The sequence below is a fragment of the Anabrus simplex genome, chromosome 8 (assembly GCF_040414725.1).
Source record: "Anabrus simplex isolate iqAnaSimp1 chromosome 8, ASM4041472v1, whole genome shotgun sequence".
In the NCBI taxonomy this organism is placed as follows: Eukaryota; Metazoa; Arthropoda; class Insecta; order Orthoptera; family Tettigoniidae; genus Anabrus; species Anabrus simplex.
Window position 1 is genome coordinate 173,836,772 of NC_090272.1, and position 72,089 is coordinate 173,908,860.

General features: G+C 41.7%; 2 non-coding genes across 2 annotated transcripts; both read right to left on the minus strand.

Annotated features, from left to right (window-relative positions):
* Positions 1-30,882: 30,882 nt before the first annotated feature.
* On the minus strand, positions 30,883-30,955 carry TRNAR-ACG (transfer RNA arginine (anticodon ACG)). The gene has a single exon. It is a non-coding gene; the product is annotated as a tRNA-Arg (tRNA).
* A 2,119-nt stretch (positions 30,956-33,074) lies between these two features.
* Positions 33,075-33,148, minus strand: TRNAT-AGU (transfer RNA threonine (anticodon AGU)). Its single transcript has one exon. It is a non-coding gene; the product is annotated as a tRNA-Thr (tRNA).
* Between the last annotated feature and the right edge of the window lie 38,941 nt (positions 33,149-72,089).

Below are 72,089 nucleotides of genomic sequence, written 5' to 3' on the forward strand. Positions count from 1 at the left end.
CAAATATTCGTATCGGATCAATATCCTCTCAAATAACATTCACATGTCTTCAGTCTGCAATTATATCCATATCTAATACATATCCTAAACTTATGGTAACATATAGCCTCCACATATCATAATATCAATTGGCATTGCGTATTGAAGATCCTAAAATTATTCCTCTCACACACTTCACATATGATACGGTATAACATAGCTAATTGGGATTCTTTGCTCTCATTGATACATTATTATCACTTTATTACATTCCCTAACTGGGGTTTTTTCTTATGTCTAATGAAGACTACTTATTCCCTTATATCATCGGCATATATAAATCACTCGGCGAGAATCTAATATCATTTAAATCATTCTGAAAACACTAAATACATATCTATTACTGTGGGCTTTAACTATAAAAATGCTAACCTTGTTCTTTCATATTGATATATATATTATTAAAGAAACTTATCTTTTTCCGTCACTTTCCGGAATGATATCTGTCATCTGGTCATCCTCCGCAGCTCTGAATTCTGGTCATTCTGCTTGGCCGGTCATCGTGATGTCATCGGGCACCAGGGGTCATCACTGACATGTCGGTCCAAGACCGACTCCAATCCTCAGACCCTCATATAAAAAACATGGCGGCCGAAGTAGCCGGATTGCTGGTATTGGCTAACACGAAAATATCACGTATATATTATATAAACGGCGGTAAATTAACATGATAAATGTAACATCATAGGGAAAAGTCGCTTTTACACGTATGAAAACGCTTCGCCAACAAGAATCACATATATTCTACTAGAAAAGAGATCAACAAGCTGATTATTTAGAAATTTCAATTCGTCAAATAACGCTTTTTCTTAGATTTCACTTCACTGGATAAATGACAATACATGATAAAACTGTTAAAATGATACTTCTAACATCATTTTGAATGTTTCAAAATAAATTAAGGTACGAAATTCCTCGATTTATTAGTTCTCATGAGAACTATGAAACACAATTTGTTGCCTTGGTTTTGAAGTGGTGAACAATTTCTTGAATTCAGCACCCGACGAATAGGAAGTAGCCTACACCCGAAATAATAATGTTATTGGCTTTACGTCCCATTAACTACATTTGTTACGGTTTTCGGAGGCGCTGAAGTGCCGAAACTTAGTCCTGCAGTAGTTCTCTTACATGCCAGTAAATCTACCGGCACGAGGCTGACGTATTTGAGCACCTTCAAATACCACCGGACTGAGCCAGGATCGAATCTGCCAACTTGGCGTCAGAAGGCCAGCGCCTTAACCGTCTGAGTCACTCAACCCAAGCACACCCGAAATGATTATGTCAAATCCAATGAACGGCCCTGGTAATGTTAACAAAATGTTGACATATGGCATAAAAGCACTCCACACAATGATAGTAACCTTAGTAATGAAACGTTCAGACACTAAAGATATAATAGGTTTTTACCCATTAAAAAACATGAGTGCAAAAACTCTATTGACTAAACATTGATATTTAATCACATGCACGAGCTTCAGTTCGGCGCAGTCTGCTTCATAACAGATAACCACAGCATGAATCGAAAGGTGTTGGTAGTGTAAAACCTTACGTTATAAACCTAGCTAATCCCTCTAAGTCACTATTTATTCTGTGTAACAGTATACAGATTGCTTCAACTGTCACACTTATAAGTTTTGTTATACTCCAAGATCCAGCCAAACTTTTCCACAGACAAAGGACAGATTGTTGTAAAATAAACTTGCATCTAAATCACTCGCCACTTTGAAAAACATAGACCCTGACGGAATAACACAATATCAATTATATTCTAAATTAATATTTTTCGAGGAACACGAATAGTTTGGAAGTAGAGAAATGGCTTCATTAACCTCAGACTTATTCTCAAACAGTTCTACGCACGCTACAGTTTTGTCATGGACATCAAAATAATCACGATGTATATTCCTAATCCATCTCTATCTTAATGTTGTATTCCGTAGGAAACTTAAGAATAGTTGTATGAGAGGCATTGCCATAGTTAGACTAAAATCTGGTCCACCTAGTGCATTCATGTTTTTCAATGGGTAAAAACACGATCAAAACAAGCATATTCTCACATTACTGAGTATAATTACAGATCGTATGTGTCCACTGACTCATATAAATACACTCGCACACTTATATTCTACAAAGAAACTAACATTCATCGTCAACTTTCATAAAATTACACAGACTACATACGATAACAACGAACCAAAACAAACCCAGATTCCAATAATTCCGGCTACTCGATTCGCCATCTTTGAACGATCGAAAGTAGCATTAAGGTCTGAGAATTGGAGTCGGTCTTGGTCGGTCCAGCTCGGAATCATCCAGATAGTCGACCTCAAATCTTCTTAGTAAGCCATGGTTTCCTTCAAAAGCTTGTTTGAAAAGACAAAATACATCGATGAAATCAGCTGTGACATAATAACGTTTTCAAAGCCAACTAACATAATTTAACTACTGGATTCTATTTAATATTGCTTCGTACAAGACCGACTACAATATGTCAGACCGTAATATCAAAACCAAGATGGTGGACGTCGTGGGAGGAGTAGCTGCCGACTGATGAAGGTTAGGGTAGCACGCAATAACTTCATTTCGACGATAAACCAACTCATGGTTTTGGGAGATGCCGGGATTTAGTCTCGCAGGAGTTCTTTTACCTGCCAGTAAATCTACCGACACGAGGCTGACGTATTTGATCGCCTTTAATTACTACCGAACCGAGCCGAGATTAAAAGATCAAACCCGCCAAGTTGGGGTCAGAAGGCCAGAGCTTCAACCGTCTGAGATTCTCAGCCCAGCGTCACATTAAATTACATGTGCTGAGGCCTCTGAAAGAGCTACACAATATCTGGTTCAATCCGCCAGAAATTACTCAAAGATCACGTACATATTTTGCCAATGGTGGTAATTTAACACGATAAATGTAACATCATAGGGAAAATCGCTATTGCACCTATGAAAACGCTTCGCCAATAACTACTCATCACATCACTAGAATCACACATATTCTTCTAGAATAGATGGACAACCCCAGAGCAAAAAGAGAACAACAAGCTGATTATTTAGAAATTTCACTTAGTCAAATAACGTTTTCTCTTACATTTCACTTCGCTGGATAGATGGAAATACATTATAAAACTGTTAAAATGATATTTATAACATCATTTTGAATGTTTAAAAATAATTTAAGGAGCGAAATTCCTAAATTTCTTCACTCTCATGAAAGCTATGAAACATAACGTGTTGCCTTAGTTTAGAAGTGGTGGACAATTCTAATGTTCAGCACTTGATGAAAGGGAAGTACACCCGAAATTATTATGCCAGCCCAATGAACGGCCTTGGTGATGTCAAGCCTTCCTTACTGGAAACTTTTAAAACATATATTAACATATGGTATAGCAGAACTTCCAACAATGGTGGTAAACTTAGTAATGAAACGTTCAGACACTAAAGATATGATAGGATTTTCCTCATTGAAGAACATGAGTATAAAAACTCTTTTGACTCTAAACAATGATGTCTTTAACTTACACGGACGAGCTTCAATTTGATGTAGACCTGCTTGATAACAGATATCCACAGCATGAATCGGAAGGTATTGGTACAATAAAACCCCTGCGTTACGAACGAAGCTAATCCCTGCAAGTCACTATTTATTGTGTGTAACTGTACAGATTGCTCCATCTGTCACACTATAAGTTTTGTTATACTCCAAGATCCAGCCAAATGTTTCCGCAGGTAAGCACAGATTCTTGCAAAATACAATTGCATCTAAATCAAGCGACATTTTGAAGAACATAGACGCTGACGGAACACCACCGTATCAATTATCATCTATCTAAATGAATTGTTTTTTCGAGGTGTACGAATAGGTCCACCACTTACTCTCAGGTGACATATGCACACTTCTGTTTTGTATAAATATTCACGATGTATATTCTTAATCCACCTCTCTCTTAATGTTTTATTCCTTAGAAAACTAAAGAAGCACTGTCATAGTTCGATTTGAATCCGGTTCACAACACGATCAAAACAAACATATTCTCGCATGACTGCGCATAATTACAGATTCTAAGTGACAACTGACCCATACGAATACATTCACACACTTATATTCTACGAAGAAACTAGTATTTATCGTTAAATTTTATGAAATTACTCCGACTGAATAAGTAAACAAAAACGAATAGGCTCACCATTTTCGGTTGGAAAAAGATTTCCATAACCACAAATTTTGGTTACACTAATACGATAGTTTGGTCTTTGACTTCCAAATTTTACCAATGAATAACCCTTATCCATTTAGGCTATACCGCAAACATTTATCTTCAGGGGATTTAAAAGCTTCAGCAACGGTATAATTCGATCTAAAACCACGAACGCAGCAGGAACGATCCACTTTGTGAAATGCTACAGCACGGCAATATAAACACTCAAAATACCATCATATACACTCCTAACAATACACCATACTAATAAACAGTTTTAGATTACTATTTTACCTAATATATAATTTACACTTCAATAACTCGATTAAAATAGCACTCTTTAACAGACTGTAAACATAGATATGTACAAACCACATGTCTCAAACGTTCGCCCACGAAGGCGCCATTTTCCTCCCAATCGATAGTAGCATTAAGGTGTGATATATTGTAGTCGGTCTTGCTTCGTATAATCTCAATTGCCATTAGATCTCCAATATGCCTGCTAATATTTCAAGTTTATCTCGTATAGAATGGCTTTACTAGTTGTTAGTCGTTTATCTTGCGATGTGTAGAATATCCTTTCTTATAGTCACAGCCGTGTCTTCGTAGTTTTTTTCCATGCTACTGCGAATCAGTGTAAAAGTTTCGTATTTTAATATTTCACGCGTATTTGATTAATCTTTTTATATATTATTCTATTATATTCTTATTTAGACGTTGTAAATAGCTTTCTCTTCTTGAATCCCTTTTCTTGTTTTTAATATTTTATACGATTTATACAGCTTTTTGCTCGTAACACGTCCACTTCCTTGAGTTAACTTTTCATTTGTAATTTTTAAACAGTGTTGGTCTTAAGAGTTCGAATATCTATCTTGTCTTGATCACTGCTATCGCGATCTTATTCATTCCGACTTTGCGATAGTCTCAATTTCCTTGACATTTTATATAATTCATTCGTTGTGTCTAAATTCATTACTAGTAATCGCGTTCGTCTTAAATCGATAGAGCTTAATTTCTGGAATAGTGGAATGGCACAGTACCTTACTTAAGGCCACGGCCGCTTCCTTCTCTCTTCCTTGTCTATCCCTTCCAATCTTCACATCCCCTCCACAAGGCCCCTGTTCAGCATAGCAGGTGAGGCCGCCTGGGCGAGCTACTGGCCCTCCTGCCCAGTTGTATCCCCCGACCCAAAGTTTCACGCTCCAGGACACCGCCCTTAAGGCGGAAGAGGTGGGATCCTTCGCTGAGTCCGAGGAAAAAGCCGACCCTGGAGGGTAAACAGATTAAGAAAGAAAGAAAGAAAGAAAGAAAGAAAGAAAGAAAGAAAGAAAGAAAGAAAGAAAGAATCAGTTATCTAGAGTATGATGAGATGAGGCCTCTTTGATAAAAGAGCCTTCTATATGTCTCTTAGTCATGACCATCCATCAATATTTAACATCCAAGCCTGCACGGTTGCTAGGAAACAACTTTTTTTTTCTTAATCTGTTTACCGTCCAGTGTTGGTTTTTCTCTCGGACTCAGCGAGGGATCACACCTCTACCACCTCAAGGGCAGTGTCCTGGAGCGTAAGACTTGGGGGGGATACAACCAGAGAGGATGACCAGTACCTCGCCCAGGCGGCCTCACCTTTTTGCTGAACAGGGGCTTTGTGCGGGGATGGGGAGATTGGAAGGGATAGACAAGAAAGAGGGAAAGAAGCGGCCGTGGCGTTAAGTTAGGTACCATCCCGGTACTTGCCTGGAGGAGAATGGGAAAGCACGGAAAACCACTTCCAGAATGGCTGAGGTGGGAATCGAAGTCCCGCTCTACTCAGTTGACCTCCGGAGGCTGAGCATAGCCCTAGTACCACTTTTCAAATTTCGTCGCAGATCCGGGAATCGAACCCGGACCTCCGGGGGTGGCAGTTAATCACGCTAACCACTACACCACAGAGGCGGACTAGGTAACATCGTGTCACACATTTTGTATCGTTAATTTCAGATGACGTCCAGCTGTTAGACATCGCCTGCACGCTTGCTAGGTGATATTGCGTGACGCGTTTTGTATCGCTAATTTCAGGTGACCCCCATCCATATATAACTTTGCTGGCAGGACCTAGTGTTTACAGTGCACTATATCTTTTGGTATAGGCTAGAGAAATTTTGTTACTTTCATAGATCTGTCTCTGTCTTATCCTTGGCTTTGACAATATGAAAGTGACCGAGGTATGAGCGATGCTAGTAATGCCAATCGTTATGCAGCCAGTCCCTACTATGAATGGTGTAAAAATGTTGCTCACAGGCTCGGTTGGTGTATGCATTTCAGTGGGCTTGACAGACTGATATGTAATAGCAACTCTGGCTCGGTGGGGAAAGCAACGGGAAACTACCTCACTCCTCATTTCCCTAGTACGCCTCTTCAGCGATGCCTAGGCCATCTATGACAGCTGATGGCAGAGCTGTTGAGGATCCCACCAGCGGCATCGCTGACGGACTGAACATACATACATACCCAGCCATACAGTATGTCAAAAATCTTTATCGCAATCTGGTATGAACACTTTTAAAATATTTATTTTGCACTTGGACTCTTTAAATTTAATATGCAACAGTATTACCTTCCGGCAAATTATAATTTATTTGTATCGGTAAGCTGGAAAATGTATGATAATGACTACGCCATGTAACTTGAACCACGCAACAAGAGACGGGAAGGTCACAGTATGATGCTGTGCATATGCTTAACAGGTGTAGGCCTATTATGTTCATAGAAAATATTCGGCTGGAATTATGCCACATTATTTCCTAAGCAAGCCTTAACAATATAAATGTAAATCAATCAATCAATCAATCAATCAATCAATCAATCAATCAATCAATCAATCCTGATCTGGCAGATTCCCTATCTGTTGTTTTCCTAGCCTTTTCTTAAATGATTTCAAAGAAATTGGAAATTTATTGAACATCTCCCTTGGTGAGTTGTTCTAATCTCTAACTCCCCATCCTATAAATGAATATTTGCCCCAGTTTGCCCTCTTGAATTCCAACTTTATCTCCATATTGTGATCTTTCCTACTTTTAAAGACACCATTCAAACATTTTCGTCTACTAATGTCATTCCATGCCATTTCTCCGCTGACAGCTCGGAACATACCACTTAGTCGAGCAGCTCGTCTTCTTTCTCTCAGTTCTTCCCAGCCCAAACTTTGCAACATTTTTGTAACGCTACTCTTTTGTCGGAAATCACCCAGAACAAATCGAGCTGCTTTTCTTTGGATTTTTTCCAGTACTTGAATCAAGTAATCCTGGTGATGGTCCCATACACTGGAACCATACTCTAGTTGGGGTCTTACCAGATACTTATATGCCCTCTCCTTTACACCCTCCACGTAGGAACGAGAAGACGTGATACGTAGCGAGAACAGAGGTATACATATTGTGAAGTGCTGTTAGAAAGAAGTGACGAAAAAATGTCTACTGGTTTCTTCAAAAACATCCATTCGATAGGGTGACGATTTATACTGGCAGGGATCTGAGTTCTAGTAAAATAATTAATTGTGGTTTAATATTTGAATATTCTTACTTGAGGGCATATTCCACACTTATTGAGTGAAATGATTCCGAGCTTTTGTCACATAATTAAAAACTACATTGTAATGGCTTATCTCAGTTTTTCTAATATTTCTAATCTGTCAAGATAAGATAGCCGAAGCTATTTTAGATAACTCCGCGAAGAGAGTGTTTGCTGGAAGTTGTTCTCTTTCTCACTAAGCTCCGGGAGCCGAGTATCCGTGAGTTTGGAAACCCGTGTCTCTCGGGAACCGACCGTCTCTTCGTGTGGCAGAGAGGCACACAGATACTGTTCAGACTCAGGATACGATTTCCATTTATTTTTCAAACATGACAAAAATTCTTGTAATTGTATCTTTGGAACAACAAAGGAGAAGAGAAGGTAGAGAGGTTGTTACATTTTCCTTCAGAACAATGCTGTAAGTCGAGGAAGTTGCTCCGATGTTTCTGCATATTACACTTATTCAAGGGAAGAAGAAGAAACGAAACAGGACGCGAGTACGGGCCCACCCCGTAGAGTAATTCTAGTTGCTGAATACGAAGGATGCGTTTTTTACAACGCAGGACAATCTCGAAGAGCTTCAATTACAGCCTTAACATCCAGAATTACGTATTACATAATTGTACCGATTGTCCAAGTGAAAAAGTGGACACCTATACGTTATTAACTTCCGTATGCGAGGCTCCGTGACGAGTCACGAAGAGTAGAGATCGATGTGTGGCACATGTTGCCTTTAGGCCTCGTGGCTCGAGTCACAGGGGAGCCTAGTCTGAAGGGGTTGAAGATTTTAGTTTCAGTATGCAGGCAATGGCGACTGTTGGTGGACACCGTCAAATAATAAAAGTAAGCAGGAGATCACGATACACAGACATGAATTATGCGACTGAGAATAAGATCCAGACCTGCCTTCCCTAACAACCGCCGTCCTGAGCTGATAATACGAGATGACTTGAGGCTTCAACTTGAAGCAGTAGCAGAAGTTGCGGCCCAATTTTTCAAATCCAATTTAACTACAAGTCATTTTTTCCCAACTTATTTTTCCGAAACTCACTCATTCGAATCAAATTATCCGTATATATTATTTCTTCCAAAACTTATTTATTCGAAACAGTTTTTCTTTTTTTACAAATTCTCCTCAAATCACTGACAGATTATACCAATAACGAACAAATAATTTCAATTAGCCATTGCGTGGTTGGATGCGTGCGGTTCCTAGCTCCACTAATTATATTGCAGACACAGCACCTCGAGGCAGAAGACGTGCAGTTAACTCTTCACTATCCATCGTACTTACAGACACTTCAAATTGAACACAGGACCAACAACATAAGTGAAAGGTTCCATAAAATCTTTCAACTAGTTTTGGGGATTATCATGCAGACTTCTACTTGTGCTCCGTCAAAATTACGAAAAGAACAGGGTGATTCTGAAGCTATGGTAAATGAGTTCAGAATGAGGTAGAGATCCAGGGCAATATTAAGAAAACAATGGATAAAGGCCACTACACATAGAAAGCGAAGATGAACTACACTACTGTAAACTAGGCAATGCCAAGCTATGTTGTGCTATGTCACGAATAAAAAGCTAAGCTAAACTGTGCTAGGCAGCCGTTTAAAGATGGCGGATTGATTGAAGTGGAGACTTTATTATCGGCCGCTGTCGTGAAAGAAGAAGAAAGAGAGAGAAAATGAGGAGAAGATTGCGTCGCTGTCGTGGAAGACGAAGAAAGAGAAACAGAACGAGGAGAAGATTATGTCACTGTCGTGGAAGACGAAGAAAGAAAGAGAAACAGAACGAGGAGAAGATTGTGTCGCTGTCGTGGAAGACGAAGAAAGAGAGAGAAACAGAACGAGGAGAAGATTCTGTATACATGAGACTGGAAGGAGAATAATGCTTGGTGAAATCCATCATTTGATTCAAGCATTGCATGGAAAGATGAATTAAAAATTGCTCTCGTCTACATCAGGAACACTTATCTTTGTTAGTGAGCATGATATTAAGAAAATGAATATGAAGTGCTCAAATTATAGATTGAAGGTTAAAGATGTACGTAACAGCAATAAATGGTACGTACAATCAATTTTCAGCGTTTCATCTATTTCTTGCCAACATTTGTCATTATGGTTATATTTCTTTATTTGACAGACATGTTGGTATCTATTCAATCTGTTTTTCTCCTTTCCTCTGCCTTCCATGAAAATTAACAAACACAGAAACAATTAAGCAATATAATAGTTACCTACTGTATGGAGGTAATTCATGAAAGCCACACACATGAAATGACTGTTTGCTAGAAGCCAGGCAAAAAAGTGATTTTGCACATGCGTGAAAATCGCCTCCGTGGTGATCTGTAAAATTTAGCTTTGCCTGGCTTAGGTTAGCGTTGCTTAGCATAGCAGTCTGTGTGTGCCATTCCATGTAACTTCATAGGAGCTATTTTTTTCCTTGGGTTGCGTGGCATAAGTAGCTTAGCTTAGCTTTCTATTTGTGGTGTCCGTAATTCTTCAGTGGAGGAAGAAACATATTGTTATGGAGTACATAGCTTACAATGAAGAGAGACACAGGCTGGATTTCCTTCGCCAACTAGGCCATAACCTCATTCTTTATCAGTTATTGCTATTTAACCATTTTGCGAATAATTTTGAAAGAAAATAATTTAAAATAAATTCGGATTTAATGAGCTTCGGGAAAAATGACTTTCAGGAATTTTTTATTCGGTGAACTGGTCCCAGGAAATCTTGCTTTTCGGAATAATGCCCTTCCGGAAAATTCGATTCGGAAAGTTGACGTGCAAACAACAAAATATATATAAGCAGACTAGAAATCACTAGCAAGGTGTATAAAACTGTTCGTATTGTAAACTTTGAACCTACTGTATTTCGATTTTTCATTTTCATAGCTGTATGTTTAATTTTTTTAACTCGCATTCACTACAGTACTTTTCTACTCCCCAGGGAGTAATTTCACAGCAGAACTGTTGTTTCCACACCGGATACTGACCATGTGTTTCCCTTGTATCGACACAATAACAGCCTGGGAGTGGCAGTAATACTCTCCCACACGACAGTCGGCCCGCTGTGATGTTATGTGATGTCCCATAGCGAGGCAGAGCACTGTTCCAATACACAGTACAGCTTGTTTCATGAAACAACAGCAGTAGAAATCATGTAACGGAAACTTCCAAAAGAGATACCGATCCCTTACTATTATCAACAATGATGAATAGATGCACCAGTGGTTCTCAGCGGATTTGTAGCGAAACGTTCAAGCCTTTGTGATATTGCTGGTAAAATGTAAATAATTTCCCTCAATATACTCTGTACATTTTTAATGAATGAGGAGAATATTCACGAGAGCTTCAACACAGTTATTTTTTATTCAAACGTACCTGTAGTTGATCAAAGTTAGTCCACGATATCGCTGACTTCAGCTTGTCCTCATCGCTGACGTGCAAGGTGTCATTTCTAACTTTTGTTTAGAATAGAATACTCCCGTCTACTAGTTCCCGATCATCCGAAACAATACTGAGGAAAAAGTATTCATTTATTGCAATCCAAATTGTCCTTAACGCATGCATTTTATTTTTAGTATTACAATTATATTTCCATTACTGCATTATACATAATTCAACCTAATAAGTGTTTGTACGCATTTTCCAAATGATCACCTTTTTCTCCTAGATGTTAAACAAAACAAACCAAATCAAACCCCGTGGTGCAACAACCCCGAAGAGTCATAGCTTACCAAAAGACCGCTGCTCAGCCGGAAGTTCTGCAGATTATGGGGTGTCGTGTGGTTAGCCCGACGAATCCCCTCGGCCGTTATTCTTGGCTTCCTAGACCGGGGCCACCATCTCACTGTCAGATAGGTCCTCAGTTGTAATCACGTAGGCTGAGTGGACGTCGAACCAGCCCTCAGATCTAGGTACAAATCCCTGACTTGGCCAGGAATCGAATCCGGGGTCATCGGGTAAGAGGCACACACCGCGGGCCCAGCCTAGTTGTCAAACAATCTTATATATTCTAGGACAAACATGTATCCTACCCTTCATTAGTTCAATTATGGCTTATTTCATTTTATCTTATTTTGCCACTTGTTTTTGTTGTTGTTGTTGTTTAGGTCATGAGTCCATAGCCTGGTTTGATGCAGCCTGCCATGCGACCCTAGCCCGTGCTAACCTTTTCATTTCTACGTAACTGCTACATCCTACGTCAGCTCTAATCTGTTTGTCTTGGTCTAACCCTGCCATTCTATCCGCCTAAACTTCCCTCAAAAACTAACTGAACAAGTCCTGGGTGTCTTAAGTTCTGCCCTATCATTCTATCTTTTCTTTACTTTTTTTCTTTTTTTCTTTATGTCGCACCAACACAGATGTAGGTCTTACGGCGACGTTGAGATAGGAGCGGGCTATGAGTGGGAAGGAAGCTACCATGGACATAATTAAGATACAGCCCCAGCATTTGCTTGGTATGAAAATGGAAACCATGGAAAACCATTTTGAGGACTGTCAACAGTGAGGTTCGAACCCACAATCTCCCGAATGCTAGATAATAGCTACGTGGTCCAAACCGCGCAGCCACTTGCTCGGGTCTGTATCTTCCTCTAGTCTAATAAACCTATTCGATTCAGTCCCTCTTCATTCGTATTCGATCTATCCATCTCACATTCAGCATTCTTCTCTAACACCACATTTCAAAAGCTTCTATTCTCTTCCTTTCTGAGCTAGTTATTGTCCACATTTCACTTTCGAACATTGCCATGCTCCAGACGAAAGTCTTCAAAAACTCTTTCTAATTCCTATGTTCGGAGTGAGCTGTTTTATTTTTATTTATTTATTTATTTTTTTACGAAAGGCCTTCCTTGCTTGTGGGAAGTCCAGCTCTCATGTCCACCTTACTTCTGACATCGTGTATTCTAATACTCAAGTAACAATATTTCATATACTTCTTTTAAGACTTTATTTCCTAATAAATATTTACTGCATCATCTGACTTTATTCGAGTACACTCCATTAATTTTGTTCTATATTTACTTATTATCCTTTTGTATTCCTTCTCCAAGACTGTGTCCATACCATGAGCAATTTCCCAAGAGAATTTTGCGATTCACTCTTCGTTTAGTAATTTTACAGCGGTGGGGTCCGGTTCAATGGCTAAACTGTTAGTGTGCTGGCCTTTCGTCACGGCAATGTCGGATTTTAACCCTAATTGGTTAATTCCGCTGGCACTGGAGAGGGATTTATGTATCGTCTTCATTATAATTTCATCCTCATAACGAAACGCAGGTCGTCTATGGGTGTCAATTCAAAAGACTTAAACCTGGCAAACCGAACTTGGCCTCAGACACTCCCGGCAGTAAACGCCATACGCCATTTCATTTTTACAGTTGTAAGAAATTATTTCTCTCTTTATATTTTTGCTTTGAATTCACTTCCCAAAGGAGCCTCCGTTGCTCAGGCGGCAGCACGTCGACTACTCACCTCTGGGTTCCGTGGTTCAAATCCCGACCACTCCATGTGAGATTTGTGCTGAACAAAGTGGGGGCGGGTGATGTTTTTCTCAGGGTATTCCAGTTTTCCTGGTCGTCTTTAATTCCAGCAACACTTTCCAACATTATTTCATTTCATATGTCAGTCATTAAGTATTAAGAGGAGTGCGACAGCTCCTACCATCGCCGCTAGATGAGGGTTTCATATACTCCATTAATAACCCGATATAACTGGAAATACGCTGTAGTTTTTAGTGTTCATTCACCACCCAGGTATCTGAGCCTAAATGATTCTGTCTTCTAGGGATGGAATCGTGGGTCCTTAGCTAGCATAAAGGAAGTGTCTCTCCTATATGCTACATCAGGTATCGTTTCAGGATTTTTATATGCTTTTTCAACGGAAGTTTTACCCGGCTGTTTAATAACCCGTCAACTATACATTCATCAGCTAGTAGAATACAAGATCCAGTTGGACGAAGTGGCATACACTGTTGACAAGATTACCCAAGTCACGAAAATGAAACCGCGAGTACTACATAATGAGTGACGAATTTTCCTATTGGTTTTACGTCGGACCGGCTCAGACGGGTCTTATACTGACGACAGGATAGGGAACGAATTGACTGTACCCTTAATTAAGGTACAGCCCCAGCATTTGCTTGGTGTGAAAGTGAGAAATCATATAAAACCCTGTTTAGGGATACCGACAGTCGGGCAGTCCCCCTACTGCAAGGTAACAACTGCGTACCCCGAACCGCGAAGCCAACTGTCTAGGAGAGATGAGAGTGGAGTATAGTTAATCACATGCAAGTAATAAATCGAGATTAAATCACTCCTCTTAATTCGTATGTGCTACATGTTTAACCAAACCAAACCCCATGGCACTACAGCCCTTGAAGGGCCTTGGCCTACCAATCGACCGCTGCTCAGCCCGAAGGCCTGCAGATTACGAGGTATCGTGTGGTCAGCACAACGGATCCTCTCGGCCGTTATTCTTGGCTTTCCAGGCCGCGGCCGCTATCTCACCGTCAGATAGCTCCTCAATTCTAATGACGTAGGCTGACTGGACCTCGAACCAGCCCTCAGGTCCAGGTAAAAATCCCTGGCCTGGTCGGGAATCGAACCCGGGGCCTCCGGGTAAGAGGCAGGCACGCTACCCCTACACCACGGGGCCGGCCAAATGTTTAACACCTGGTAGGTTTTGAGGTGGTGGTGATTATTGTTTTAAGAGGAAGTACAACTAAGCAACCATCCTCTATATAACACTAATCAGAGGGAAAATATAGAAGGGGTCCGACACTTCGAAAAATGAAGAAATCGGCCAAAGGAAGACAGGGGCCACGAAGGGCGTGAAAATGAAAGACTCCCTAGCCCTCGCAAACCTAATAGCGTCGGGGTCGGAAAAGAACAAGAGTTGACCAAGACAGGTCGGATAGAATAGATGAAAGTGAGGAGCCTGGCACAAGTAAGTGGAAGCAATGCGAGAACTCAGCTAAGGGCCCCGTGGTCGCCAACCCACGCTCCAAAGTTCAGAGCCCCTTGGGCCCCTTTTAGTCACCTCTTACGACAGGCAGGGGTGTTATTCTACCGCCCACAGGGGGGTGGTAGGTTTTGAGTGACGTTGACACAGGAGGGAGAGTTGCTGTGACGTTAAGTTCCCGAATGCACGACCCGTACCGTGTACAATAGTGCACATTCCTATTCAATTGTATATCTCCATATGTTTTTTTCCTTTCATGGTAAAGGTGTCTTATACGTGCAGCAATGGAGGCGGATGTTAAAGGTACACACTGACAAGAAGTGATCTTCGACCTTCTGAACTTTTCTGTAATCACGTCTGAATCAGCGACGTTCAGTTACATTTACATGATAAATAAGTAGAAATGAACGGATGACTGAAGTGTTTGCCTTTTTTCCTTATCACTATTGTCACAGGTGGTATTTGCTTAATGAACTTTTAACTGCCTGTTAAATAATGAAAGACGAGAAACCTACTATTGTCTTTTAACTTGGGCACATATCTTTTTTATAGTCTCTGTTTTAAAGCCACGTCGGTGTTCAAGGCTAGGTTATTCTATAACTCCAAGTACCTACTAGCAAATAGTATTGCTTTGCGCAGTGCGTTGTGTTGGAACCAGCTTAAATTTAGTCGATGACTTCCTTTGTGAAATTACTTCTTGTTGAAACACAAAAGAGTAATAAAATTTAAGTATTCTTCTTTATTACTGAAAACACCAACACGCTTTATGTTGTTTTAAACAATTGCGGGCTATGAGGACTTCTGTGATCTACCAATTTTGATCTTATTTTTTAGAAATGTTTGCTTTTCACGCCTGGCTGTAAATGCATCAACTCGGAGGCTGGTTAGATCTTCAAATTATACAGTTATAAGGAAACAGCAAAAACCGTGCCGGTGCCATAATGAAACGTACTACGCTTAAATAGTAAGGATTAAGTTAGTGATTGTTTTCCACGCTGAGTCTGGAAGCGCTACTGCCGTACGTCTGGCCCTAAGGGTGGGGCCGTCTACAAAGTGAGGCAGAGGGGGCACATGCTCAGGGGCCCGAGACCAAAATAAAATGGATTAAAAATTAAAATTTAAATAATATGAAATTCCATTAAGAATACAAACTTTTGTAGATTAAAAAGTGAAAAAACAAATCAAGGTAGAGCGTGTATCAGTGTGCAGCAGAGAAGTATGACGTTAGCGTTGTTGTTGTTGCTGCTGTTGTTATTATTGTTGATGTTGTTGCTGTTGTTTCCAATTTTGTACTATATTTTTAGGGGTAATTGCGAAATAATATGCACTAATTTTGCTGCAAAGTGGCACAAAAGTTAATCCACAAATGTACCAGAATGCTTTCTTCGGAAGATACAACAAAAATACACCAACTTTATATCAAGATTACACCAATTTTGAACCATTATACTTGTGGCGTAAATACGAAGAAAACTGGACAAATTTTGCACTAAAATGACACCAAGGTGATTCCACAAAAGCACACAAATCCTTGGAGTATGTTTGGAGCCTTTCTGAGGCTAATTTCGTTCAACAGTGGTGTTGACAATAAGGAAGGTTGAAAGCAAAACTTTGGTGTACTTTTGGCGTGAATTTGGTGCAGAAATTGTCGATTAATGTACATCTTTTTGGTGTAACTATGGTATAAAAATGTCACCTCCCCTGCAACAACTTTGTTAGTATAAAAATGGTGTAAATTAATGTGAAAAAACATGGTGCAGTTTTGGCGCATTTTTGATGGGTGTTAAATCGTTGCATCCATTGTCGGGTTTGCACCGAATTAGCACCACAAATACACCACGTCTGCACTGATAAAAATTTTGCACTAATTTTGCACTATTTTTATTATTGCCTCCGTGGCTCAGACGGCAGCGCGTTGGCCTCTCACCGCTGGATACCGTGGTTCAAATCCCGGTCACTCCATGTGAGATTTGTGCTGGACAAAGCGGAGGCGGGACAGGTTTTTCTCCGGGTACTCCTGTTTTCCCTATCATCTTTCATTCCACCAACACCCTCCATTCTCATTTCATAGCATCTATCAGTCATTAATAAATCACTTTGGGAGTGGCGACCCCATCGCTGATAATCAAGTAAGTCTTGGTTATAAAATAACCTGCAAGTTCGCAGTTCTGGTCTGAATTAAGTGACGGGAGATTTAGAGGCCCGGGCATCTCAGCTGCCCTGGGGCCCTAGAATCCTGTCACTGGACCTTACACAGCATCCAGACGCATTGCACTAAATCTAAATTACCTCTCACAATTATTATTGCTATTATAATCGCATGGCTTCAGTTACCGAGCTACAAACCATCTACCATAAGCGGCTTACCAACTGATATCGACATTTCTGGCCGCATGGAATTCTGAGGTCAAACGCCACATGTAAATAAAAAATTAATACAAATTCGACATTTCAATTGTACCGCTGTCTAGCAACGAAAGCAGAATTCTACTGGAGAGTTACTACCCCGATCTTCTTCCTGGTCTCCCCAATTATTTGGAGTCAATCTTAAGGCCAAATGTCCTTCTTGATGCCATATGGAGTGAGGTATGTGTTATTGCTCGTCTCTGTGGTGATCGGTAGTGTGATGTGTTGTATTATTAGAAGAGACGTATACTAAAATGAATTAAGATGAACACAAAAACCCATTCCATGAGCAAGGGGAATTAACCGGGGATGCGGATAAAATCCCCAGCCTGATCACTGACCATCCAGAACGACGGTTCCTGTGGCGGTAACTGAGTTAATTAATTCTGTTGGATAGCACCGAGTGAGTGTCACCAGGAATCTTTAACATGGAGTGGCAAAATTTTTGATCGCTCTATCTCAGCCGCGATCGAACCCACGAATCTGGGGGTCTGCCACTGGTCATCTCACAGTATGAAGCATAAATAAATTACTTACAATTTTACAAAAACAAAAACGTCACATGCTTTATACAAATACAATATTCATGACTGATAAGTATACATATTACAGCCTTTAAAGAACTGTTCACTAAAAGTTAAATTCAGGTGACTGGCCACCGAGATGTCACAGTTCTTCCAGAGAAAGAAATAAAACGCCACCAACCAATAATGCAATATTTGAAGACATACGAAATCTTATATTTTTCTTTCTATAAAATGCTCTTTCGTGTTTTAGGGCAACATTATTGTGAACAATCACGTACACTCAATCCAATGCAAGACAAACTAATATACCGGTATATATTTTTAGTAGCTTACAGCACTCAAACTCCATACAACGGTTTTGCTACTCCTAACCATGGCGCTAAGTGGGCTGCTTTTGCCCCAGAAATTAACTTGGTACCTGTACTGAATTTTGGTGTATTCTACGTGTCTCTCTCCAGAAGTATGATAATAATGAAAATGAAAACCTACAACCTGATTTCCAGTCTTTGACCGGGTCAGCGACGTAATGAATGAACCAGATATAGGCTATTATTACAATGAGGTCGCCACTCCCAAGGTGATATTAATGACTGATAAATGCTATGAAATTATAATGGAGAGTGTTGCTGGAATGAAAGATGACAGGGAAAACCGGAGTAACCGGAGGAAAAGCTGTCCCGCCTCCACTTTGTCCAGCACAAACCTCACATGGAGTGACCGGGATTTGAACCACGGTATCCATCGGTGAGAGGCCACCGCGCTGCCGTCTGAGCCACGGAGGCTCACCTATAATAATAATAATAATAATAATAATAATAATAATAATAATAATAATAATAATAATAATAATACTGACCGAGTTGGCCATGCAGTTAGGGCCACGCAGCTGTGAGCATGCATTCGGGAGATAGTGGGCTCGAACACCACTGTCGGCAGCCCTGAAAATGGTTTTCAGTGTTTCCCATTTTCACACCAAGCAAATGCTGGCTGGGACAGTATCTTAATTAAAGCCACGGCCGCATCATTCCTACTCCTAGCCCTTTCCTATCCCATCATCGTCATAAGACCTATCTGTGTCGGTGGGACATAAAGCAAACTGTAAAATAATAATAATAATAATAATAATAATAATAATAATAATAATAATAATAATAATAATAATAATACTGTAATAATAATAATAATAATAATAATAATAATAATAATAATAATAATAATAACCAGGGCTTTTTCTGTCAGTACGCTGCGATACGGGTACCGGTAAACTTGAAATTGTAAAAATCGTGGTAAAGTTTTGGATTCACTGTTTAAAAGTCTCTCTCCACATACGTGCTGTCATCATCGCTTGATGTCGAATTATGTTGTCAGGAGCCGACCCGTTGGCCGAATGGTCAGCGTACTGGCCTTGCGTTCAGAGGGTCCCGGTTTCGATTCCCGGCCGGGTCGGGTATTTTAACCTTCATTGGTTAATGCCAGTGGCTCGGGGGCTGGGACTTTGTGCTGTCCCCAACATCCCTGCAACTCACACACCACACATAACACTATCCTCCACCACAATAACACGCAGTTACCTACACATAGCAGATGCCGCCCACCTTCATTGGAGGGTTTGCCTTACAAGGACTGCACTCGGCTAGAAATAGCAACACGAAATTATTATTATTATTATTATTATTATTATTATTATTATTATTATTATTATTATTATTATTATTATTATTATTATTATTATTATTATTATTATTATTGTGTTGTCAGGAAGTGTCGATAGATTAATTTTCATCCATAGTTATCGACTGTATCATAAGGTATATGATACCGATCCGGTTCTAAAGCACTACTACTCTTTCGAATGTACGTGCTTGCCACTTAAAATTTGGTAACTTCCTTCGTGTAACTGTGATCAGCTTCACTTCACTTCCTGTTCACTTAACTGTTGCTTTGTGTACTGTGGTTGCGTCTGTTGTAAATTCTATACCTACATTAACTTGATTGTTTTTACGGTCTTTATTAAAAGCAACGAACTCGAAAATCTCTCAGTTCTTCTCTTCTGCTCCGGCAGGTAAGAAATTGAAAATTTCTTATACTGAATCGAGTGAATGTAGTGTGATGAAAAGAAGTTTGTGGAAAAATGCTGCGATCGAATCTGTAAAAGCTCAACACGTAGTTGTGGCTACCGAACATGCGGTCGTGAATCTCCACAGCAAAAAGCTGATTCCTGCGGAAAAATGACTGGTTAATAGTGAAAAATGAAAAGCTCGCAATATGTCAGGAAGTAATCAACGTGGACCTGGAGAGAACCAATACTGTTTGGGATGGATGGAGTGAGTACCGGTTAACTTTCTCCCAGAAATAATAATAATAATAATAATAATAATAATAATAATAATAATATCCAGTTAATCACGACTGAAGTCTATCTCTGACACATCTCTGCTGTAGCGTCGCCATTCTGGGCAGTCCCTGGCTTTTCTCAGGACACATAAGACAGGTCGGTGATAGTTTTTTCACCCCATCCATTTTCTTGCAGCCTTTCACCATGATCTACTACCCTCAACCTTCTGTTCTATGATGTACTTCTCTAAATTAACTCCAAGTTGTCTCACAAATTGCCCAAAAATTTAGTATTCTTTCACTGATGTGAGAAGCAAGGCGTTTTTAAAATTGTAGCCTTCTGAAGATAGAAACATTGATTCCGAAACAACATACACGTAGCATTCTACACCAGCACCACATTTCAAGGGCACTGATGCATTTATGTTACAAGATATTATTATTATTATTATTATTATTATTATTATTATTATTATTATTATTATTATTATTATTATTATTATTATTATTATTATTATTATTATTATTATTATTATTATTATTATTATTATTATTATTATTATTATTATTATTGTCCGCCTCCGCAGCGTAACGGTTAGTGTTATTAGCTGCCGTCCTCGGGGCCCGGGTTCGATTCCCGGTACTGCCAAAAATTTAAGAATGGCAGGAGGGCTGGTATGTGGTTGAAATGGTACATGCAGCTCACCTCCAATGGGGGTGTACCTGAAAAGAGCTGCACCACCTCGGGATGAGGACACGAGTTTTTTTTTTGCATTATTATTATTATTATTCCGAGGTATCTGTGGAACAGCAGAGGTGAAAGAAGGTGCGGGCTGGAATGGGTCTAACTACAAGTCCGGAAGATAAATTAAAAATTTAAATAAAGGTTATATTTTCAATAGACAACAAGATTTAACAAATTCTCACTAGGTGAAATAACAATGAAGAAAATCAGGTACAATTATAACTTTAGAGACGAAAGCACAAGTTAAGGGGTCCTTATAAATCCTGGGCTTCAAGCCCCATTTCACAATCCTTGAGCTCTCAGCTCACAACCACAAAATACCAAAGGGCAGAAAACCCCTAATTCCATGGAGCACTTGCTCCCACCTAGTAATGTCAAGCCTCCTAGAGGCACCTTTCAAAATACCAGAAAGAGCTGACCCGCTCTCAATCTTTCAAGCCTATAAAAGGCAATACCAGACTTTACAATTAACTGCCATCAAGGCAGAACTTACAAATATAAACAGGGGTATCTCGTACCCAATCTACTGGACTTTCGCAGGAAGTTAATGGCCCAAAATACAAAGATGAATGGAGGCGAGTACTTGCACTCCTACATGAAAGCTTGTTAGAAACCTAAGTGGCGCTAGGCCGATTCAACAGGGGCTATTCACACACTAGGGAGGTGACTCGTATAAGAAAATTTTAATACTTTAGGAAAGAGAAGAATATCGGTTATGAAAACGTAGTCACCTCAGATCAAAATGCAGGGGAGCTCGAGAGGATAAGGCACTCTCTATCCCCGATTTACAGTTAAAGTAACATGAAAATTTTACATCGAAATGGTATAGGTTACATCAAAAACGGTTTCGGACCTTCCCTGAGGATTAAACTGCTGAGCTAGCAAGAAAATAAAGATATTAAACGGCCATTACCTTTTGAAGGGCTGCTGACTGATGAAAGAGGCGCTTCCCGCCTCCTGCTATTCTTCCATACACTAAGCTAGATGTTGTACGAGTGGCGGAGAGCCAGGAAAATCAGCAGTTTTTATACTCTCGGGGAAGATTCGAGACCTTTCATGAATGATTAAGACACATCCACAGTCGTTTATTGGGTAGCTTACAGTTACACATCGACATTGATAAAGAAAGACGCCATTGGCTGAAAATTAATTACAGAAATTTACGATTGGCTAATTTCAAAACTGGCGGAAAGAAAGATTAATATTGCCAGCCCACAAATGAAAGAACAACATTTAGTAAAGAACAAACTTATGAATACAAAATATCTTCAAGGAAAGTTCCATCACTTCGCACCAGGGTGCATGATCATAGTTTTGGGTAGAGACATCTGTGAGAGAATGTCCACACTTCTTGATAATTGTAAACAAAAACAATTCGAAATTAACTCAGTGACATCTTCTGATAAACGGTTGAATTAACTCAGTTTTAAAGTTCATAGTTTCAGCAGTAGAGGAGTACTTCAAGGCGGAAAATTCAAATGTGCGGCGTATAAGTGTACCAACCGGTACAATTATTATTATTATTATTATTATTATTATTATTATTATTATTATTATTATTATTATTATTATTATTATTATTATTATTATTATATTATTATTATTATTATTATTATTATTATTATTATTATTATTATTATTATTATTATTATTATTATTATTATTATTAGTATTAGCGCATGGTACGGTACAAAAAACAATATATTCAACACTAAGCACTAATATACGCATATACATTATAAGTACAAAATGTGCACAGTATAGCAGCTGAAACAATCATGCAAGCAAAAGGGTGTTCAAAGATTTAGATCTACATTTTGTAGCCATCGTATAGCCTCGCTAGAAACAATCACGTAGTCCTATTTTTATCCAACGAATGCCCTGCCTACACATTCGGTGACAATATGGTTGATAGTCTGCTGAATTGCATGACAGTCACAGGCTGGGGTAGATCTTATACCATCCCTTAAAGATCATTGATCCGCATCTCCCGTGGTTAGTATGGACTCTGTTGAGGGTTACCGATGTCTTGCGGGGCAAATGAGAGCCAGCTGGAAGATTCTTAAAGTTGAACAATGTCTGCCATTGAGTCGGAGTTACACTGTTCCACTCTTGTGGCCGATCAGTTTTTGGATTGTAATTCCACCTAACAAGTTCCTATAATGTTTGAATAGGAGGAGATTTTGATTTGAGACTTCCTAATCTGATGTTAACATCTTCCTGGATGGGGAGATTAGGATAGGCTAATATCTTGTTGTATAATCTAACCAAGTTATTCAGTCTTCAAATTCTAGGTGGTTATATGTGGCTGAGCACAGGCAACCACAAAAGAGTAGATTTTACTGCGCCACTAATAACACGCATTGTTTCATTCAGAATTACAAGTCATAATAATCCAGGTCTCACAGCCACATCAGAAAATAGAGAATAATAATAATAATAATAATAATAATAATAATAATAATAATAATAATAATAATAATAATAATAATAATAATAATAATAATAATGCTTTTGTAGCGTCCCCTTAATAAACACGAGGACCTTTTCGATATCGCTGACTAAATGTTTTCAACATGCTTACATACATCATCACTATAGACCGTTATGCCTTTCAGCGTTCAGTCTGCAAGCCTCTGTGAATTTACTAAACGCCGCCACAATCCTCTGTTTGTAACTAGTTCTGTGGCCTTGTTTAGTTCTGCGTCTCATATCTTCAAATCTTTAGAAACTGGGTCTTACTATCGTCGTCTTGGTCTCCCTCTACTTCTCTTATCCTCCACATCAGAGTCCATTATTCTCCAAGGTAAACTACCCTCCTCCATTCGCCTCACATGAGCCCACAGCTTCATCCACCGAGTTTATTTCTTAGCCTTTATCTCCTCATTCCGAGTACCCTCCTGCCACTGTTCTCAACTGTTTGCACCAGCAATCATTCTCGCTACTTTCATATCTGTTACTTCTAGCTTATGAATAAGATATCCTGAGTCCACCCTGCTTTCACTCTCGTCAAGCAAATTTGGTCTAAAAACAGACCGATGTAAAGTTAGTTTCGTCCGGGAGCTGACCTCCTACTAACAGAATACTGTTGATCGCAACTGCGAGCTCACTGCATTATAAATAGCTTTGCCGCACCTTGAATCAATCTCGCTTACTATAAGTTTATTACCATCCTAAGAGAACACACATCCTAAATACTTGAAATCATCTACCTGTTCCAGCTTTGTATCACCAATCTGACATTCAGTTCTCTTGGATTTCTTACCTACTGACATCAATTTATTCTTTGAAAGGCTAATTTTCATACCATACTCATGACACCTATTTTCAAGTTCCAAGATATTTGACTGCAGGCTTTCAGCGCAATCTCCCATTGAGACCAAATTGTCCGCATAGACCAGACAGCTTACTACATTTCCACCTAACTGAATCCCTCCCTGCCACGAAATACCTTTCAGCAGATAATCCATGTAAACAACGAACAACAAAGTGAATGATTACAACCTTGCCTAACCCCTGTAAGTACCCTGAACCAAGAACTCATTCTACCTTCAATTCTCACTGAATTGTCAATTGTCAACATAAATGCCTTTGATTGATTTTAATAATCTACACTTAATCCCATAGTACTATGACGAACATCTTTTCCCTCGGTACGCTGTCATATGCTTTCTCTAGATCTACTAAACATAAACATAACGGTCTATTCCTCTCGTAGCATTTTCAATTACATGGCGCATGCTGAAAATCTCTTCCTGCCAGCCCCTCTGCGGTCTGAAACCATACTGGTTTTCATCCAACTTCTTCTCAACTACTGATCGCACCCTCCCTTCCAAAATGCCAGTGAATACTTCGTCTGGTGTACTAATCAATGAGATACCTCGATAGCTGTTGCAATCCTTCCTGTTCCCTTGCTTATAGATAGGTGCAATTACTGCTTTTGTCCAATCTAAAGGTACCTTACCGACACTGCATGCTAATCTTAATACTCTATGAAGACATTTCATCCCTGCCTTCCCACTATACTTCGCCGTTTCAGGTCTAATTTCATCTATTCCTGTTGCTTTCTGACAATGAAGTTTATCTTTCTTTCCACTTCCTCAAGCGTAATTTCACCAACATAATTTTCCTCCTCCCCATGACCTCGGTTGTTCGCGACGTCACCACGAAGATTTCCTTTACGTTGAGAAGATTTTCAAAATATTCCTTCCACCCGTTCAGTGATTCCCTGGTATCTATTATGAGTTCACATGAATTACCGAGAACACTACTCATTTCATTTTTCCCTCCCTTCCAAAGATTCTTTATTGCTGACCTACCCTTTTCAGGTTATTACCAAAATCTTGTTGCTAAAGAATGTTTTCAATGTTCGTTAAAATCAAATGTATTTTTGCAGCAAGACAATTGCTTTCTGCCTTGAATGCGGGAATGGAAGGCCTCCATAAAAGTTGGATTTCTGAAGGCTTTGGAGCATAAAATGCCTAATCATCGCTTTATATTTTTATATTTGGGAACTTAAAGAGCAGTGATTATTGGCCCCTTGATTAAGAAATGACGTGAAGCTTAATTAATTTATAACATGTTCACATATTAGTTTTGTTATTTTCTTTCTTTCTTTCTTTCTTTCTTTCTTTCTTTCTTTCTTAATCTGTTTACCCTCCAGGGTTGGCTTTTCCCTCGGACTCACCGAGGGCCACCTCTATCGCCTCAAGGGCAGTGTTCTGGAGCTTCAGACTTTGGGCCGGAAGATTGGAAGGGATAGACAAGGAAGAGGGAAAGGAGCGGCCGTGGCCTTTAGTTAGGCACCGTCCCGGCATTTGCCTGTAGGGGAAGTGGGAAACCACGGAAAACCACTTCCAGGATAGCTGAGGTGGGAATCGATCCCACCACTACTCAGTTAACCTCCCGAGACTGAGTGGACCCCGTTCCAGCCCTCGTACCACTTTTCAAATTTCGTAGCAGAGCCGGGATTCCAGCTCGGGCCTCCGGGGGTGGCAGCTAATCACACTAACCACTACACCACAGAGGCGGACAGTTTTGTTATTTACTTACTAAATCGTCCATTCCCGTCAAGGCCATCAGCTCAATATTGACAAAGGGGATAGCAACTAATGCAACCTACAAACAGTGAGTAAATCGACCAAGGTAAGGACTCTTGCATAAATGGTGAAAATGTGAAGGACTTCATAGATCTTACAAAACCTAATGACGACGAGGTTAGAAGAAAATAACTGTTGAGAAAGAATGGTCCAACGGAAAAGGTGAAGGAGAAGAAATTGATGCAAAGGAAAGTGCAATAATGGTCGAACGATCTGGGGCTCCGTATACTGCGAATTACTGCTTTATAATTAAAATCACTTTTGAATAACTCACTCTTTTGATAACTCGCTCTCCTAGCGATTACCAGAACCCATTCAGTTTATATTAAAAAATAATTATGTTGCTAACAATGGCAATATTATATTAAATTCATAACATTCCTACAACTGCTAGCAGTTCTTTCTCTTCTTCTTTTTTAACAATTTGCCTTTCGTCGCACCGACACAGATAGGTTCTATCAGTTCTGATAGACGCCTAAGTGCTAGAATTTTGTCCAGAAGAAGAGTTCTTTGATATCATAAAGTTAATTGTTTAAGGCACCTATAACAGCTGCAAGTTTCCTACGGGATTTCCTTAACGTGCTGGAAGTCAACGACATAAAGTTGTCACATTTAAACACCCATAAATGCCACCGCTATCTTGGGAACAGAAGGCAACAACTATCTGACTGTTTTTGTTATTGTTGTTGTTATTGTTGCTGAGGGCGAGTACCTGAGAGTCCCAGGGTGAAAACGATGTTCCTTTACTCATCTCTTTCCGAAAAATGCCGATGAGTCGGAAAAAACTTTAGTTTTGCACTGGCGGGGACAAAATGATCTGGATGAGAGATTCACCTCCCGTCAGAGAAGAAACCCCCTCTTTGCTGAGGTATGGGGTCTAATTTTGAGTCGGAAAGCTATTTACGGAGTAGGGAGAGAAGCATCCCTTCTTAACAAACGACTCTTTCAGGGGTTAAATTTTGAGTTAAATTTAGTGTGAGAAAGGTATTAAATTTGAAAAAGGCCGAAACAATTTCTATTTCCTGTTAAAAAAAATCGTAAGTAAACCAAGGGCCACGATGTTTGAAGCCTGTGTTCGGCTTCTTGGTTCTTACGACCAGTTTTATGCGTAGGGTGCCAGGATCGGTTGAATGGCTGAGGAGGATTCTAACTTTGGTCATCTTTACTATTTTATTAATCTGTGATCTAACTGTCGGAGTATGAAGTTCGGTTCGTATCTTCTTGTTAGATTTCAGAATTGGCGCTTTTTGCGCCACCGATGTTTGTTGATTTCTTTTTACCCTCCAATGAATCTATGCACATCAGTCCGTTGTTTCCATACCCTCTTAAATGCCAATCAAACGAGCCTTTACGTATAGGCCTACCTCTTCTTCTTCCGCCGCTTTTCTCACACCTTGTGGGATCGCCGGTGCGAACTGTGTCGCACATGTGAATTTGGCCCTGTTTTACGGCTGGATACCCTTCCTGCCGCCAACCCTATATGGAGAGATGTAATCACTATTACGTGTTTCTGTGCTGGTTTGTAGTGTGGTGTGCTGCCTGAATATGAAGAGGAGAGTGCTGGAACAAACACAAACAAGAAGTCTCCAAGCCAGAAGAATTAATCACACGCGATTAAAATCCCCGATGCAACTGGGAATCGAACCCGGGACCCTCTGAGCCGAAGGCCTCAAAGCTAACCATTCAGCCAAGAAGTCGGACCTTTACGTATAAGCCTATGTTGTCTTAAATATACAAGATCAATGTGATTTTGTTGATGCATATTTCATCTATTGCTCGATTTACCCTGGACGTGTGTTGTCTAACAGCAGTCTTCAAACGGGAATAGCTTTTCAATCAATCAATCAATCAATCAATCAATCAATCAATCAATCAATCAATCAATCAATCAATCAATCAATAGCCTAAAGAAATAAAAAAATCGCCTTCCTGCCCTTCATGCGAATTTATTGGAGTTGCCACTTAACAAGGATATGACCCAGTTTTATAGCCACAAGCCCCTCCTATTATCAACACTATGTGGAGGGAAATATTCTGACTATTAAGTGTTTCAGTAGTAGTCGGTGAAGAGATACGTATTGAGACGAACACAAACAAACCATACACAGTTAAAATAACTGGCCAACCCGGGAATAAAACATATGGCCCTCTACTGTAAAGTGAAGGCCACTATTCAGCAAAGGAGCCTGATAAATGTATGACTTAATTAATTAATAACACCGTTCCTTGACGTCCCAATAAGTCTATCAATATGGGTCTTAGTCATCATCATCATCTGTTTACCCTCCAGGTTCGGCTTTTCCCTCGGACTCAGCGAGGGATCCCTGCCTCAAGGGCAGTGTCCTAGAGCTTCAGACTCTTGGTCGGGGATACAACTGGGGAGAATGACCAGTACCTCGCCCAGGCGGCCTCACCTGCTATGCTGATGGGAAGATTGGAAGGGATAGGCAAGGAAGAGGGAAGGAAGTGGCCGTGGCCTTAAGTTAGGTACCATCCCGGCATTCGCCTGGAGAAGAAGTGGGAAACGACGGAAAACCACTTCCAGGATGGCTGAGGTGGGAATCGAACCCACCGCTACTCAGTTGACCTCCCGTGGCTGAGTGGACCCCGTTCCAGCCCTCGTACCACTTTTCAAATTTCGTGGCAGAGCCGGGAATCGAACCCGGACCTCCGGGGGTGGCAGCTAGTCACACTAACCACTACACAACAGAGGCGGACTTGTATCTTCAAGTAATGAACACAATTCATGTCTACCGGGCGAGTTGGCCGTGCGTGTAGAGGCGCGCGGCTGTGAGCTTGCATCCGGGAGATAGTAGGTTCGAATCCCACTATCGGCAGCCCTGAAAATGGTTTTCCGTGGTTTCCCATTTTCACACCAGGCAAATGCTGGGGCTGTACCTTAATTAAGGCCACGGCCGCTTCCTTCCAACTCCTAGGCCTTTCCTATCCCATCGTCGCCATAAGACCTATCTGTGTCGGTGCGACGTAAAGCCCCTAGCAATTCATGTCTGAAAAGTCACTAGACGATAAAATAAGTTCGTTTTGTTTAAACTCCATCTCGTATTACGATAATCATCTTTGGTATTTAAAAAGTCAAACCGCATGCCACAAAAGCCCCGAAGGGCCATGGCCCACTGCTCAGCCAGAAGACCTGCAGCTTACAAGGTGTCGTGTGGTCAGCACGGCGAATTCTCACGGCCGTTATTCTTGGCTTTCAACACCGGAGCTGCTATCTGACCGTCAATTGCAACCAAGTAGGATGAGTGGACCTCGAACAGGCACGCGTCCACTACACCGCAGGGCCGGCGAATCGGCATTAAGTTTTATCAAAATGAAACAACCTATATTTAGAATACTAACATCACCTTCATTTAAGTCCTCAAAGCCACATGTGACTGTTTATTCATTCTATCCCAAAACAATGACAGCAATATTAATAACAATAATAATAATGACCGATGTAATGCTTAGCAACAATAGGCCAGATATTATTACTATCGATAAATCAAAAAGATCAGCATTATTTATAGATATCTGTATAGCTTCATAATCAAGAGGAGGATTCCTTACCGGCATAAGCCGTTTCCTAAATATATGTAATAATAATAATAGTAATAATAATAATAATAATAATAATAATAGTCCGCCTCTGTGGTGTAGTGGTTAGCGTGATTAGCTACCACCCCCGGAGGCCCGGGTTCGAGGTCTATTAAATAAAAATGGGCAATTACATGACCTCTAAAATAACAATTTGGGAGGAGGCGATCTTGCACTCCTAATACACTTGTTTTTAAAAACCTAATCTGGCTCTAGGCCACTAATGCAAGGGCTAATCCCATACTACCGAGGTGACTTTAGAAAAGAGCGATTTGTTTTACATTAACGAAGAATAGGTTGAGAAAATAAGTTCACCTCAAGACAATGTGAGTGGGAGCTCGAGAGGGTTAGCACTCTCTATCCCAATATGCAGCTTAAAAGAGAATAGAAGAAAAGATCGTTACATTTTAGGAAAAGGTTACATGGAGGAACGCTTCGCACCCGCCCCGAGAGTTAAACTGCTGAGCTAGCAAAGAAAGAATTTATTAATCGGCCATTACCTTATTGATGACCGCTGCCGATGAAAGAGGCGCTTCCCGCCTCCTGCTATGTACTTTATACACTGAAAGATGGAACAGAAGTGGCCCGGAGACCCTAAAATCAGCAGTTTAAATACTCTCGCAGAAGGTTCTAGGCGTTAGGGGAATGAAAACACCCTCCCGCGATGATTTTATTGGTAGATCAATAAACCCCCTACACAATACTAAGAAGAAACACATAATTGGTGGAAAATTAATTCAAGAAATTCGGGATAGGCTAGATTTAAAACAAGGGGAAAGAAGGGGTTAATATTGCCAACTTAACCAAAGACTGAAAAAAATTTAGCAAAGAACAAACATTTGAAATAAAAATTTCTCCAACAAAATAGTTCTTTGACTCCGCACTAGGTTGCACTATTGTTGATCTTCAGTAGTGTCCTCTAGAAGAGAAAGTTCACACTTCTTACTTCAAGCGAAACAAAACCACATCAAAAATGACACAGTTCAAAAACTCAAAATTTTCCACGTGGTGACATCTTCTGAGAAAGTAGAGAATTAATAGCGTAGATAAAGTTCAGACTTCCTCCAGCAGAGGAGTTTCAACTGGCGCACATAATAATAATAATAATAATAATAATAATAATAATGGGCGTTAATTTCGACGTTCTGGTTTTTTAAACGATATTTGTTCGTGACGTCGACCACTACAGATCTTTTGACACTACTTTTACCATATGAGAGGAACTTGCGCGTAAGTGGAATTGCGGAAGTGTAGTGTGTTGAAGGAACGTTAAGGACGACACAAGCAATCCGTCCCCTAGCCAGGGATATTAATCATTTACAATTTAAAGCCTCCGAGCCGGTCGGGAATCGAACCCGGAGCCGCCGGGTGACGGGCGGACGCGTTGCCCCTTACACCGCGGGGCCGGACAAAAATACACCGACCCTGCCAGGATTCGAACCTGGAATCTTCTGATCCGTAGTCAGACGCGTTATCCGTTGCGCCACAGGGCCACATGACGTTCTGTGTTACTCTACTACATGTCAGTGTAAACCGGATCACTCTTGGGTGATCTATGGTCAAGTTTGAGTTTATTTTGTCCGATAAATACCGAATAGGTCACCAGAGACCGTTTACATGCCGACATCGAACGGCATGGAGTATCAAATGGACTTTTTTCCGCCTTTCTGGAATCAGGTTTAAACCCACGATCTGGTATCCGGAGGCTGGCCCTCTACCACGGATCCACACAGGGAGCTCTTTTTATATAAATTCATCAGAATAGCGTACTGAAGCGTTTTCAGTAATACACTTGACCACAGGACACACAATCAACGAGAAGTAAATGTGTTACTGCCCGACAGATTTTGAGACTGAGGCCCAAATAGTTTAAATTTAAAAATAAAACCGTGTGTTTCGATAAAGAGAGTTTTCTTCTCTGCATAGGTTATGAATATTTGTATAGGTATTTAATTTGTTTTTTTAATTTACGCACGTTTATTTATATAATTTGGTAGTTATTCGCTACCCCGGAGGACCGGGTTCGATTCCAGGCTCTGCCACGAAGTTTGAAAAGTGGTACGAGGGCTGGAACGGGGTCCACTCAGCCTCGGGAGGTCAACTGAGTAGAGGTGGGTTCGATTCCCACCTCAGCCATCCTCGAAGTGGTTTTCCGTGGTTTCCCACTTCTCCTCCAGGCAAATGCCGGGATGGTACCTCACTTAAGGCCACGGCCGCTTCCTTCCCTCTTCCTTGCCTGTCCCATCCAATCTCCCCATCCCTCTACAAGGCCCCTGTTCAGCATAGCAGGTGAGGCCGCCTGGGCGAGGTTCTGGTCATTCTCCCCAGTTGTATCCCCCGACCCAAAGTCTGAAGCTCCAAGACACTGCCCTTGAGGCGGTAGAGGTGGGATCCCTCGCTGAGTCCGAGGGAAAAGCCAACCCTGGAGGGTAAACAGATTAAGATAAGATAAGAAGATAAGTTATTCGCTAAATAGTCAAAATAAATACAACTCGAGCTCTAGAATGTTTCTCTATAAAATTTGGAACTCTCCTTATCTTATACTAATACTATTTAGGATTTTAAAAACTGTCATGTGAAATTTCGATGTCTTGTGTCAAACAGTTTAGGGGAGAAAGGAATTTTGCTTGCTAGTCTCAACCCCCTTTGGCGGGTGTGGGTGGGAGTTGAATTTTTAAAGCCTTGTTTTATTAAACATCAAGGACATAGGAACAACCATTGCTTTGGAATTTTGACTTCTTGTGTGAAACGATTTCGAAAGAATGTTTCAATATATCATATTTCATATTTGGGAGGTAAATAAAGCACCATCCCGTGGAATTTCATCCCTGAACGTCAGACGGTTTCAGAGGAATGAATATTTTTATTTTCTGAGCTAATCCCCATATAAAATGTGTCTTAAATAACATCTACGACACAAAAGAGCAACCATCATTTGAAATTTCAAATTCGTAAGTCACGTGGTTTTGGAGGAACGAATATTGTTGTCCCCAAGGGTATCTTTTTCTCCAAACCTTATTTAACATTCAGGACATGAAAGAACAGCCATTATGGAATGTGGAATTTCAACTTTGAACGGTGAACGGTTTCGGAGGAATGTACATTTTGGTTTACAGGGTTTAACAAACCCCGTTTCATACCCAATCGAATATTTCAAACGCTTACTTAGTAGGTACGTTACACAAGTTAAAACCTACCACACAGGGGGGTTGATATACAGTGGTCAATCAGTGAGTAGTCTGGGAGTTTTCACCATACATTAATCTCATGATGAAATGGGCATGCTCACACATTCAGTTAATGGTAGGCAAAATCGGTGTTAATGAAACGGCCTGCAAATAACCTCCGGAAGCAAATGCCTAGTAAACACGGATGTTAATAAAACGGCCAACAAATAACCTCCGGAAGCTTAGCACGTCAGCAGTAAGTCTCTTCGATCGCTGTCTCGGACAGTAGAAGCAAGCCGCCATGTTCAGATACCTTCAACACGTGTTACATAATTGATTAGTATTAGCGCAAAAACGTTTAAAATGCAATAATAGCGTTTAAATCGTGAACATGGGACTCGTACGAAAGTAATAAAATAAGTAAAAATGACTCTCACAGCGAGCCAGGCACCGGAGGGATTCGAACCCTCGATCTCCTGTTTACTAGACAGGCGCTTTAACCAACTAAGCCACGGCGCCACACGCTAAATTGGCCACTGCAGTTAAATATCAGATACAGTTTACGTATTCTGCCTACTTTCTGCATAAATTGGTGATATTTTGGTTACTTTAATACTTCTAATTTAACGATAATCTCCGCCGAAACATGAAAATTAAACGTTCTGGCGTATTTATTTGCATTTTCTTCCAGATATTTCCTCCTTAGTGAACATTCAGCTACATTAATGAATTAACATAGGCCTACTTATGAATTCGTCTACGCAGTTTATAAATGTAGGTGTATTTTTGTCCGTTTGCATGAGACAGCGTCCGATATTTAAATTAATGTCAAAGGTACAGAAAATGAATCTAGTACAGGAGCTAACAACCAGGATAACCGAAATATCATTCTTCTCAATTTTATCTTTCCTACTTGATCTCCCTTAATCAGCTCTTTTTCTCTTCCGACCCCCGATAGTATGATATTTGCAAGGCCTAGCAAGTCTTTCATTTTCACGCTTTTCGTGGCCCTTATCTATCTTTCGCCGATCGAGGTGTCCGTCCTCTTCAAAATTCAGCCCCCCCCCCCGAATTAGTGTTAAGAAAAGATGGTTGCCCGGTTGTAGGCCTACTTCTTGTTAAAACAGTAACCATCACCACTAACCGAAATATCAGTTAAAAAATCCTTTGGAAATTCCGTAAAAGTAGGCATATTCGAAAACATATACCAAGAAAGTGGTTGGTAGTACATATCTGGAGGATGACGGCTAAAAGCGATCAGAGTCACATTTTTCTTATCTAGAATTTCACTTTTAAAGATTCACGTCGATTATCTTAAAGCCGGGTGTCCAATGATTGACATAACAACATGTAAAAAATGACATGTTGAAATTGACATGTATACGAACATTTGGTTCATGGTCGACTTAACATGTTTTTTTTCTTTTTTTTTTTTTTCTTTACCGGTACGTCGCACCGATACAGATAGGTCTTATGGCGACGATGGGATAAGAAAGGCATAGGAAGTGGAAGGAAGCGGCCGTGGCCTTAATTAAGGTACAGCCTGGTGTGAAAATGAGAAACCACTGAAAACCATCTTCAGGGCTGCTGACAGTGGGGCTGGAACCCACTATCTCCCGATTACTGGATACTGGCCGCACTTAAGCGACTGCAGCTATCGAGCTCGGTACTTAACATGTTAACTTGATATGTTGAAGTTAACATTTATTTAATATTCGGCATGTTTTCCGGTGGGATTAGAAAACATGATACACTCACCTCTCGATTAACCGGGATAATGTAGGGTTAAGGCTTTCCGAATAAGTAAAATCGCGCTTAAACAGCAAAAAGTTAGAAATAGAACACGCGTACTGAAATAACAGTGAACCGGGCTGAGTGGCTCAGGCGGTTAAGGCGCTAGCCTTCCAACCCCAACTTGGCAGGTTCGATCCTGGCGCAGTCCGGTGGTATTTGAAGGTGCGCAAATACGGCAGCCTCGTGTCGGTAGATTTTCTGGCATGTAAAAGAATTCCGGCGGGACTAAATTCCGGCACCTCGGCGTCCCCGAATACTGCAAAAGTAGTTAGTGGGACGTAAAGCAAATAACATTATTATTATTATTATTATAAGTGATACTACTGTATTGTTTTTTATTAACTTACCCACTACGTTGCAGTAAAACTAGCACTTAGCACAATTAATAAACGAAAAAATAAACATCATTTTTCGTTGAAACTAATATGGCAAAGAAAAATATTCAGACTACGTAACTTGACTGTTTCCGAAAATAATCAGTCATGGTTTCCTGCTTTTGTGGCGTGCAGTTTTAGTGTTTTTGATATCGCGGTTGATCCGATTACGGTAATTCGAGAGTTGAGTGTAAATCAATTCATTGTTCGTGTGGTATCGGCGTGGCCTCGGCAAAGTTCGTATGGGTAAATTACATTAAAATTGTGCTCAGACGTTCTCAGAAAGTTTTTAAATCCAAACCTGTCTTCTGCTGTAAGTTGATTCAGAATTGCATCTACATTGTGCCTTCTATTCAGATATTGTAGAACTCACATTCTCCTTTTAAATTAGTGAGAGAAAATGTATAATTAAACTCATTACATAGAGCAACTTATTTTATTGCACATGATGTATGGAAAAATAAGAGTACATGTGCAGTGAAATGAAAAACACACTTTTTATAAGGGCAAATACAGGACGTTGATTTTTCTTGCAGTTAGGCGCCTTGATCTACGGGAGGATCGTCTGGTAACTCAATGTTACTTTCATCTTCGTTCTGAATACAGTTTGTCTGGAATTGCTCTTGGTAGAACGCCTGAGCATTAGCATATACCACCGGCCTGAGCCATTATCGAACTTGCCAACTTGGGGTCAGAAGGCCAGCGCCTTAACTGTCTGAGCCACTCAGCCCAAGTATACCCGAAATGATTATTTTAACCCAGTGAACGGCCCTGGCAATGCTAATATAGTGTTGACATTTAGCATAGCAGCACTTCACACAATGATGGTAACCTAGACACTAAAGATATAATAGTTTTTTACACATTAAAAGCATGAGTGCAAAAACTGTATTGACTTCTAAACACTGATATTTCACCACATGGAGGAGCTTCAGTTCGGTGTAGTCTGCTTGATAACAGATAACCACAGCATGAATCGGAAGGTGTTGGTAGTGTAAAACCCTGCGTTACAAATCCAGCTAATCCCTCCAAGACACTGTTTCTTCTGTGTAACAGGCGCCCTCTCCCCCCGCCCCTCCAATCCTAACTCCCTCCGAAACAATTCCTGTGGTAACATGTGAATATAATCATTATTTAATTCATACAATAATGTACGTATACAGAATTATGTTCCAGGCAATTCTCGGTTAAAACAGAATTATCATTAACGAAGTACATGCTGTAAGAAGTTAGATGTGCATGTACGACGTACGTTCATACCTCCACCTACAGCGAATCTGTGTGGTGCTAATATTGGACCGTGGGCTTACTGATGGGTATAACCTCAGTTTAGAATTATTGAGATATCACGGAGAACCACTTTTTTTAAGTTACCCAAGAGTGGCAGTTTCTAACTCGGTGATATTCAGGGGACTTAAAGGGAGTACTCTCGGTCTCAGGAAACCAGTTGACAACAGTGTTTACTAGATTCAGAAATAACATTTCGAAAGACAGAACCCGAAAACTTCAGAATACTAAGTCAGAAGTTTGTATCTTATATTCAAAATTTGCCACGATTTTCATAGTTACTGAAAATGAAAACTTGGCAGCGCAACAGCCCATTAAGTCCTTGACCTGACAAGATGACTCCTGCCCAGCTAGACGGCTTGCGGACGCTAGGTTGCCATGAGGTCATTGTGATGATAGCCTGTTCCCAGCCGTATTGTTTAGCTTTCTTGACCGAGTTCCCTGACTCTTCTATCAAACATCTCCTCAATTGCTGTCACTAGGATGAGTGAATCCCGCACCAGCTCACATCATTAAAACTAATGGACTACACGAAAATCGAACCCGGTGCCTTCAGGTAAAAGACAGGCACACTACTCCCTCGCCACAGGACTGATTGTATTGAGAGACAGAACTGCATAGCTTTCGCTCTTCAGTCTAGGTTTACAAGACTTTCTTCGCGCCCTTTGTGTATACGGTGTTCTTTTCTTCAGCCAGTTGTTATTTAAGAGCGCTGACGTACATACTTAGGGACCCTTTATGTTTATATGTCATATCTGTACTTCAGATTTTCTTAAAACCGACAGCAGTTCATAGGAAGTTAAACACATAGTAGTGTTTTGGTGCACAAAGATGGGTTATGTTTCCGCCTGTATCTATGAAATGTGGTCGGTAATAAATTAGAGCCGGGCTGAGTTGATCAGACGGTTGAGTAGCTGGCCTTCTGAACCCAACTTGGCAGGCTCGATCCTGGCTCAGTCCGATGGTATTTGAAGGTGCTAAAATACGCCATCCTCGTGTCGGTAGATTTACTGGCACGTAAAAGAACTCCCGCGGGACAAATTCGGGCACATCGGCATCTCTGAAACCGAAAAGGTAGTTAGTGGGACGTAAAAAGCCAATAAAAATGAATGTTTGTCTGTCTCGAATGGACTCAAAAACTACTGGAACGATTTCGCTGAAAATTTCACAATTTGTTCTTATTACTTCTGGGAGGGTTTAGGAAGTGGTTTGAACGAAATCCGATGGGTAGTTTTTTATGATGAGTAATTTTATGTAATTAATTTAATTGCAAAGCCACACGAAGATTGGTTCGACTTGATGGAAAGATTGTCACTAGGCGACAGCAGGGGAACACCCCGCCATGTTTTATAAAGTACCTTTCTTGCCAGGAGTTTATGACCATCCTTGTTATTTGGAAATAGCAATCCAGCATGCCGTGATCGAGATGTACTTTCGTCATAGGACCAACTTTGATAAATCTGCCCAGTTTGAAGAATGTAGCTGTGTATGCAGGCTATGAATATGAACTCCTCATCCCCTAAACCACTGGGGCAATTTCAGTCAAACTTGGTACACTTTGGTACACTTAAGACTTATTATCTGGAGATAAACACTGAGGGGGTAAGCACCGCTAGGGATGGGTGTGGGGAGGGGTGACATATAAAATAATCGAATCTATGGTTTTCGGGGTCGCTGAGACGAACAGTGACCCTCCGGATGTCGTTTAAGTCCAAGTTCAGGCGCCATAGGCATATTAGTGAGAAGGGGTGAAAAAGAAAAGGTCCAAATATGAAAGAGTTTATGGACATAATGTGTGTGTATGTTCCAGCATAGCTCTCAGCTAAACTTGGTATAAATGCGACACTATCTAAAAAAAAAAAACAAAAAAACACTATGGGGGCATAACAACCCTAGAGGAGGTGAAATGTAAAAAAATAATTCAAAATGATCGATTTTAGTGTCGAATTCATAGCTTTTGCGATCACTGAGATGAACTGTGGCACTCTGGATAAGGTTTAAGTTAATGTTCATCCCCAATCGGCAAAGGGGGTGAGAAGGGGTGAAAAATTACCTAAAATGGCCAAGATTATGGACTTATGTATGTGTGTATGTTCATCATAGCTGTCAAAAAAACTTGGCACACATAATATGACTTACTATCTGAAAAAATACTGTGGGGGTAAGACATTAGCGGAGGTGCGGAGGTAAAAAGTGGGAAGAAATAATACGAAACGACCAATATTGTTGTAGAATCTATAGTTTTCGGAATCACTTATGTGAATAGTGACACTCCGGATGTTGCTCAAGTCCAAGTTCAATCCCCATCAGCATAGCGGGTGAGAAGAGGTGAAAAAAAGGAAACGTCGGAAATAACAGATATTACGGATGAATGTGTGTATGTTCCCGCATAGTTCTCAACTAAACTTGATACATATATAACTTACTATCTGGAAAAATTACTGTAGGGACAATAAATCCCTAGCACCCCTAAAGGAATGGGGTGAAATGCAAAAATATCGAAAATGACCTCTAAGCCCTATTAGTGTCAAATCCATAGTTTTTGTAGTAGCTGAGGTGAATTGTGATATTCTGGATGCCGTTTAAGTCAAAGTTCATTCCCAATCGCGAAAATGGGGGTTAAAAGGGATGAAAAAGAATGTAAAAAATGACCGAGATTATGGATGTACGTGCGCATGTTCCAGCATAGCTCGCATCCAAACATGGTACACATATGACGTACTATTTGGGGGGAAATTACTATGGAGGTGAGGAATGGGAGGAGACGACATATAAAAAAATAATTAAAACTAACCGAGATTAATGTCGAATACATTGTTTATGTGTGGCTGAGATGAATTGTGTCGCTCTAGATACCATTCAAGCCGATGTTCAGCCCCCATTAGGACGGGGGGTGAGATGACGTGACAAGTAAATAGTATAAAATGACCGAGATTAGTGTTGAATCCACAGTTTTTGGGATCGCAAGGCAGAATTCTACAAAAATGTTCAAGGAATTCTACAAAAATTCACTTCACACATCATTAATAGGCAATACAAATCTTTTTTTTTTTTTTTGCTAGGGGCTTTACGTCGCACCGACACAGATAGGTCTTATGGCGACGATGGGATAGGAAAGGTCTAGGAGTTGGAAGGAAGCGGCCGTGGCCATAATTAAGGTACAGCCCCAGCATTTGCCTGGTGTGGAAATGGGAAACCACGGAAAACCATTTCCACGGCTGCCGATAGTGGGATTCGAACCTACTATCTCTCGGATGCAAGCTCACAGCCGCGCGCCTCTACGCGCACGGCCAACTCGCCCGGTAATACAAATCTTAAAGGTAAATACTGAAATATTATCCGGGCAACGCCGGGTACAACAGTAATAAATAAATAAATAAATAAATAAATAAATAAATAAATAAATAAATAAATAAATAAATAAATAAATAAATAAATACATCAGAAGTTTTCCATTTAATTTCTATTTTCTGAAATTCTGTTTTATAAAGAAGAAAATCCATTGAAGTTTCAGGAGGTCTGCCTACACTGTTTTTTCATCGTCGTCTTCCATGCTTTTCCATTTCACACACAAACGAATGCTGCATCCTCCGCTGTCCTAATCCCAAAATATTTCACACTGCCACATTTTCTTCGCTACACGGGAAAGCATAGAATCAAGGATATGTTTGTGGGATTAGAAAACAAGAGAACAAAAAAAGTGCGAGTGTCTGTAATAGAGTAAAGAAGGAATGTAGAGGTTTATTTTTTTCGCGAAGAAAAAGTACAGTACTGATGGGATGAAACAAAAAATTATTTACACATTAATGTGCAGACATGGGTTTGAGTACATTAGTTAGTAATGGATGGTGATAGGACAAGTACGTAACGTGCTATTGGGTTGTTAAATTGTTTACGTAGCGACTGAACAGAGCATCGGTTCACGTACTTTCGTAGTGGAGGTGGCTGGGTCGTTGTTTAATTCGAGGGCGAACGTATCACGAAGGAAAGGAACTCTTGACCACGTGATGGCTTCATATCGATGTCCAAATCACCACTAATTACGACAGGTATAGCAACGTACTGTACGTACAGATGATGCTACTGACTTAACGTAGATGACGAACACTGGTAGCCATGATGTTGGGAAATTGATGGCGCTAATTACAGGTAGACCAATACCGACTCCATTTCTCAAACCTTAAGGCTGATGACACACGGAGCGCTATTGGCCGAGTCGGCCGCGGAGTCTGCCGCCGCCTGTGATTGATACACAGAGCGGTTTTTGCCGATTGCGACAAAACACACGAGCGAGTGCGACGTTAGATGAGGCAAGATGTCGTTGGAGGCAAGACAAACTACAATTTTCAGACCACAATACAGAAAAAACATGGCTGCCGTACCGCGCCAAAACTGACATTGCGAGGAGTAGCCTACTAATGTATGAATTGATACTTACCAATAATGCCACGTAAATTTAGCTGAATGTATGTATTCAATCTATGGCGCTAGAGCGCTCTCATAATCTGCCGTCTGTCGGCGAGCACCACTGTGCCTGATTCATCTCATCTGATACGATAGAAACATGCGCTGACTCGGCGGCAGACTCAGCAAAAACCACTCCGTTTACGGTAGATTTGCCGACTAGGGCCGCCGTTTGCTGGCGGTGCAGCGAGCGTTTTGATGACTTTGGGCGCGCTCTAGCGCCATAGATTGAATTCAGCTAAATTTACGCGGCATTATTGGTAAGCATCAATTCATACATTATTAGGTTACTCCTCGCTATGTCAGTTTTGGAGCGGTACGGCAGCCATGTTTTTTTTCTGTATTATTGTCTGAAAATTGTAGTTTGTCTTGCCTCATCTAATGTCGCGCTCGCTCGTGTGTTTTGTCACAGTAGGCAAAAACCGCCCTGTGTATCAGTCACAGGCGGCGGCCGACTTGGCCAAAACCGCTCCGTGTGTCGTCAATAGTGTACTTGCACTTGTGTTCCTCAAAGGCGAAAGACCAACTACGTCTTTAGTGCCTGAACGTTTCATCACTAAGTTTGCCACCATTGTGTGAGGTGCTGCATGTGATATGTCGACATATGGCTTTAAGTTCCCAAAAAGGAAAGTTTAACATCACCAAGATGGCAAATCGAGTCGTCGGGCGCACTGGAAACGTGGGCTTGTTGTTTTAGCATGCAATCGATGGAATTTCGTGAAAGTTGACGATTTTATTTGTAGATATAAGTGTGCGAGTGTATTTATATGGGTCAGTAGACACTTAGTATCGGTAATTATACGCAGTAATGTGAGAATGTGTTTGTTTTGATCCTGTTGTGAACCGGTTTTTTAAGTCGAACTACGGCAATACCTCTCATAAAAACTGTTCTTAAATTTCATCATCATCATCATCTGTTTACCCTCCAGGTTCGGTTTTTCCCTCGGACTTAGCGAGGAATCCCACCTCTACCGCCTCAAGGGCAGTGTCCTGGAGCTTCAGACTCTTGGTCGGGGGATACAACTGGGGAGTATGACCAGTACCTCGCCCAGGCGGCCTCACCTGCTATGCTGAACAGGGGCCTTGGGGAGGGATGGGAAGACTGGTTTTGATAGGCAAGGAAGATGGAAGGAAGCGGCCGTGGCCTTAAGTTAGGTACCATCCCGGCATTCGCCTGGAGGAGAAGTGGGAAACCACGGAAAACCACTTCCAGGATGGCTGAGGTGGGAATCGAACCCACCTCTACTCAGTTGACCTCCCGAGGCTGAGTGGACCGCGTTCCAGCCCTCGTACCACTTTTCAAATTTCGTGGCAGAGCCGGGAATCGAACCCGGGCCTCCGGGGGTGGCAGCTAATCACGCTAACCACTACACCACAGAGGCGGCATGTTCTTAAATTTTCTAAGGAATAAACAATTAAGATAAGTTGATAAGGATTATACATCGTGACTATTTTGAAGTCGATGACAAAACAGTATTGTGCAAACATCATTTTGAGAATACCGTTAAGTCTGAGGTTAGGTAAAGCAGGGAGCACACTGCATCCGCTCCGCTCGGTTCAGTTCAGTTCGGTTTCCCTCGTATCCGTTCGTATCAGTTCGTCTGCCGCACATAGCTTCCGTCTCTATCCAGTCAGTGAACCCAGCTTGTAACAGCGTGTGTAGCAATGTCGAGCTCTTCGTCCGAAGACGGAGAAATTATAGCTATTGCATTAGCCTGCGAAGAAGAAGAGAGAAAAGAAAGAAGATTTTGGATACATGAAATAAATTTGAAAAGGGAACAGTGTGGTGAATATAACCTTCTCTTCCCAGACTTGCTACGTGATGAGGACAAATTCTTTAAATATTTCAGAATGTCAAGCCTGAAGTTTTTTGAGTTGTTAAGTGTGCTGCCCCTCCAAAAAATGGAATCAAATTTCAGAAAACCAATATCACCTGGTGAACGACTAGCAGTAACAATGAAGTAAGTAATATTTCCTTTCACATTTTATTTAAGATTACATGTAAGAAGAATAGCATAATAATAATAATAATAATAATAATAATAATAATAATAATAATAATAATAACAAAGATCAATGATAATTCAAACCAGTGTGTCGTCTGTGGGGGCAGTCAAATTTTTTAGCTCAAATTCTGTTAGAAGAGCATTAACTCTGGATTTAAATTCAATCTGTAAAAGAGGATTGAACGATCTAACAGTTTCTTCCACGGCTTCAAAATACTTTTTTAAGGAATCCGCGGGCTTTCTGTCTAATTTTGAATATTTTACATTTAAAAAATTGTCCAGCACATCAGCTACAGAGGTATTCGACCTCTTTCTACGCACAGAAGCCGTGGACGGAGTTGCTGCCTCACTGTCACTTTTCGTCGATTCACTTGAAACTATCTGTGATGCTTCAGCGTCTACCGATTCCTCTTCTTCCTCTGTTTCCTGGGTTTCAGCCGGCATGTTCGATTGCTGAGGTCTCTCAGAGAAAAAGGGGATGAGAAAACTCATAGATTCTTGATGCTTCCACAGTTTCATACTTGTTGCAGCCTGACCACTTGTTGTCTTCTGCTTTTTTATATGTTTTCTATAATTGTCTCGCAAAGAATTCCATTTTTTCTTGCACTCGACAGCTGAAATAAAAAAGAAAAGTATATATTGTAAGTGTCGGATTGTTAGCAATAGGCCAACATTGAGTTCGAACTTTTGAGCTTAAGGGCACACGTTTATATCTTAATTACAGGTTTCTTGGTTACGGAGATTCCTTTGCCAGCATTTCATTCAGCTACAGACTGGGCGAGTCAACAGTTCGGAAAATCGTATATGAGACCTGCAGAGTTATCTGGGATACCTTAACAGAGGACTTCATGCCAGTACCAACAAAAGAACACTGGCAAAATATTGAGGAAGGGTATGCATCTTTATGGCAATATCCAAATTGCATTGGTGCGATCGACGGCAAGCATGTAGTATTTGAGAAGCCGCCGAACACAGGCTCCTTATTTTTTAATTACAAAAAGCAATTTAGCATTGTGTTACTAGCTTTAGTGGATGCAGAATATAGGTTCATTACAGTTGATGTAGGAGCCTATGGGAGAAACAGTGATGGTGGCATTTTTCGGGCTTCCAACTTAGGAAGAAGACTGATAAACGAAACTCTAGATTTACCAGGGGAGAAACCATTGCCAGGAATGAATGCTCTGTTGCCCCATGTTATTGTTGGTGATGAAGCTTTTCCATTGTTACAAAATGTTATGCGACCATTTCCTGGTACTCAGCTGGCAAACGATGAAAGAAAGCAAGTTCACAACTACAGGCACAGTCGCGCTAGGCGGGTGAGCGAAAATGCATTTGGAATACTTACGAAGAAATTCAGAATTTATTTGAAAAAATTCAACATTTCCCCTGAGCATCTCGAAATAATTGTTATGGCCACAACTGTCTTGCATAACTACCTCAGGAATGATTCTTGTTCCTGGCAGTTAGGTGAACTGGAGAACAACGAAGTGCCTTTAGCAATTGAAAATTTATCAAGGATTGGTGGTAATAACGTGAGGAGAGCATTTGAAATTAGGGAAAAAATTGCAGATTACTTTGTTTCTCCTCAAGGAAGAGTACCATGGCAAGACAAAGCATTCAATCGCGGCGTCAACTGATATTGTTTCAGTGTTAAATGAGAAATAATCACACACACGATGGCTAAATTTGTGTGATTTTCCAATGTGTAATGGAACTGCAATTTATATTTGTTTTGTGTTAATATGTATTTCAATTATCTTCACAGTAAAACATAAGTTAATAAAAGCTTTTGTCTGTCGTAGTATTACTACTATTATTATTTAGCACAATAGCGTATACCCCTAGAAATATCTTGTTATCAAAGGAAATAACAAACATACCTGGAAAATTTACGACCTGGCTGATCATCTCCCACGCATTCCTTGTTTTTGCCATATCATGATAGCTGTTGTCACTCTGGTCGTAAAGAATAGGATGTCTTTTTACGACTTCAATCAGCAGTTCTTCGTTGATCGCACTCATTTTACTCAAATAACACACTTCACTAGACGCTCGCACGTTGGTCTACCTTCCGTCTTCCGTCAACTTTGCTTGTGAGGGCAAGCTCGACTGAGCGGATGGTGGGGGAGAAATGCTGAAGCGTGCGGAACTGAAGCAGTAGGCGGCTGGACATTTGTTTACACGTGAAGCAAATCTCCAAGGTCAACTGAACTGAACGGAACGGAAGCAGTGTGCTCCCTGCTTAAGACTTCTTTCTAATTCTAAATTATGAACCTATTCGTATTCCTCGAAATTTTGTTTTAGATAGATGATAACTGATACGGTACAAATGAAATGTCGTATGGCGTTCAGTGCCGGGATATACCAGGAAAGGTTCAGCTCGCCAGGTGCAGGTCTTTCTATTTGACGCCACCTGCGTGTCGTGATGAGGATGAAATGATGATGAAAACAACACATACACCCAACCCCCGTGCCATTGGAATTAACCAATTAAGGTTAAAATCCTCGACCCGGCCGAGAATCGAACCCCGGACGCTCTAAACCGAAGGCCAGTACGCTGACCGTTCAGCCAACGAGTCGGACACTGATACGGTGATGTTCCGTCAGTATCTATGTGCTTTAAAGTGTCGAGTACTTTAGATGCATGTATATTTTACAAAAACCCGTGCCTGCCTGCGGAAAAGTTTGGCTGTATCTTGGACAGATGGAGCAATCTGAAGAATTTGGTGAGTTGTCTTGTCCATTAGAGTGATGAAACGGTCTCTCTCTGAAAGAATAACTTAATTCATAACTGTACACTGTTACACGGAATAAACCATGACTTGGATGGATTAGTTGGGTTTGTAATGCAACGTTTTACAGTACGAACACCTTCCGTTTCATGCTGTGGCTATCTATTTATCAAGCAGTCCACACCATATTGAAGCTTGTCCATGTAGTTTAGAGACATCAGTGGTTCGGGTCAATAGTGAACTTGCACTCGTGTTCCTCAAAGCCGAAAGACCAATTATGTCTTTAGTACCTGAACGTTTCATTACTAAGTTTACCACCATTGTGAGAGATGCTGCCATGTGATATGTCGACATATGGCTTAAGTTTCCAGAAAGGAAAGCTTAACATTACTAAGGCCGTTGATTGGGTTAGCATAATCATTTCTGGATTACTCCTTGATAGTCGCCAACGTTGCGTGAAGAGACGGCACTAGACGTAGAAGAACAAGAACAAGAACAAGATGAACCGTATACCGGATTTCAGAATTCTCTTTATAGAATTCTGATCAGCCCGGGAGTCAGTCATGTCATTGCACCCTCCTCCCATTCTTATAGCACTAAACATGGCTTCAACTGGATCTCCTGAAAAGGCCCGTGTCAGCACATTAAAAAAAAAATCTATTCTGTAGAAGATGAACAATGCACGAAGAAGTAGATAAAGCAGTAAAAATAATAGCGTGATGTGTTTCTTTGGTAAGTCCCTTTTAATTGAGAGCTTTAGACGCTTCTTGTATCTCTTCAAGATATTGACAGAAATCGTCTTTCAGCCATTGGAGACGCTCGTCTGCTGGAGAAAAGAACATAATTTTTTCCGGATTGTTTTGCCTCAAGTGCTGTGAGTTATCGCTGGTGTCATGAACACTGAAGAATTTATACACAGATTTTATAAATCGTGTCCGCCTCTGTGGTGTAGTGGTTAGCGTGATTAGCTGCCACCCCCGGAGGCCCGGGTTCGATTCCCGGCTCTGCCACGAAATTTGAAAAGTGGTACGAGGGCTGGAACGGGGTCCACTCAGCCTCGGGAGGTCAACTGAGTAGAGGTGGGTTCGATTCCCACCTCAGCCATCCTGGAAGTGGTTTTCCGTGGTTTCCCACTTCTCCTCCAGGCGAATGCCGGGATGGTACCTAACTTAAGGCCACGGCCGCTTCCTTCCCTCTTCCTTGCCTATCCCTTCCAATATTCCCATCCCTCCACAAGGCCCCTGTTCAGCATAGCAGGTGAGGCCGCCTGGGCGAGGTACTGGTCATACTCCCCAGTTGTATCCCCCGACCAAGAGTCTGAAGCTCCAGGACACTGCCCTTGAGGCGGTAGAGGTGGTATCCCTCGCTGAGTCCGAGGGAAAAACCGAACCTGGAGGGTAAACAGATGATGATGATGATGATGATTATAAATCGTATGGTAGGTCCAGCCTCCGAAAAATCGACTCTTGCGATGACTTTTCCATTAGGAACTGCAAAGCTGCTGTGACTGGCGGTGAGAACACTTGCAAAGCATAGAGTACATTCATCTTTTCAAAAGAACTTGGTTCGACGTGCTTCCTCGTTAAATTCAGGACCGGTTTCACTACGAGATTCTTCTGAAGACGATACAGCTTCTTTAAGAGAGATGCAGTGATAATGCCGTCTTTATCTGCCATATCATGCTCAAGAAAATGAAATCTGATGTTTTTAATAATATGACAACAATCGAAAGACAAATATAGTTGTCGCAAGGCGTTGCATGGATAAACTACACACGACCTTTAATTCTCCATCATCAAATTTCTCAAACATTGAAGTATTTGTTCTATGAATGTCCGTCACAAGACTAATGACATAGAAACCACATTCTTCGACAGCTTTCAAAACCTGCTGAACCAGGAGGAAAAGCTCATGTCCTTGTAATGCCTTCACCATGAAGTAGGCAGCCGGAATTGTAAATTTCTTCGTCAACCCATGAATCACAAAACACAACAATTTGTTGGCGAGCTGAGGGTTTGTTCCAATCTCTTCGTTATAGACTCCCTCTGCTTCGACCAGTCCATAGAATCTGTCCTCTTCTTTATTATATAGCAGCCGCTCTTTAATTTGCCATTTCTTCGCAAATAAGGGAGCAAACTTTGTCCAGATCATTCAAATTAGTTGCTTCTGCTTGCAGTCTTTCCTTTCTTAGTGGCTCCATACTTCACCGTCCCTAGATACCTGTCTAATGTACTACGTGAAGGTGACAGTATTCTTTTTTGTTATTTGATTTACTTCGCACCGGCAAAGATAGGTCTTATGGCGACGTTGGGACAGGAAAGGCCTAGGAATGGGAAGAAAGCGGCCGTGGCCTCAATTAAGGCACAGCCCCAGCATTTGCCTGGTGTGAAAATGGAAAACCATCTTCAGGGCTCCCGACAGTGGAATTCGAACCCACTATCTCCCGGATGCGAGCTCACAGCTGCGCGCCCCTAACCGCACGGCCAACTCGCCCGGTGTGACAGGATTAATTTTGATCTCCGCCCATACTCGTAACCTTTCGGAGGAGCAATCCGCCAACAAATACAATGCCGTATAGTTTCTTCAGACCATACTGGGCGCAGTTTCTGGAAGTTATTCACTTGATCTTGAAGATAAATGGCCTTTTCAACACCCTCACCTGCAGCTTTCCTTGATCGGTGTAATTTTTCTACCAGATCTACTATTTTCTTCTTCATTCTGAATAGCGCAACACGAAGCCTTTTATTTGTTCTCTTTAGATTTTCCATGCTGCTGTCATCCAACATATCAACTTGACAACCAACGTCACACGGTTCGTTGTTACTAGTATTTAGGCCTACCCCTGTATCCGTAAACGGAGAGTCGACTGGAAAGGGAAAGAGAAAGAACCTGACATTAGTTTAGCTATAACTGTAAAACCGAAACAACTAAATAGGCCCTACTTGAGTAATGAATAATAATAATAAGAAGAAGAAGAAGAAGAAGAAGAAGAAGAAGAAGAAGAACAGGTCCGCCTCTGTGGTGTAGTGGTTAGCGTGATTAGCTGCCACCCCCGGAGGTCCGGGTTCGATTCCCGGCTCTGCCACGAAATTTGAAAAGTGGTACGAGGGCTGGAACGGGGTCCACTAAGCCTCGGGAGGTCAACTGAGTAGAGGTGGGTTCGATTCCCACCTCAGCCATCCTGGAAGTGGTTTTCCGTGGTTTCCCACTTCTCCTCCAGGCAAATGCCGGGATGGTACCTCACTTAAGGCCACGGCCGCTTCCTTCCCTCTTCCTTGTCTATCCCTTACAATCTTCCCATCCCTCCACAAGGCCCCTGTTCAGCATAGCAGGTGAGGCCGCCTGGGCGAGGTACTGGTCATTCTCCCCAGTTGTATCCCCGACCCAACGTCTGAAACTCCAGGACGCTGCCCTTGAGGCGGTAGAGGTGGGATCCCTCGCCGAGTCCGAGGGAACAGCCAACCCTGGAGGGTAAACAGATTAAGATAGATAGATAGATAGATAGATAGATAGATAGATAGATAGATAGATAGATAGAAGAACAGTATATTGACACGATTTTATACTACTAACAAACGACTCGTAATTGAATCTATGACAGCATATTAATCTTTTTTTTTTGTACCTTCACGTTAACAGTACAATTATCCACAGAAATTATATTACTTAGCATGTAATACTTCAAACCTTACATAACGCTTACCATTTTCTCCAATAATGTTTGGAAAGCTCTTGTTAGACGTCTCTGTACTTGAATCCCTTCTCTTCCTCTTCGCTGAAATTAGCGGTTGTTTATAAGCTGGATAATCAAGGAAAAGGCTGGGTACAGATCCTGTTTTTAATTTTCGCGTTTTGCTGGTCACTTTGAAATCGTCATTTACGAAATGTAGACTGCAAACCACGGAAAAGTCAGAAGGAATTCATTTACCTCCCTTGCTGTTTCCTTCTCTTGATATTGTACTTAACCACTTTCGACGCAATTCTGTACTTGAAGGTATTCCAAGGAATGAAATACCACGGCAATCTGGTTTCCCTTTCTTTGATTTGCAGAATTATACGCAGCAGTATACCATTTTCACTGAAAACAAGTACAGTACTACCCAAAGAGGATGGTACTACCCATTTCCCGATATTTCATTCCGAAAGGACTGGAGCCGGTTGGTGCTGCCACCTGCTGTTGGTATTTGTAAATAGGTGTTTCATTTAGTGCAATATTAAAATGTAATGAGCAGGCAGTATAAGCAGCCATCGGATCCAGATCGAGCAGGCAGAGTGAAGAACACAAGCGCTACTGTTCCGTATAATAATACTGTATAAGACAGCTTTGTGAGACCTCTTATTGACCGCACACAACGCCAATTAAGGTGCATTAAACTTAATTAAATAATATGACCATTAAGATAGAAGAAACAAATTGAATTGCTTTGTGTGTAATTGTCGGAACTCGTGAAGACGGTATCCTTGACCAAATACAGACCACTGTCCCTCTCATGACTCAGCTTTCTTCAGCGAGAGGGATCATTTTTTGTAATGTACAGCTTTTATTGATAGACTGATGAGTTCGTTGTTTTGCTCCTTTTTAAAACAATAACTACCGCGACTAACTCCACACTTTATTGAGCTTGTAAAATAGTACATTGTTTCGTGAGCCCCGTGTGAAATAATGCATGACCTAATGCACGACCATTCTTACTGCTTAATTCACTTGAATAAATGCTCCTCCACATCCTTTCTCTTCGGCTTCGAACCTAATGATTACCGATCGTACTAGGCAAAATGCCTATGCTTTATCTTTATAAATGAATAACACAAACTACTGCATTTAACAGCATAAGTTCATTTCGGGGTCTAAGGCTGATGACACACGGAGCTGTTTTTGCCGAGTCGGCAGCCGCGTCGACCGCCGCCTGCGATTGACAGTTCTGCTTGGACCAGCGTGCGTGCAAGTCAGGGCAGCTAGTGAGCTCTCGAACTGAGTGTACGGTCTAACGAGTCTGTTTTTACTTGTGTATAAGTGACTATCTGATAAACTCTTGACAGTGGTGACAGATAGGGTTGTTCGAGATATCTATGTGTTCATAGTTAAACGATCATCATGATAGTGGAAAGGAAGAATACGATTGTGATCAACTTCACCGACAGAGACACGCCCCGACCAGCCCCATACGAAGTGCATGACTGGATTTTTGACACCTTGCACCTAGACGAAAGTGACATCGAAATGATCCAGCTTAATGGTATATCGCGGCAAGTGTACATAAAATGCAAGAAGCAGGAAACAACTGAAAAACTGCTACAGGATTATGCAGGTGAGCACTCCTTCTTACACAGTAATGGGTTCCGTAGCAAAGTGACTATTGATTCTGCGGGACTAGGTACAAAGTTGGTGAGAATCTTTAATCTTCCGATGGAGGTACCTCATAGAATAATTGTGGAACAAATTAGTAAATATGGGACAATTTTTTCGATTCAGGATGAAACGTGGAGCTCTGGTTTCCGGTACAAGGTTCATAATGGTGTACGAGCAATTCGACTAATGTTAAAGCAACATATACCGTCTTACTTAGATATTGGTGGGCATAAAGCCCTGATCAGTTACGAAAATCAGCCTACTACGTGCTCGTCTTGTAATGCAGTGGGACACTTACGGGGTCAATGCCCACGACGTAAACAACCTGTCCAGCTAAGCGAACAGCCTGCTAGTCCCACCTGGGCGACCTTGGCCAGTGGGAAACTGCCGACACAGCGCAGTCCGCTGCAAGCTACGCAGTTGACTCCTGAAGACAACTTACACAGTTCATCACCTAGTGACTTACATGAAGCTACACAGGAAACACAACATGATCACCAGAACACTATGCCGGCCACTTCTGTGACGCACAGGGAGACAGAGTTATTAGGTCAACAGGTGGGGGATCAGATAACTGAGAACGACAATTCTGATAATAGTCATCAAATACCGCAACCGGAAAGGCTAACTACGCTCGAGTCAGATGCCGTACGGCCAGCACAGCTACCCCACGAAACAAATTATAACCAGTTACCCCCTCCAATAACTCCGGATATGGAAACAGAGGGCGGAGATGTATTGACACCGCCAACATCCGTCAAAGACAGTAATATGCAAAGTAGGGAAGAGCATAATATATCACCGACCTTCGCACATGCGGGACCCCCGTCGGTGGAAGAAATGGAAATTACGGAAACAAAACTACCTCCAGTTAGCCAACGGGATCCTAGGTTAAAGCGGCCGGTAGATGATACTGGTAAAAAGAAAGTCACTAAAATTAGCAAACATGTTCCGAATAAATAACTTAAGCACTCGTCTCCATCTTCAAACACATCATTATGATTGGCGCTGTGTTCTTTTCCTTAAGCATTCTACTTCTTCATACCATAGCATCGCTTAATGTAAATTGCCTGAGAAGTCGCAGCAAACAGGTCCTCTTACACGAATTTATTAGAGATGATGACATCGATATCCTCTTCCTACAAGAAGTTAACGTCTTTACTTTGCCTTACCTGGGGAATAATTACCAGTATGTTGCCAATCCTGGGGAAGACTCGAGAGGTACTGCAATTATATACCGATCTGGATTACACATTAAACTTTGTGAAACACACCCTAGTGGGAGGATCACGTCGATATTAACAGAAGATAACACACTGTACATAAACATCTACCTGCACTCTGGAACACATCGTCGTCACGAGCGAGAGGAATTTCTGACCACACACTTACCATTCTATTTACGACATAACTACAAAGACTTAATTTTCGGTGGGGATTTTAATTGTGTTTTACACGCCAAAGACCAGAGAGGAGAATTCAACCCTTCTCCTGCACTTGAAAGGATATGTCAGGCCTTAGAGCTTCGTGATGGATGGGAAAGTAAACATGGCAATTTCGTACAATTTACATTTTTCCGAGGAACAGCGGCTTCTAGAATTGATAGATTTTACGTTAACAGAGACCTAGCACCGCATATACATGACATCAGTGTTAAAATATTACCCTTCAGTGATCATCACGCTGTCCTACTGAAGATTCGTACCACTAGGAGAATACCTGTTATCGGGAAGGGATATTGGAAACTAAATAATGCGTTGCTTGATGACGAGCAAGTGAAAGAGAGCTTTCAACAGATGTGGTCACATATGCTCCGTCGTCTCACCCAACAGGGCCCTTTAACTGTACACAAGTGGTTGCATAAGGTTAAACCGGCGATTCAATCCTTCTTTAAGAAACATGGAGCAGAAAAAGCACGTAACAGACGGAAAACTCTGCACTCTTACTACACTATACTAACTGACCTTCTGCGCGTCAACAGGCAGGTTACAACGTAAACAGTCACATAGCCGCAGTTAAACGAAGAATAACAGCTATTCAGGAGAACATCCTACAGGGTTCCTTAGTTCGTTCGTGTTCTAATTCACCCTTAGCAGAAGAAAAAGCTCAGCTTTATCATGTAGCCCATGAAAAAATGAACGGGAAGAGCAAAGTAATATCTACTCTTCATACAGATGACAACAGACGACTCTCATCTACTAAAGACTGTCTAAATGAAACTGAGAAATACTTCCGCGAAACGTTCCGGGACTGTGAGAATTCCCCGCTAGATCAAACGAACATTCTGTCTTTCGTCGATCAACAACTCAATGATGATGATAGGCAACAGCTCCTCCGTCCCATTGAAGAAAGTGAACTATTCGAGGCCCTACGATCGGCCAGTAAGAGATCAGCTCCCGGCCCTGATGGTCTGACTTACCTTTTCTACAAAAAGTACTGGAACATCCTGAAAACAACCCTTTTAACACTAATGCAACTATTGTTCGCCAATCTACAAGATTGCACAGGCGTTAATGAAGGCATTATAATCCTTATACCCAAAGTCGCCGCACCACGAACTGTATCGGATTTCCGCCCGATAACACTCCTCAACACTGATTACAAACTCTTCATGAAAATACTGGCGAAAAGAATACGTCCCTACCTTAATAACATCATCAAAGAAGGGCAAACATGTGCTATACCCGAAAGGAAAATTACCCACATCCTACAGGCAGTAAGGAATGCAGTGTTACACTTTGAAGCAGAACCAACTGAAATGGGCGCGATTCTAAACCTGGACTTCCGAAAAGCTTTCGACAGAGTGCATCATGGGTACCTGTTAGCAGTGCTGCAACGCTTGGGTCTCCCAACCGCAATATGCAATCTTATTCGAACCCTGTATAGTTCGGCGCATTCTCGAATCCTTCTTAATGGACTCTTCTCCAGACCAATTCCAATTAAGACATCGGTACGACAAGGATGTCCCCTCTCAATGACTCTTTTTGCTTTAAGTATTGAGCCCTTTATTCGGGCAGTCCACTTTGTACTGTGCACGATTCCCAACCCCCAGAGCCTGTTCACGGTTGCAGCCTATGCTGACGACGTCACCATATTACTGCAGACACCCACCGTTACCCCACAGTTGAAGAGTATAATAACAACTTACGAGAAAGCCTCTAATGCCCAAGTCAGTTATCAAAAATCCGAGATACTACCGCTTGGTAGCTGGTCACAAGAGATGACAATTGCGTCCATACCAATTAAAGATAGAATTAAGATTTTGGGATTAGTGTTTACCCCTAATATGTCCCAAAATATTGACATAAACTGGTCAACCATAGTTTCAAGGGTACGCGCCACATTGTCAATCAGTTTGAGTCGACACCTGAACATCATCCAAAAGGTGTGGCATATAAACTTGTATGCCTTGTCTAAATTGTGGTATGTGGCACAAATTCTACCCATGCCGGTAAAAATAAGCCAGCGAGTTGAACTCTGTATTAGTTATTATTTGTGGCGCGGATATATGTTTCGTGTAGCAAGGTCACAAGTGAGAAAATCCGTAGCGCAAGGAGGACTGGGTCTCATAGCAGTCGGCGAAAAATGCCAAGCGCTTTTAATGCGAGAGATAATGATTGCGAAGACGGGAGTAGGAGCTGCTCATAATACTTACTTTTGGAATACACATCAGCAAAACCCGAAGTATTTAGTGCCGACTCGATGTTTTAGAAGAGCGCTGCAAGCGATAGATACGGTACGAGTGACAGGAAACAACGTTCCTCCTACACGAGTAATATACAATCATCTATTACAGAAGAACGAAACACAACCCCAGATCACGGAGAAGTACCCAAATCGGAAATGGAATGAAATCTGGAGAAATTTCAAAGATCCTCTTATACCAACTGACTGGAAAGTAGCCGCATATAAAGCTATAAACGAAATTATTCCCACAGAAGATAAAAAATTCCGTCACAACATCACCCAATCCCCACTCTGTAAAAAATGTCTGGAGGTGGACACACAGAGGCATAAACTTACTACCTGTGGAAATGTCAAAGTTATCTGGAAATGGTTTTGTTCTGTGCTAAGACAGATGACAGGATCGACGAATCCTAATGCAGCTTACAGAGCAGCCTTAGAGCTCGATTTCGGTACGCAGCACTTGAAATTTGCGCAAACCTGGCTTGTCATGGGGTATCTTTATTTTGTCCAGACAAACGAACAGTGCTCCCTTAACACGTTCATTCGTCTTCTAAAAGATGCCAAACGAACATTACTGAAACGTGTGCCATCGAGAGAGAAACATCAAGTTAAGGAACTCGAGAGTGTTTCATTATAACAGTCGAATGGTCGTGCAGTGGATAGTGCAGTGTTTTTCACGCGATGTGTTTTGTGCCAATGGTTTTTTTTTCTTTTTTTTTTCTTTCCTCTCAGTTGAAATGACTACTCTCTAGAACAATCAGGACAGAAGGACTTGTGACTAGTGCACATTATACTGTCATAAGAGATTCCGTGCTTTGCTTGTTGTGTTACCTTTGTATGTTGACACTGTATCTTGTTATTTGTGAGAAATAAATGATTTAAAAAAAAAAAAAAATTGATACACAGAGCGGTTTTTGCCGACTGTGACGAAACCACTGCCTGCTCGATCTGCACCTAAAATGACTGCTTATAAGCAGTCATCGGGTGCGTATCGAGCTGGCAGTGGTCAAAACACATTAGCGAGCGCGACGTTAGGTGAGGAAGTTAGCTAACATTATATAAAAATAAATTATTGTTCTTATTCCAACAGTCTGCTTACTCTATATGTCCTTTTACGTGTATATTATTGAATTTCAAAGATACTTCATGATATCTAATACAGGAATACCTACCAATGATGCAATCGCCGCGTAAATTCAGCCACGGCCGACTGGATCTATCGCTAGAGCGACGCATAAAGTCGGCCGTGATTCAGCTGAATGTATTAAATCAATGGCGCTAGAGCGCGCACAAAGTCTTCAAAACGCTCGCTGCACCGCCAGCTAAACGACAGGCCGAGTCGCCAAATCTGCCGCCTGTCGGCGAGCACCGCTGTGTCTGTTTCATCCCATCTGATACAATAGAAACATGCGCCGACTCGGCTGCCGACTCGGCAAAAACTCCTCCGTGTGTCATCAGCCTTTTAAGGGTTACAGAAAATGTAGCATTACACATGTTTGCCTTTTGTAAATGTATAATGTCTATAAATGCCTATTTGACATTTTTTTTTTTTTTTTTTTTACGATATTAACATTGCATTGCATTGAAAATAGCTGTCCTTTCTAATTTTCGACATTACGCGACGAACCCTCAAAGCGAAAAATCGAGATTGCGCTGTAACAAGGTTTGCATCTTTACTGAACTGATTCCCGGTTCTGCCACGAAATTTGAACAGTGGTACGAGGGTTGAAACGGGGTCCACTCAGTCTCGGTATGACAACTGAGTAGAGATGGGTTCGATTCCCACCTCAGCCATCCCCGAAGTGGTTTCCCGTGGTTTCCCACTTCTCCTCCAGGCAAATGGCGGGATGGTACCCAACTTAAGGCCACGGCAGCTTCCTTCGCTCTTTCTTGCCTGCCCCTTCCAATCATCCCATCCCTCCAAAAAGCCCCTATTCAGCATAGCAGGTGAGGCCGCCTGAGCAAGGTACTGGTCCACCTCACCAGTTGTATCCCCAGACCCCAAGTCTCGCGCTCCAGGACACTGCCCTGAAGGCGGTAGAGGTGGGATCTCCAGCTGAGTCAGAGGGAAAAACCGCCCGGAGGGAAAAACAGATTTATCCTATATCTCATTTGTAAACTTTAAAAATAATAATATTGATTCCTTACAGCAAGTTGTAGCTGTATATTCATGTTAAAATAAGAAGCATATAATCGAGTACTTCTGTATTAATTTTGAAACAACTTAAATTAACATTTGCATATAACTTACTTATTTTTAATTCCCATTTTAAAATTCTTAGGCCCGCCTCTGTGGTGTAGTGGTTAGTGTGATTAGCTGCCACCCCCGGAGGCCCGGGTTCGATTCCCGGCTCTGCCACGAAATTTGAAAGGTGGTACGAAGGCTGGAACGGGGTTCACTCAGCCTCGGGAGGTCAAATGATTAGAAGTGGGTTCGATTCCTACCTCAGCCATCCTGGAAGTGGTTTTCCGTGGTTTCCCACTTCTCCTCCAGGCAAATGCCGGAATGGTACCTAACTGGTACACTGCCCTTGAGGCAGTAGAGGTACGATCCCCCGCTGAGTCCGGGGGGAAAAGCCAACCCTGGAGGGTAAACAGTTTAAGAAAGAAAGATTATTATTATTATTATTATTATTATTATTATTATTATTATTATTATTATTATTTCCGGCTCCATGGCTAAATGGTTAGCATGCTGGCCTTTGGTCACAGGGGGTGCGGGTTTGATTACCGGCCGAGTCGAGAATTTGAAGCATAATTGCTTCATTTCCCTTGCACGAGGGCTGGGTGTATGTATCGTCTTCATTAACATTTCATCTTCACCGCGTAGGTCACCTACAGGCCAAAAGACCTGCGTCTGGCGAGCCGAGCTTGTCCTCGCACACTCCCGGCACTAAAAGCCATACGCCATTTCATTCCCATTATTATTATTACGAGTATAAGTGGTTTCAGTTACTTCTGCGCCTCGTGATCTTATAAAGTGCACTTTTCCATCCTGGACATTTTTCAATAAGCTTTTCTTTAATGACTGCAGATGAGTTCAACCAAAAACTTCGTAAGTTGGTCGACCCATCTGCACCGGGATAGGGGTTTTAGCCACGTGTGATTAATTCTTCTGATTCAGGGACGATGTGTTTTTCTCACTCTTCCGTTATTACACTATTAACCATCGTAGAAACTTCCTATAGTGAACACATTCCTCCTGTGTGATAAGGTAAGTGCCGGGAGTATTCGGCCACAAACTGCACACGTGTGCCGATGTCAAGTAATTGGAAATAAAGCCAAGAAATAAAGAATCACAATGTTCCAGTGATAACACTCAGTGGACAGGAGGAGTATTTTGTTTACAAACGTTTCGGCTATTAATGTCAGTGACGTCAACAGACGTATCAGTTAAGTACATCTGTGTCATACCGTCGCAGCCAGCCTACGTAAGAGATGGTCTACAAACAAGTAGGTTATTGAAGAATATCCCCTCTTCTGTCTTCTCATTTGCGGTTGTTTGTGTTCGTGCAACGTCCGCCTGCCTGTCTGAATGTGTGAGCAAGTAACATTGAGGTTGGCTTGCCAAATATTACGCACGCAACGCTAGCTTACGACACCTCTCATTGCTCGCTTTACGTCTTTATGGTCCGCCAGCAAGCAGTTTGACGTCATTGCACTGAGGCCATCGCTGCAGAGCTTCCAAAATGCTTCACGCGCCATGCACTTAGCTACCCGCAATAATACTGTATTTATTTTTCTTCCTTGGCCACACGTGGCGCTATCCAGACCACGTACATAGCGCGCAAGGCATCCTAACACGGACATCCAGAGGTGCATGTTTATCCCCAACTCGTTCACTGTCTACTATGCCAGTAGCGTCTATTAGCGGGGTCAAGGAGGGGGGTGGGCAGTTGTCCGCCCCTCCTTGTGGAGAAAACATTATATTTTATTTCATTTTAGCCGGCTCAAACTAGGAATTATTAAAAATAATTTGCATCCAGGAGATAGTAGGTTCGAACCCCACTGTCGGCAGCCCTGAAGACGGTTTTCCATGGTTTCCCATTTTCAGACCAGGCAAATGCTGGGGCTATACCTTCATTAAGGCCACGGCCGCTTCCTTCCCATTCCTAAGCCTTTCCTGTCCCATCGTGGCCATAAGACCTATCTGTGTCGGTGCGACGTAAAACAAATAGCATAATAATAATAATAATAATAATAATAATAATAATAATAATAATAATAATAATAATAATAATAATAATAATAATAATAATTGTACAAGCCCTGTTGTCTTATCAGCTAATTCATTTCTTAATTTTTTAAAGTTATTGTCCGACTCATTGGCTTAATGGTCAACGTTGAGGCCTTTGGTTCAGAGAGTCCCGGGTTCGATTCCCGGCCGGGTCGGGAATTTATTATCGCCTTTGATTAATTCTTCTAGCCCGGGAACTGTGTGTTTGTGTTTGTGTTTGTTCCAGCATTGTCCTCTCCATATTCGGACAATACACTACACTACCAGCCACCTCAGAAATACGCAATAGTGATTAGATCCCTCCATATAGGGTTGGCATCAGGAAGGGCATCCGGCCGTAAAACAGGGCCAAATCCACATGTGCAACACAGATCGCACCCGCGACCCCATAGGTGTGGGAAAAGCGGTAGAAAAAGAAGATTTTATTGAATTATTAACAGTTCGCACAAAACGTCAGTTTGTCGCGACTAACCGATCTGTATAGTACCACAGCAAGTAGTGGACACTTTGCACGTGCTGTGAGGAAGGGTAGCGCGGATATATTTTGTTTGCTAAGGTGATAGTATGTAGTCAAATACTAAATATTTTAATTGTAAAATCATGCCGTAATCTGTTTACCCTCCAGGGTTGGATTTTCCCTCGGACTCAGCGAGGGATCCCACATCTACCGCCTCAAGGGCAGTGTCCTGGAGCGTGAGACATTTGGTCGGGGGATACAACTGGGGAGAATGACCAGTACCTCGCCCAGGCAGTCTCGCCTGCTATGCTGAACAGGGGTCCTTGTTGGGAGATGGGAAGATTGGAAGGGATAGACAATGTAGAAGGAAGGAAGGAAGCGGCTATGGCCTTAAGTTAGGTACCATCCCGGCATTTGCCTGGAGGGGAAGTGGGAAACCACGGAAAACCACTTGCAGGATGGCTGAGGTGGGAATCGAACCCACCTCTACTCATTTGATCTCCCGAGGCTGAGTGGACCCCGTTCCAGCCCTCGTACCACTTTTCGTGGCAGAGCCGGGAATCGAACCCGGGCCTCCGGTGATGGCAGCTAATCACACTAACCACTACACCACAGGGGCGGACAATTTAATTGTAATGCATGTGTAATATTGTTCCTTTGGTGAAAGTCTGATTGTATATTACTGAATCAAAATCTCAAACTATTATTACCGCGCTTAAGTTGTTGAACTATCAACCTTTACCTCTGTGAGTAACTTCGCTCAGAGAGCATTAACAATCGTACCATTGTGTAGCCTTTTTATTTTTTTCACTTTTGATGTGTATATACCGCCCCCCTCCCACCTGCTATATCCCACAAGCCCCGGTACATATTTTTGTCTGTATATTTTTTGCCCTTCCGCTTCTAATTCCCAATAGCCGCTACTGTGCTATGCCACCATGATTGTATATTTCATTGTTTACATTCCTCGCGTAGGCAGCCTCAAAACTATGTATTTCCTTTTAAGGTACAATACGTCTTTGTAGAGGACCTACATGGTGAAGTACCGAGCTCGATAGCTGCTGTCGCTTAATTGCGGCCAGTATCCAGTATTCGGGAGATCGTGGGTTCGAACCCCACTGTCGGCAGCCCTGAAGATGGTTTTCCGTGGTTTCCCATTTTCACACCAGGCAAATGCCAAGGCCACGGCCGCTTCCTTCCCATTCCTAGCCCTTCCCTGTCCCATCGTCGCCATAAGACCTATCTGTGTCGGTGCGACGTAAAGCAAATAACAAAAAAAATAACATGGTGAAGTGCGCCACACGGATGTTATCAACATCCGTATGGGGCACACGTACACTCTACCGTTGTCATAGTTACCGTAAAGCACTGTGAAATACAACTTCAGAGAGCGTATTTATATATTGGACCTATTTGTTTCGTTTATATATTTGCGCATTTTAAACACTATTAGAGAAATATAGTAAAAGTAAGGTTGTGTCCTTGTCCCGAGGTGGTGCAGCTTTTTTCCGACACGCCCCACCCCACGCCAATATCGGGGGTACAATTTTCATGCAACAATAAGGTCCGAGGATATTCCTTGGTGACCACCAGGCGCTTAGCTGAATTCTGGTGCCGGACTGAGTGGCTCAGATGGTTGAGACGCCGGCCTTCTGACCCTAGTTTCACAACTTTGATCCTGGCTCAGTCCGGTGGTATTTGAAGGTGCTCAAATACGTTAGCCTCGTATTGGTAGATTTATTGGGACGTAAAAAGCTCCTTCGGCGTCTCCGAAAACCGTCAAAAGCAGTTAGTAGGTACGTCAAAACAATAACATAATGATTATGATTCCTGGTATTGCTTCCTCTTACTTGTGCCAAGCTTCTTCCTCACTTTCATCTATTCCATCCGACCTCCCTTGGTCATCTTTTATTCGTTTCCTACCCCGGCGGTATTAGATTTCCGACGCCTAGGGAGTCTTTCACTTTCACGGCATGCGTTGCTCTTGTCTTTCTTTGGCTGATACCTTCATTTTTCGAAGTGTCGGACTTTATCCATTTTTTCCCTCTGATTAGCGTTAATAGTGAATTGTTGCCTAGTTGTATTTCCTACCACTACCACCACGAGCTTAATTCCTTGGTAGTTAATACTTGGGACTAATGACATTCCTCCTTCAGATAATAGAATATTAGCGCATTAATACTAAAATATTAATTAATAGGAAGAGGAATTAGGGACTGGCAAACATTATCACAGGAAATGTTCGATAAATTCCCAAATTCTTTGAAATCATTTAAGAAATGTCTAGGCAAAGAAATGATAGGGATTCTGCCACCTGGCCGACAGTCCTCAATACATATCAATGACGATTCGATTGATGTGATTACAAATAAACATTTGCATATTTGGGTCTTTCCATTGTTCTAAATAACGTCTTCCATGCATGATGTTTTCGTGAAAATTGTTTAATATATTTTGGAAGTGATTCGACGTGACACTAAGACAGTCATAAATTATAGAACTTTCTAAACGAAAAGTCAGCGGTTCTTCCGTGGATACTACAAATCTTTATTTCAGTAGCTTACTCTAATTAGACCTTCACCACGCATCACACGGCACTCTCAGGGTCTCAGAGTGTATGACTATGTGGTAGTGTCTGAGCTTGACATTTGTTGTAGATACCTTTGAGTAGCTGATATGCCATTCCCATTTCCTTGATCCGTAACGCATCTCGGAGATACACGGCTCCATCCATTCGCCCAAGTATTTGAACTTTTCTGTCAACTTGATCTTTCCTTGTCCCAAGTCTAGCTCTATAGGCACCGACTTAATGTTTATGATTTATCAAACGAGATCTTGTGGCCCACATTTGTCGCTTGTGTCCGAGTTTGTTGATCTGCTCTGGGCCGTATCCGGGTAATCTGAAAATAAAAAATTAAGAATCCTAAGATCATCTGCGAAGGATAGACATTTAACTGCCTGCTTCATGTTTCTATATCATGCCTTCGATCCTTTCCTTGCTCACGTCTCTGTTAATCTCACTGTAAGCGACAAGCGCGTACTCTATTGCACTAGATTGCACTAGCTCAGATCCTTCCCGCGAGAACAAATATGGCCTAGGTCACCATAGCTCAATGCTTATATAGTTGGGGACAAAACATGACGACCTCAGTTCCTGGAAGCGAGCTGAAAGCCAGTAGTCAATCACACCCTGCACCCTGCTGAGTTAACGAGTTCTAAGTGATCCTTGTTTGTTTTGGAAAGGCTGCCAAACCACTTTCTTCCTCATTCTCTGTAGTATTTACCCTTCCTTCGTGTAGTAGCCGATTTGGCAACTCTGGCTGCAGTAGAGGTAGAAAAATCCTATAAGTCGCTAATAGACACAGAGCTGCCGCTGTAAAGTAGTGGTGTGAGGCAAGGTCGTCATGATTTGTCCCCAACTATATCTGACGAAGCCAATGAGGATTGTGCGCGGACCAATAGTACATGATTCGAAAGTTTACTTGGCTATGATTAGTAAATGTTGCTTCATCATTAAACAAGATCTATCTGGTGTATCTTGCCTTAATACCCATGTACAAAAGTTAACACGATTCTCAGAATACTTTCCGTGCAGGTCTTGATGGAGAGAGACATGATACGGATGGACCTTTTTTTTTAAATAATGGCGTTAGGCCTCGGAAGACATTTATAGTAGATATATTTCGTGATTGAAAAGAAAGTCAAATCTTATAAATTAATATCACAGTCTGATAAATATTGGCAAATTACAGCGCATAATTGTGGAGTAAGTTTTGATAACAGGATGGCAACTGAAGTTGGCAGTGCGATATTGAACGTCACCAAAGAAGAGTACAGATAGTTCTGTTGTTGGGAGTACTTCTTACAGGACAGTATGATGTAGTTCAAGTCGGCTATTTCTCCAGGGTCTTCTGGGCAGTGAGGGTTATCGAAGACCTTGATCCGTAATACACTTGCCTGACTCATGCTACCTCCTCGTGCGGATCTACAGCAACAGCAGCTAGAACATTAGTTTTACCCTCTTCTCCAGTCAGTTTCTGTTACGCTTTCTAGGCGTTACAATTTCTGTTTCACGTTGAAGAGGTTCACAAATAATTGTCGAGATGGGTGACGTCTATTGGGCACAAGAACGAACAACATTCTTCCTACATTGTTCATTCACAATTAACATGCCAGCTTCTTCAGTATTGGTAAATACCATCTTTCACCACGTCCTACTTCTTGCTACCACAAAGTAACTCACAAGGAAGTCGCAATGCAATCAGTGTACTATAAAAGAAACGAACGTAAGAACGTCATAGCGTCGTAACTAAACAGTTAAATAGAGCAGACAACTACTGCCGGTACCATATTTACAATTTTCAAACTACGATAGCTCGTAAACTATTTGTACTAGAATCCTGAAAAAAAACACCATTGGCATTCTAATTTACTCTAGTTTTTTTTCTCAATGTCAATAACTTAGGCATTGTTCCATCTGAAAAATTTTATTTTTCTAAAATAGGACACATTCCAATAATTACTCAAATCTATGTATGGGCTATAATTATGGTCCCTTCATTACACTTCATTTCTGTGAAAACAGCATTTTAATAGCAATTTACATTTCAGAAATATTTGGGGTGCACGTTGTTTTAGGTAATTAACAACATTTCATAAAACTGAAACTACCGAGTTCGATAGCTGCAGGCGCTTAAGTGCGGCCAGTATCCAGTAATCGGTAGATAGTGGGTTCGAACCCTGAAGATGGTTTTCCGTGGTTTCCCATCTTCACACCATAAGGCCACGGCCGCTTCCTTCCTACTCCTAGCCCTTTCCTATCCCATCGTCGCCGTAAGACCTATCTGTGTCGGTGCAACGTAAAAGCAACTTGTAAGAAAAACCTAACCCCATGGCACTACAGCCCTTGAAGGGCCTTGGCCTACCAAGCGACCGCTGCTCAGCCTGAAGGCCTGCAGATTAGGAGGTGTCGTGTGGTCAGCACGACGAATCCTTTGGGCCGTTATTCTTAGCTTTCTAGACCGGAGCCGCTATATCACTGTCAATAGCTCCTCAATTCTAATCACGCAGGCTGAGTGGACCTCGAACCAGCCTTCAGATCACCGCCTCAAGGCCAGTGTCCTGGAGCGTGAGACATTGGGTCGGGGGATACAACTGGGAGAAGGACCAGTATTTCTCAGCCTCACCTGCTATGCTGAACAGGAGCCTTGTGGGGATGGGAAGATTGGAAGGGATAAACAAGGAAGAGGGAAGGAAGCGGCCGTGGCCTTGAGTTGGGTACCATCCCGGCCTTTGCCTGGAGGAGAAGTGGAAAACCACTTCGAGGTTGGCTGAGGAGGGAATCGAACCTCCCTCTAATCAGTTGACTTCCTGAGGCTGAGTGGAATCCGTTCCAGCCCTCGTACCACTTTTCAAATTTCGTGGCAGAGCCGGGAATCGAAGCCGGGCCTCCGGAGGTGGCAGCTACTCACACTAACCACTACACCGCAGAGGCGGACAATTTCATACTACATAATAGTAATGATTTAGCTTCCATTTTAAACGATACAGAAATATTAAAAACGTAATATTTAGATATATTCGTACACTGTATATGATAGTAAAATAGGTTTATCGAGTGTGAAATTCTGTTCGTATAGCCAAGGTCTCATTTTCATTAAAAAGTATTTTATGCAACATAAGAATAGAATTATCGGTATATTTCTATCTAGCAATTAATTATAGTATTAGCATTGATTTTAGAGCAAAATAATATAGTATCATTAAATTTAAGATAGGCCTACGTTAAATGATCATCCACTAACGTTTCAATAAAATCTCTCCGGTCTAACCAAAAACAATTCTCTTGTCAGTGTCACCCGGCAAACTAATCCATGGGAGACATCCAAGTAAAATTTTGCTTACGTTGAATATCAACACAATAGAAACGCCAAAATGGGTAGACAGGCCGACTAGATCTTATCACATCAGGACGTCTGCAGCAGAGGCCATACAATTATTCAGAAATAAAGCTCTACTCCCACGCTCATTTTACTTGTTTGATTATTGGTGGAACGTGACGTAGGCTATACTACAGGCATATATAATTTCTGGGTTATGAACTTAAATGAGCCAAACATCTCACGGACATTCCAGTAACGCCTTAAACCACAGTATGTTTTAAAGGTACTGTATATATTGGTTATATTCTGTATTACTGTTAGTGGCTACCCGTACCGAGATCCATACTACTTCTTCTTCTCCTTCTTATTTTTCTACGGCTTTTCCCAGACGTGTGGAGTCGCGGGTGCGAACTGCGTCGCTCATATGGATTTGGCCCTTTTTTCGTTTACAAAACTGCCTCCCAATGGAGGTAGCCCCAGAGGACTCAGTATACCCACATGATAATAATAATTAACATTAACATTATAATTACAATATTAAAATATAATAATATAATATAAATTTCAAACAACGCCTAGAGGTGTGGATTAAGATGTGACCGAGAATTTGACATTTCTCCTTTATTACTATGATGACTACTGTAGGTGTCGTCCCATTTGCTATCAGTCTCATTTGCGACCAGTCCCATTTGCGATCACTCGGGTACAGTACAAGATAATTTATTTTTGACGGGTTAGGCATTGTCCCATTTGGGATCATTCTTATCAGCGACATGCAAACAGTCAGGTTGCTGTGAGGGAATTTTCTACTGAAGGATTGGTACAGGAAGACAACCCTCAAGTAACTGGCGAATCTACATAATAGGATTCTTACAAATTGTATGTTGAAACTCATTAAATTACTTGTATTTGCCGCGTGAGACTGATACGTTAATATCGGGACTGGTAGAGAATAAACAGAACTCAGATGAACCTTTTATTTAGAGTTACCAGATGGTTGTGGGTGTAAAGGCGGTAAAATGAGTTTTAAGAAGTAGGGGAAGAGATGGGCGCATTAAAACCATTGAATTTTACACTTTCCAAATTCAAAACAAAGGATTTTGCTGTAACACTTTGCTTCTTCGGCAGTACTACCCTTTTTGAAGCAATTGTACCTCATGTAGCAGTTAACCTATACTTTCTTACACAATATGGGGCACTATTAAATTACTGCTTAAACAATGCTCAAACTGTTCAAGCATCCATACTAACACGTTAAGTAAACAGCTGCTCAAAATATAATTAGCCTACCGAGCGAGTTGGCCGTGCGATTAGGAGCGCGCAGCTGTAAGCTCGCATCCTGGGTTTGAACCCCACTGTCGGCAGCTCTGAAGATAGTTTTGCAGCTGTAAGCTCGCATCCTGGGTTTGAACCCCACTGTCGGCAGCTCTGAAGATAGTTTTCGTGGTTTCCCATTTTCACACCAGGCAAAGGCCGCTTCCTTCCCATTCCTAGGACTTCCCTGTCCCATCGTCGCCATAAGACCTCTCTGTGTCGGTGAGCCGTAAAGCCCGCAGTAAAAAAAAATACCCATGTCACCAAACATCTCTGAGTTTTCCATAAATTTCTGTAAGAGTATCCTTTATATAGGCTAAAGCACGAGGATTGCCTCTCTTCGTCTCAATGGCCTGCATGCCGTAAGTAAGCACGCAGATAACAACAAAAGCTACATCAACGATGGATGTCTACAACTGGAATTATTACAGTATGTTAAAATCTATAGACTAGTATTACCTCAAAAAACGTTCAAGAGAAAGGGGACGGGTTGGGAGAATCCTTATCATGCGGTTGTGTGGAGTACGCCCTAATTAGCAGTCCCTCTGCTGCATGGACGTTGGAAAACCCTGATAGGCTGCTGATAATTTTACAGTGAACGCAAATGGGACAGGAACTGATTTTTCTTCACATTCTTTCTTCTTTTTCACTGTAATTGGAGTGATCGCAAGTGGGACTGATCGCAAATGGGACACAACCGGTGACTATCTCATCTCGTATAGCATAAAGTGATTTTTCGAAATTCCGAAAAAATCGAGATAAAGCACCTCATGCTCATATCAGTAGACTTATTGCATCAACGCTTTTGAGCTTACAGTGCCTTTGAAATAATTAACAGTAGGATCATAGACAACTTCCTTTTTTTTTATCCACCTTCTCCGTTTGTTGAAGACTAGTAGGCTCTCCTAGTACACCCATTTGAATGAACGCATGGGATTTCTTCGTGTACTTGCCACCCTTTCTGACGCCAACCCTATATGGAGGAATGAATCACTATTGAGTGTTTCTGTGGTGGTCGGTTGTGTAGTGTGTTGTGTGAATATGAAGAGGAAAGTGTTGGAACAAATACAAACACCCAGTCCCCGAGCCAGAAAAATTAATCATACGCGATTAAAATCCCCAACCAGGCCGGGAATCGAACCTGGGACCCTCTGATCCGAAGGCCTCAACACTGACCATTATTATGGTGTTTGTGTGCTGGCCTTTGGTCACACGGGTCCCGGGTTCGATTCCCGGCAGGGTCGGGAATTTTAACCTTAACTGGTTAATTTCGTTGGCACAGGGGCTGGGTGTATGTGTCGTCTTCATCATTTCATCCTCATCACGACGCGCAGGTCGCCTACGGGGTCAAATCAAAAAGACCTGCATCTGCTGAGCCGAACATGTCCTTGGACACTCCCGGCACTAAAAGCCATACTCCATTTCATAGTGTTTGCCCCGCAGTGCTTATTAGGTAACGGAAGGAAGGGGAATACTCATGCAGAAAGAAAGTGTTCTTCTCAAAGTTACCGGAGTTTCATATCTTCACAATAACCCGAGATGGTACAGCTCCCTTTCAGGTACACTATATGAGTGGGGAGCAGCACGTAAAACCACTCATGAGCTCATGGTATAGTTTAAGCTCCTGGCAAGTACAAGTTTCTCAGGGGGAAAAATGAATCTAAACGAATTTTAGGGAAGTAAGTCATTGGACTTAGTGAGTGCTGATCCTTCTGTATTAGATACAGTAGAGTGTCTACCGTATACAATGTGGAATGGAGCTAGTTTATTACTTTCATCGACCGGTCTCAGTTTAACCCTCGCATTACCAAGCGGGGTATTCCAACTACTCCAGGGTGATTTTCCCCCCCTGTTATAACCAAAACGCCCGCCTCTTTGGTGTAATGGTATAGTGTGATTAGCTGCCACCCCAGGAGGCCCGGGTTCTATTCTCGGCTTTGCCACGAAGTCTGAAAAGTGGTACGAGGGCTGTAACGGAGTCCACTCTGCCGCGGAAGGTCAACTGAGTAGAGGTGGGGTTCGATTCCCTCCTCAGCCAACCTCGAAGTGGATTTCCGTGGTTTCCCCCTCCTCCTCCAGGCAAATGCCGGGATGGTACCTAACATAAGGCCACGGCATCTTCCTCCCTCTTCCTTGCCTATCCCTTCCAAACTTCCCATCCGTCCACAAGGCCCCTGTTCAGCATAGCAGGTGAGGCCGCCTGGGCGAGGTACTCGTCCTCCTCTTTAGTCGTATCCCCCAACCCAAAGTCTCATGCTTCAGGACACTGCCCTTGAGGCAGTAGAGGTGGGATCCCTCACTGAGTCCGAGGGCAAAACAAACTATTAACTTAATGGAATACCAATACTTATGATTATAGTAATGAAGTGGTGGGCGACGGTGATAAGAAAGATGATAAACATGGAGCTGTGAAGCATCTACAAACAATATTAAGGTATACAACGTAATTCTTAATACATAGTATCCACAAATAATCAAATAACTACTTAGAATCGCTACTGCTAACTATATACAATTTAGGAAATTATGTTGTTGTTGTTGTTGTTGTTGTTGTTGTTGTTGTTGTTGTTGTTGTTGTTGAGGAGGAGGAGATTTTGCTGGTACTGTTTCCTGAGAGGTGTTGCTGGCCTATGACGAATGTTGGGAAAATATGGCTTGTAGGCCCAGAAAGTATCTTACTGCTTATTTCCCTAGTATGTCTCTTCAGCTATGACAGCTGATGGTGGACCTGTTAGGTATTCAACCAGCCGTCACCGGGCTGGTAACTCAACATACTGTACATACATAATCCTATCCACGGGCTATGTTGCAAGGTGGTTGCGGTGTACTGTGTTGGGAATTTACAAATAAATAATTGTTTTAAATATCTGTTTACACCATTCTAGCTGAAATAATAATGGCGTAGGGGCTCCGGAGAGACCAGGTACAGATTTTTCCAGATGACTCCGTATAAGCGACCTGCGCGTCCGTAAGAACGCGTCTCTACCTAACATGAATTTTAATGCCGAAGAAGGCACAAACATCCAAACCCTGATCCAGAAGAACTAACCAATGAAGATTCAAATCCCCGGCCAACCTGGAAATCGAACTCGTGACTCCTTAGATCAATGACAGCTTGTTAACCATTTAGCCAAGAAGCCGGGCACCATTCTAGCTGAAGAAGAAGCAATCACTTAGCTTTCTTCACTTCGACAGTTGTACTAAGCATGTCTTTTTATTTAAAAAAGAGGTAAAACAGGGGGAGGGAGCCGTGCGGTTAGGGCCGCGCAGCTGTGAGTTTGCATCCGGGAGATAGTGGGTTGGAACCCCACTGTCGGCAGCCCTGAAGATGGTTTTCCGTGTTGTCCCATTTTCACACCAGGCAAATGCTGGGGCTGTACCTTAGTTAAGGCCACGGTCGCTTCCTTCCCACTTCTAGGCCTTTCCTATTCCATCGTCGCCATAAGACCTCTGGATGCTATTGGATTTACGTCGCACCGACACAGATAGGTCTTATGGCGACGATGGGACAGGAAAGGGCTAGTAATGGGAAGGAAGCGGCCGTGGACTTAATTAAGGTACAGCCCCAGCATTTGCCTGGTGTGAAAATGGGAAACCACGGAAAACCATTTTCAGGGCTGCCGACAGTGTGGTTCGAACCACCCATCTCCCGAATACTGGATACTGGCCGCACTTAAGCGACTGCAGCTATCGAGCTCGGTCATAAGACCTCTCTGTGTTGGAGCGTCGTAAAGCAAATTGTAAAGAAAGGTAAAATTAATTATTACTAAACTTACATTTTAACCTTTTTGCTAACACCTACGGTATCCCCTGCCTGTCATAAGAGGTGACTAAAAGAGGCCCCAGGGGCTCTCTAACTGGGTGAGTTAATTGGCGACCACGTGGCCCTGAGATGAGTCCTGGCATTTATTCCACTTACTTGTACCAGGCTCCTCACTTTCATTTATCATATCCGATCTCCCTTGATCAACACTTGTTCTTTTGCAACCCCGACGATATTAGGTTTCGAAGCCTAGGGCATCTTTCATTTTCACCCTCTTCGTGGCCCTTTTCTCCCTTTAGCCGATACCTTCGTTTTCCCTTCCAGGATTTCTCTCTGATTAGTGTTAATAGAAGATGGTTGTCTAGTTGTATTTCCTCTTAAAACAATAATCACCACCGCCACCACCACTTTAATCTTTTTTTGCTACTCCTCGAGCAAACAGAAGTGAGTCACTGTGAAAGATTCACCAGATATTCTAAGTGGTTCTACAGTAGCATTTTGATCTACGCTTATTAATTTTTAAGTCAATAGTTTCTTTGTTGATATTGTCTAAACCGAGCTCGATAGCTGCAGTCGCTTAAGTGCGGCCAGTATCCAGTATTCGGGAGATAGTGGGTTCGAACCCCACTGTCGGCAGCCCTGAAGATGGCTTTCCGTGGTTTCCCATTTCCACACCAAGCAAACGTTGGGGATGAACCTTAACTAAGGCCACGGACGCTTCCTTCCCATTCCTAGGCCTTTCCTGTCCCATCGTCACCATAAGACAAATCTGTGTCGGTGCGACGTTAAACAAATAGCAAAAAAAAATATTGCCGAAGTTTTGTCCAGTGTAATTTTTACGCAGAAAATTTAAAAACTTTAAGGAAAATGAAGCACTGTACACAGAATTTCACTAGTTTTTCATACAAAGTATTTAGATTTTGAACTCGCAGTTTGGTTGCATTTTGACAAAACGATTTAAATAGAACTGTGGACTGAAATGACAATGGATTTCATTTTGTACGATTAACTAAGTACAGAGATAAGTGAAAGAAAGGAATTATAGAAGTAAAAAATATATCCATAATTTTGCATTAGAAATAAATTTTATCTAGAAAATAAGTTAATATTGTTGTAACCAAGGTTGAAGTTTACAAAACACAACTTTTATTGCTTCACTTTATGATATTTACACAAATAACTGAAATTTATTTTGAAGCAAAAAGGAATATTGAATCTTGAGAAAAGTCTGTCTTTATACAATATGTACAGGTTTGCAGTCTTTATATACACTTCTATCTTGAAAAGATAGTCTTTGTGAATTGACACGTTGATAGTCGAGAACTATCTGGCACACTAACATAAATGTTCATGAGAGTCCTTGTTTGTTGAAGTGCATGAATTCCTAAAAAGCAAGTTCAATTGATTGAAGAAATTCCACCTAGCGAAACTAAGGGAGCTTGCATAAGTTAGGGAATGAAAATGGCTTGTAAAAGAATTACGGAACATAGGCAGTGGAAACAGGTAAGGGAGCGGTGACCAGAGGTGAAACCTCGTACTGCCAGAAATTCAGTCCACCTGGTCGAAGCACATTTTCAAGAGGAGTAGCCTCCGTGCTCGACGTAGGGTGTATTCTGGAGCTGGACACCGGGGCAAGTGGGCAAGTGAGCAGGCCGGGAGCTCCTATTTATAGTACACTCGATGGTCAGGCACGCGCACTGAGGGCTGCGCGTCGAAGCTAGCAGAATGATACACAGGCGCGCGTGCAGCTGGCTGGCGGAGCGAGAAGGAAGCGCCGGACATACAACAAATATTGCTCCCCTCCATATAGCTAAATATCTTAATTCACATCCTACTTAATAATATGCATATAACATGTCATAATTTCCCTGTAATGAGAATATTTCTCACTGTGGTGTCATTCGTACTGGATCTAACTACAGCGCAGCTCCTTTCAAGGTCATTGCACAATCTACTGAATTAGCTGAGTCAAAATTATAGCGACTCGTAAGAGCAGAGGATTATATAATACTCGAAGTAACCGCCTAGAAACAGCACAGGGTCAAGCGTTCAGTTGCACTGACATAACATTCTATGTAAGGAATTTCTATTCGATAAGGATTTGTCTTGTAGT